The following is a 71,096-nucleotide window of genomic DNA, read 5'->3' on the forward strand; positions in this document are numbered from 1 at the left end:
ATCCATGCAGATGGGTTTTCTTGGAAGTTTGCAAGTTTAGAAACCATTTAAAATCTAGTTCAGCTTTATTTTGGTTCAGCTATGGATTGAGCCATAGACCAGATTTCAGTGCTGGGCTGTTCTAATGTTTATTTTTGTTATTTAAGCGTGTTCTTAAGTAGCTCCTAGAGTCAGCATCCTGCAGTATCAGCATAGCCTGACTCATGATCCTTAAGTTATCTTTTAGCTGTGACAGTGCAAAATGACATCTTTGTTATGTCGTGATGGAGCTATCCTGTGGGTTTACCTAACATAAGCAGAGGAACAAGCATAAGAAGTGTATAGGTGTTCTTGCTTGCACAAAACTACTGATAAAGAAAGTTGTTCAGCTTAGGGCAATGCTTCTTGACCAAGCACTACTTCTTCCATGATCTCCCGTGAGAATTTGTCACCTCATAATGCTTTTAGTAGCACTTTGGTTTGGTAGGACTCCTTTACCTCAGTTTTGCTTGGTGGGTGTACCAGATAGTAGGTTCTCCTTCTGCACAGATCGTAGCACAGCTGATAGTTTGTCCCTCTTTCCTAACTATAATCTTGATGTTCTCAACTCTGAGTTCAAGTAAAAGTAGAATCTGTTAAAGAAAGTAAGTATTCTGCCTCCAGTTATGCTGGGGAGCCAAGTCAGGGCCAGCACAGTGCTCTCTTGTGTGACAAAAAGGCAATGGGCTCGTTTCTTCTGCATGCCTGAATTGTCCTTCATGAAGACCTGCCCTGCCAGCCTGAGCATGCAGCTCTAGGTGTACTTTTCACCGTGCTGGTTTCTGCTCTGCAGTCACCTTTATTTTCCTATAATAGTCTCCTTGTATTTCATGTACTCGGCTTTTCCTCCAATTCTGAACTTGTATCAAGGCACCTCACCACTTGTCAAATGTCCTGGCCCATGGATATATTTGTGGTGGGTACCTTTTGTTTGTTCGTTCTTCAATAGCTGCAGTCATGTGTGCACTTACCCAGGCCTTGTTCTGTTTGTGTCAAATACTCTTTCTGGTCTACCTGGTATTCACTTTGAAATGTTTGATAAATAGCTTTTTAAAGGAAGTGGAGAAAAACACTCAGAACTTTCTGCAAGTCCTGCCAGCACGCATTACCAGTGTGGTGAATAGAACAGAGCTTTCGAGCACTGCAGCTGAAATACCAGCTTTGGGTAAGTCGGTTTTCTGACCAAATTTGCTGCTTTCTTCAACTCTCTGACCCCAGTCCCATCTAAAATTTGAGCTAATGTACTTATCCTGGAACATAAAATCGTTTGAGTTGAAAGGGACCTTTAATGGTCACCTCATCCAATTTTACTGTAATGAACAGGGACATCTACAACTAGGCCAGGTTGCTATAGAGCTCCATTTAGCCCAATGTCTGTAACCATGGGGCATTCACCACCTCTCTGGGCAACCTATTCTAGTGCTTTACTACTGTTATTGTAAAACACTTCTTCCAGTCTAAATCTCATCTGTTGAAAGCATTTCCCCTTGTTCTATCATCAAAGAGCCTGCTAAAGACTCCATCCTCTTCTTTCTTATAGCCTCCTTTAGGTACTGAAAGGCTGCTCTCAGGTTTCCCTAGAGCCTTCTCTTCTCCAGGCTGAACAGACCCAGCTCTCTCAGCTTGTCCTCATAGGAGTGGTGTCCCATCCCTTGAATCATTTTTGTGACCTTCCTCTGGGCATACTCCAACAGGTCTGTGTCTCTCTTGTACTGAGGACTCCACATCTGGATGCAATACTGCAGGTGCAAGACCTTGCACTTGGATTTGTTGAACCTCTTGGGGTTCAGCTGGGCCCACTGATTGAGCCTGTGTAGGTCTCTCTGGATGGACCATGGCTTATGTTCAATCAGTATTTACTAATGATCCCTAATCAGGAGGGATTTTGGGCATCCCTACTGAAATTGGCATAAGGATGTTACAGAGGAATTGAGAATTCCTAGGACTTGAAATTTGAATGCTCTAATCCTTGTGTGACATATAGAAGGGTAAACCATTGGGATAATGTGGCTTTTAGAAAAAATATGCACAAGAGTAGGATCAAGTGTTTGCACTGTGGCCTTTTCTGAGGGTTGAACTGAGGGGCTCTTACATCCTTAAACTTTGGATTACAGCTGATGGCATTTGGTGTTGTTTGATAGAGTGGTGAAAGCAGTAGGCGTTCTCTGAACCTTTTAGAATGAGATCTCTCTTGTCCAGTTCCTGCTATCAGAGATGGAATGGCTCTGTGCTTCCATAAACGCTTCTCTGCTTCCTCTTCCCTTCCGACCCAAACTCAGCATGGTGAAGAAGCAGCCTTTCCCTGTCTTCCCAGACAACTGATAGTTTTATTTATCTTGTTTTCCTTCCTAAACTTCACCTTCCCACACACACGTGTGTGTAATACCTTCTCTTCCCTCCAGGAAAAGCCCGAGGAGCAGAGATACACTTGCTCCTGGGTCTAACTAGTCAAGCAGCTTCCTCTGCACATTCCCAGTGCTTTTATTCCAGCATAGTTTCTCCTCCCCTAGTCCTGCTTTCCACGCTCTGAATTTGCATTTAACTAGTTCCAGCCCTAAATATCTACCCTGCGCCATGCCACAGCCTGGAACAGATGCAGCCCAAATGATTGACCCCTTTCCCTTGGGCGGTTTGGCTTTGACTGCACAAAGCAGCCAATAAAGTGGAAAGGGCTGGGCAGCTGACAGGAGGGATTCGCTTAAGGCTGTATAGCTTTATGGTCTCAGGTAGAGGAGGAAGTTTGCTTAGAAAATGCAATCGCATTCCTCCTTTTGCTGCCAGCTCCTGATGACACATTTTTAGAAGTTGCCAACTGCAAGAATAATGTCTATTCGCCAGACACAGCTTAGGCTGGAGGCTGTTAGCTGTAACTCCAGTAACTGGAGCTGGAGCGTGTAGCAATGCAGGTCATGATCTCCCTTGTCTAGAAGTTCTCTGAGCAGACCCAACTGAAACCTCTGCTGAGATACTCTTTCAGACAAGGGTGAGTTCTCACTGCAGCTTGTCTGCTGAATCTCTTGACCTGCTTTGTGGTACATGTAGTATCCTTCTAATAAAGTGGATTTCTTTTTGCCCTTCTGATGGTGCTCTCTTGTCTGTTTTATTGTTTTCTCTGCAGCTGTTTTCTTCAAGGACCTCACACTACAGAGTCTCTTACTGATCCTCCCCTTCTCTCCCTTCATCCCATCCAAAACATGCAAGTTGTCTGTGCTTGTTTCTGGTCATTCCTAAAGGTATACTGACAAAATCTCCCTCAGAATGCAGCACAGCAGTCAAGTTAACATATCTTGGGGGACGCTTGTTGGTTTTATGTTTGGTATTTATTAGCTGTACATGGTGTGACACAAGCTGAGAAGTGTGATCAAACAGCTTCTTTTACTGTAGATTACACTGCCAACAAAGACTGCATAAAACCACAGATGATTTGATGTCCTTCAGTTTAACGGTGAGTGTTGAAGTCCAGCCCCCTTTACTCTTGTTTTGTTTTCCATGTGAGTTTCTCCCTCCCATACAATTACATCTCCTAGCTCCCAGAAATATCCAAAAGAAGGGCAACAAAGCTGTGAACGGTCTGGAGTGTCAGTGTTACAGGGAGCACCTGAGGGAACTGAGATTGTTCAGTCTGGAGAAGAGGAGGCTCAGGGGAGACCTGATCACTCTCTATAACTCCCTTAAAAGAGGTTGTAGTGAGGTGGAGTTCAGCCTCTTCTCCCAGGTAACAGCAACAGGACAAGAGGGAATGGCCTCAAGCTGCGCCAGGGGAGGTTTAGGTTGGATGGTAGAAAAAATGTCTTCTCAGACAGAGTGGTGAGGCGGTGGCACAGCTGCCCAGGGAGGTGATGTAGTCACTGTCCCTGGGGGTGCTCAAGAAACATGAAGATGCGGCACTCGGGGATGCAGCTAAATTGACATGGTAAGGATGGGTTGATGGTTGGACTGATGATCTTAGAGGTGTTTCCAACCTTAATGATTCTATAATTCTATTCTAAGTAGCTCCCAAGGATCCGGCTCTCAGACTGGGACCCTTCTCACCCACTTCCTTCTTTGTTCTAAAATGATTACATTTTCACCTACAGAAAGCAATAGACCTACTGGCCACGGAGCTGTCACTTCCTGTGAGATATGAAGCCTAGTTTCTAGTACTGGCTCCAGCGAGCACGTTTTTTGAACAGTCAGTTTCTGGATGAAGCACATAAGCAGGAATGCCAGCTCGACTCCCTCATTTCCAAGTGAGTTTGCATTGCAGTGACTACTCTTACTTAGCACTAGTGATTTATTCAATTTGCTTCAAACTACCATAGACTCGAGCAATAAGTTAGGAATCAGGTCAATTTGGACACAACAGCAAAGTGTAAAAAATAATAAAAGTGGACGTTATTTGTGCTCTGGAAGGCAGCCACAGAAATTTATCAACTCCTAGAAGTGCTGTGGCACAATCTGATTCTGCCCCACATAGACCAGCCATTGCAGTAAGCATGCTTCTTCTCCTGGCTCTTTTGAAGGTTGGCTGTGGTCTTAGTCCTGGAGTTACTGTGCCTCTATATTTAAAGTATTTTTCCTGACAGTTGAAAGTAATCAGTCTACCAGGAGCTGAGCAAACCCATGCTGAGCCCAAATGTGCAGCAGCTTTTTCTCACCTGCCGTGACTTCTAGTGCTAAATGCTTTTCCAGTCACACTGTGCTCTGCCAAACATCGCGTTTCCTCCAGATGCAGCTCTTCCAACCATGTGAAATCAGTGAGAGTTCCTCAGTGTTTTATATTTTCTTCCTGGCATTCAGGCCATTCACCAAGGCATATAAATAAAAGTGCTGGAAGGCCCCTGTCTGTATGAATGTTCGCTGCAAGTAGCTTCTCAGGATGGTGGGACCTGCCGATTGAAATGAGATCAGTCCCTGTAGTTTAGTGGTGGATAAAACAGTCATGGAGGAAAAATATCCTTTATAGACACTTGGAAATGGTCTGCTGACATATTTTGTTTAAATCTCAGTGCACCAAATTTGACTACTTCAATGAATTTCCAGAGGGCAATGCATGGACTAAGAAGTCAAACGGTGCCTTTTCTTGCCTGTGTCTCAGTCAGAACTGTCCTGGGAACCTCAGAGCTGGTGCAACCTGTCTCCCACGCTGCCCCTTCAGCTGACCATTACGAACTTGGAGATTTCCAGGCTCTCTACACAACTCACCGCACCAGATGCTGGTAATCTTAGCAACACTAGAAATCAAGCTGTACGTTCTGTGTTCGTTACCCTGTGACTTGCTGCTTAACAGCTGCAAAACAGAATGCATTTGCATGAATTTGCTGGTTGGGGATGGTCAGTGGAGGGCAACTGCTTCACAATCTCAGTAATTTTCAGCATTTTCTGCATCCTCAACTGGTTCTCCTGGGATGATCACTTTCTTTAGAAATACTACTCCGAAGCCTGAAAAGATTCAGGTTGCAAATTGGTGAGGGAACTATTTTCTGGCGAAGTCTAGTTGCCTTTTTCTGACATGTCCAGTCTGGTCACAAGTGGAGAAAAGACATCAAGCTACACCCGATCCAGTGCTGTGCTTAGAGTAGAAAGGATATAGCCTTTAGCTTGCTTCATGTGCATGTAGTACAGGTCCAGGGCTGATGTAAGAATGCACGGCAGTGAGACCAAGCAATAGAAGCATTTGGAGCTTGCCAAGTATTGATCAGTGAGGGGTGGGAATGAGCAGAGAAGCATTTCAATTTGGCATCCATACATGATTCTCATGCTGTCAGAGTGAATTAGCAACACTTTCTTTTCCCTGTAACCCATCCCAGGCTTTTGTCATTGAAGCCTCCCTTTTGTTCATATCTCTCTGTTGAAAGACAAAGTGGGAAAAAAAAAAAAAAACCAACAAAGAAAACCAAACAAATCAACACACAGATCTTGTGCCCCTAAAAAGTCTGGTTATGTTATGCTAGTATCCTCTGAATGGAGACTGAGTAATACTGAGCCATTGCTGCTAAAGACTGTTACAGCATAAATATAGGGGATTCAAGCTACAGTTATCATTTTGTACAGTCACTTAGTCCACTAATGGGGAGAAACAGGGCAACAGTTTAAGAAGGCAAGAGGACTGTCAGAGATTATTAAATCTACAGGGATGATTTGTTTTGGTAGCCTCTCCTGACCCAAGTACACACTTTGGCAGCAGACTTAATGCCTCTGGTAATTAGAGCAAGAAGTGATGGGTCATCATTAGCAACTGCAAATTAAGTGGCGTATTTCATCTGAAAGGCAGCATCATCTTCAATGGGGCTTATTTGTTACCACTGCAGATCATCTGTGAGTCACAAGCAGTACACTGGGCTAACTCATTTGTGTGATTTAGTAGAGGCTTTCTAATGCGTGCCTACTGTTCCATATGAGTAGCTGTTCCAGATAGCTTCAAAACAGAAAATACCACAATATTGGACTTTCTTGTACAGCTAATACTACTGTTCTTATTTACACGATGCTCGTGATTTTTTTGTTGTTGTGCACTTCATGGTTCAAATGCTTTTTGACTGCATGCTTGAAATATATTTGTCATCTTCATAGAACTAAAGAGTGAAGGAAGGAAAGCCAGACAAGCATAGAAATTATCCGTAATTGTCAGCTTCAGAAGATACAAGAACCAATCCAATACAACTCAAGGTATATATTCACCAAATACTATTGTGTGGGCTTCCCAGAACCACAATCATATCCAGTTCTGAATGTTGCTAAAGGCCCAAACAGAGATGACCTATCACAGGATCAATAAAGTTGGAGATCTTAGGAAATCCTTAAATACTCTTAGAAGCATATCAATAAGCAACTGAGGTTACAGGTACAAAACAAAAGAGGTACGGAGGAAACTGGCCACAGCGAATGCTGTTAGAAGGTGCTACGTGGGCACTGAAATAAAACAAAGGGGGAGTGTGTAATACAGCTGAATAAATTCAAAATAATTTACATAGATCAGCAGGGAACTATGACTGAAGATATTGAAGCCTGGATCGGAAATGCAGGTGAACAGCTGGATAAACCAATGGATGCTCATCAAGCAGAAACTGGGGGACTGTCAGTGGTCAGCTAGCTATGTATAAGTGAAGACCTCCTGAGGGACATCCTCATGCCATATTCTTCTCTATAGGGAGAGGGAGCTGGGGATGTCTAGACCCTCTTGGAGAAGTGCTTACAATGGAAAGTGATGATAAACTTGAAGTGTTTTATTGTATACAAGAAAAATGACCAAACCCATGCTTTTTGTGTATCTGCCAGCACCTGTGACTCCAGACAGCTGTCACAAGGAGAGACCTAATAGGTACAAGGAAGTGAGACTGGCTCCTTGCTTCCTAATACATACCTGATGTTCTGGATATTGAAGTAATGTATGGTACTGCTATGGAAGTTATCTTTGTGCATACAGCACCTGAGGGGGCACGAGGGAGTTAATGTATTACTGACATATTTTTAGATAAATCTGACCATTTGTAAAGCTCATTTTCCTCCTTTGCACACTGTTTGAACTAATTCCATCTAACACAGCCTACTTGTTTTGGATCCTGTCTTTTCTCTGATCTTCCTAGCAGGGCTCTCACACCAATGGCCCCTCAGGTGGAAGACATCCAGTAAGTCTTGAAGCTAGAAATGATGAGGTAGGATTCCTGAAAATAGAGGGCTCCATCTCCCAAGGAGACAGGTTTGGGAGCCCTGGGCAACCTGGCCTAGTACCAGATCTGGAGGCTGGTGCTCTAGCCCTGTGACAAGGGGGTTGGAACTTGTTAATTTTTGGGGTCCTTTCCAACCCAAGCCATCCTGTGATTCTATATGTCTTTTTGAATATTCCCCAAGTCTCTTGGCAAAAAGAGAAAGGCAGCTTTGGTGCCGGGGAGGCGCGGAGGGAAATTTGATTTGTAAATTCTGGGAGATTGGATGTCCTCAGGTATTGGTTCTCCATTAATGTACTTAGCATTCAGCTCTTAATAAGAAATGATGATCACAAAAGATACACAGCAACGAAAGAGCCTGCTCTGGGATTCTGAGATAGCACCCAGTGCCTATGGATGTGCTGCTATTTGCTAGCTGCTGTGATGATAATGTCAGCCAAGGGATGTCAAAGTTCAATTTGCGAGGGAAATAAAGTAAAGCGTGCCTTCCCTGGTAAGGAAGCAGCATTGGATCTCATCCATATACTCCATCATTCCTTTCCATGTGCTGATGTAACCCTTTTTTTTAAAAGCCAGCAACCCTCACTGGATCAATAAATCCTGATCAATTGTTTTTCTCACTGATTTATCCATGCAGGGTTGTTAGCTGAGCTGCTGTCAGAAAGTGGGAGAGAGTGTTCTGCCTGTTTACTGTAAAGAAAGCAAAGCAAGCAACCAGGAGGGGACGGGCAGCAGGATATTTACTGTCAATACAGCTGGAGAGAGGCAGGAGATATAAGGAGAGAGGAACCGAGACTGAAGCCTGCAACCCAAATGAATGATCAGAGTGTAAAAACACCCACACCGTTTCCAATGGAAAATGTGTGGATTGAAGTCAACAAAGGATAACTGGCAGTGTTTGACAAATGGTTTAATGAAGGGCTAGAGAGGCAGGGAAGTACTTGTGGTGCACAGAATGATAATGCTGTGCATGAACCTACTCGGTCTGCAGTGCAACCTGAAAGGATCTGCCGAGACAAAGCAGTAACTGGGACATTTGTGGGTGTGCCTGCATGCAAGACGTACCATTTAAGAGTAATCATAGCAAAAATAATAATGGTCAAGTTTAGAAAATAATAACTGGAGCTAATTTTCCTAAGAAGTTGGGCTATTCAGGCCAGAGGGGGGGGAAAAAAAAGGCATATTTTCTTGCTTCTCTCTCCATTTCTTCATGCACAGAGGAATTAGGTGGCTCTGAGCAGCTCTCTCTGAGTGTCCCTCCTGTTTCCAGATGCAGGCGAACAAAAGTGAAGAGTGAATTCACACTTTAGAGAACAGTGACGACCATCTTGCCATGAAACCATTCACAGATGAAGAAGTAGAAATCTACATCCAGAGCAAGGTAAGGCTTTATCTGTCCAGATTTTCTGTCTCCCACACTAGGTGTTGATTCAGAAGGGTGCCAAACTTGACAGTTAGTTGCTTGCCTTCTGTCTTCGTTTTTTGAGACATGACTGGGTGAAGTTTTATGAGAACTGTATTTCTAATGAGATTTCTAGGTTTCTGTTGCAGAATGTTATCAGGGATCTTGGCCGGTAGCCTTGTTTTCTGAGTTGCATGTTCTCTTCTATATCTTCATATTTCCTGAGTTTTTGTTCCCACTCTCACAATTCCAGATGTGAGATGAGCTCTGATCACTAGCACTTAATCTAGCGAGAAGCCCTCACCTCTTTCCTTGTCCAGTGGTCTTGGATTGACAGATACAAGACCAAAGCCACAACAGCAGGGGCTGATTCTTAAAATGATGCATGCAGGAATTGGGGGGAGGTGAAAACAGCTTGAATTCTCCCATTTTCTGTCACCTCAGCTGAGGATACTTCACACAACTGAATAGCATGTCTCAGTACAGGCAGGTTGGAGATACATTTTCTATTTCGTAGAGTTATTCCTGCACTGTGATATTTTTCTCCAGTATGAAATGAAGTAAAACAATAAAAATAATCAATAAAACTGTACATTCTATGAAAAGGGATTCTAAATGAGCTGTAATATATTGTTTTTTTAAAGCTTGTGCTTCATCATGATGCTTAGCTAACTTCTATCTGATTGTCTGTTTTCCATTACAAAATGCAAGACACTGAAATGAAAAATGATTTCCAAGTGGAAAGCTGTAAGTCCTACTTTCAGAAAAGGATGAAATATTCTAATACCATCAAAGGGCTGGTAACAAATGTTCGTTTTTTTTCTATGGAAATATTTTGGTGACAAGTAATCAAATGCCTTTGAGAGCTTCCATTTTCACCTATTCAGTGTTTTGCATTGGAAGAGCATTCCATCAGAATCTATTCAGTGAGCTATAACAGTGAACCATTCTCTAAGGACTTGTAGAGCTATAAAAGAAGGAACGGAGGGAAGCCGTGCACAAGGGAGATGCTCGTACAGCTGCCATGTGTACAGAACAGAAGTAGAGCCTTGTTCTGAGGCTCATAGAAGCAAATGTTTTCCTTTTTAACTGAAAATTTGTTTTCTAGCAGCCTTCCAGCTCTGATGGCTTACTGTTACTAGTTTCTTCCTGTAGCAATGAATCTCTGATACCAATGACTTCTTCCTTAACCCACTCATCCAGTAAAGGAAATATGCGAGTGCATACTTAGTGCAGGTGATTGGGAAATTGAAAGCAAACTAAAACATTCTTCACAACTTCCAGTCAATCCTAGTCCTTTTTCTTTCCTCCATAATGAAGCCTTAATCAACCTTGTTGTTCTGGCAAACTTCTGAAGTCAACACTTGGTAATGGAAACACCAATAGGTGGTAGAAATGGCTGTCTGATGAAGAACTGTTTCTGACTTCTTTCCCGATGTGTTCATGCTGGTGCTAAACACATTAGATAAATGCCTTGGCCCTTCAGGAATTGGTTTCACTTGCTTATATTCTGTCTTCTGATGTTTATGGCTTCCCTTCTGTAGGAAGGTTCTACTTTGCAGTAGCAGACTGGGTAGGTATTTGGAATTAGCTGTGGGTAACACATGTCTCATGTCATTTGTTCTTCCATCCTTGCCTCAGTGATGAGGACCTACATGCAGACAGAGTTGTTTAGTGGTACCTCCCTGAAGTTTTTAGAGTCTGTACTGTCCTAAGACTTTGTGGCAACAGTTGAAGTTCAGCAAGTAGGCAATGAAGGTGCAATTAAATAAGGCCATGCTAGGTTGGATGGATTCTTCCAGGATGCCAGAAAGAGAAGGAGGTGTTTCTGACAGGTAGCACTCAAAGAGAACACAGCATGAGGAAGGAGTACAAGGGGCAGTCCTGGAGCTCAGCTTGAGCCAACCAACGGTGATGATACACTTTAAACAGTTTATTTGTAGACTCTGAAAGCTCTTAGGGGAGGATAACTCACTGTCACTCATAACATTTACTTGTTGAAGGAGCCTTTATGTGTCTTGTTGAGCAAGTCAAGTTCATTGGACTGCTCTAAGAACTAAGGCATTCATCTGGACTAGTGAAAGAAAGTAGCTATAGCTACAGGTGGATACGTGTATTACGTCTGTATTAGATACACACGTAAGGGACTATGTGTTGTTACCATAGCAAAAAATCAGGATGCCAAAGGTAGATGAGAGTCTGGCCAAGGGAATATAATACCACTCTCTCGACGTGTTTGCCCCTTGTAAATACTGTAAAGGCTTAGTAAAAATACTGTTACCTATCATAGAATCACCAAAATTGGAGAAGACCACCAAGATCATCTTATCCAACCATCCTCCTACCACCAATATTTCCCTACTAAACCATGTTCCTTAGTACAACATCTAAGTGCTTCTTGAACATCTCCAGGGTAGGTGACTCCACCACATCCCTGGGCAGTCCATTCCAGCACCTGATCAACCTTTCAGAGAAGAAACTGCTCCTAACCTGCAACCTGAACCTCCCCTGTCACAACTTGAGGCCATTCCCTCTATTGCTAGTTACGTGGGGATATGGGGCTGACCCCACCTCTTCACAACCTTCTTTCAGTCAGTTGTAGAGAGCAATAAGGTCTTCACTGAGCCTCCTCCAGACTGAACAATCCCAACAACCGTTTTTGTTGGCTGAGAAAGGAGAGGAGTTTATTCCAACTTTCCAATTGCTCTTCCTTGGATAACTGATCCTAGGCAAGCAGTTATCCATTCTTCGCTTCAGACCTTCCACTGAAATATTTTTTTTTTTATAAATAATTGCACTAATGCTGCTTGAATTGAAGGACCATCTACCAGGTCACACACACTCCCAGCCCTCAACGGGAACATCTTTGGCAAGATACCTTGTCACCGTCTAAGCAGGGACCCTGTATTAAGATATGAAGATAGTATGGATATTTTCACTGTACTACACTGTTGCCACATATAGTTGCAGTCTGATTAATGCATGAGTTATCTGTTATTCTTGTAGTCTTGCCAGCTCTTGGAGCAAAAAGTAATCCGACTCAGAGTGGCTCTGCAAGGGGAATAACTGGCTGTCCTGGATCAAAATGGGTGAAAAACAAGGCTGCAGTTAATTGTTAGCAAATTCATCCATGTAATTAAATCCTTCTCTTCCATTCACTGCTATGGCGTAAAAATATCAAATAATCCTTTATAGTCTTGAATTTTGCCTTTCAGTGTTCATCAGAAAGAGCTCTGTCTCATGGTAAGTTGACTGTAATCTAAAAGGAACAAGATTTATTCCCATTGCAGCATAGGCACATATGTTTCAGGGTTCACCAAACTGATTGTTCTTACCACTGGAGACAAAGACTGCAGTTATCTCTAATATGAAGTGTCTTTCTTGGAACTGACAGGTGGAGCCACGCCATTATCTGGTCTCCAAAACGGTGGAGGAGGTGCAGAAAATCATCCAGCAACTGACCACAGAAATCAGCTATAAGGCCACACGATTCCAGGCTATCTCCAACTCTGGCATTCACAATGAGAATATTAAGGTATGGACAAGAGATCTAGTGTAGTGTCTGTAGTTTGTATGGCAATCAGTCAGTGATTTTCCATTCTGCAAGTGTATGGACAGGTACCTCCAAGTAAAACACCACGGAAGATATGCTGACATTTCAGTGTGGGGACTGGCTGAGTCATAAGAACGTACTTGTGGGCATCTTAACACTGGAGGTGTATCAGAGAGGGATGGGTAAATGAGGCAGAGTCTCTTTTTACAGCTGCTGCTTTTACAAAGAGACGCTGTTGCCAGAGCTGTCAATCTGCACACAGAAGCCAAAAGACAGGAGAAAAAAAAAGTACTGCAGTAACATTAAAAGGAAAAAATGCCCATGCCTCTATGAGCTATGACTCGTATTTTTCACAGGTGAAAAACCTGTCAACTCACTAAAAAAAACTTCAGAATGCTTTCTTCTGCTGTGAACATAAAACGCTTCTTCAGAAAAATATATTGTTTTTTTCTTGGTCATGAATTAGAACTTCTTTTTCCTGGAAAGAAACATGCTTATTAGTGGGAGAAGTCATTTTAGACCATCAGATACCAAAACAACAGTGTCCTGTCCCAGACGTGACAGGAGACTGATTGTTTTCTTTGACTGTTTAACACAGCAATAATGACTATAAGGGTATAAGTAATAACTGATAGCAATGGCAACTTCAGATGAAAATGATCCTTCTCATCTGAAGTAGATTGCATACTCTAGTTATGTCAACCCATACACTAAAATGCAGCCTCTTATGGATAAATGCACATTGTGTGAAAGCATAAGGCAACTTTTGTAGCTGTCTACGATTGAGAGGGAAGAATTCTGGGTATGAAGCTGCTTGACGGGCATGGGGGTGGAGGCAGCATAGGGTCATCCAGGCTGAAAATTGGCTGTTGCTCTGCGGATAAACACATTCAGATTTACATTGGCAGATGTGGCTTACGAGGACTGACAAAACCAGGGCCAAGGTAAAATGGCTGTTCTGGAAAACAAAACAGAACAAAAACAAGGCAACCTATTCTGATCGGTAGAATCAGAATGGCATACTGTAGCCTGGTCTGAACACCCTCAGCTTAAAAGAAATTCCTGAAACATATTTTCTTAAAAAATGGCAGATTTGTTACTTAACCCAGTGCTATAAGTCAATGGCAATCACACTTGGAGGGCTGGCTGACTTTGTGCTGTAGGCATGGGGCAGCAAAGAATGGGTTAATAAGAAAATGTTTTTGACTTGGTCTGTTCTGCTTACAAAAAATAGAATCTTTAATATCGTTGTTGAGATAACTCACCCTAGAGGAGATTTGTCTCAAGGGAAAGTCAGTATATTAACAATTCTGTGTTTAATTTTGCAGCATCTTTTTTTTTTTTTTTTTTCTGTAAATTAAATTTATGGTGACTTTTCAGAACTTCCAGTTTCTGGTTAAAAGGATTTAATTTAACTTGATGCAGAGTGTAGATTTGTTGAGAAACTATACAAGCCTCCTTTTAGATACACAGGGCTATGTGGGGAATTTAACAAAGTTTTTAATACTCAGTGTTGTTTTATTTCTGCAACTCAGGGGCAGAAGGCCAAAATCTTTAAGAGAACTTGAAATAAAACTCAGAGAGACCAAATTAAATAGCTCACTTTTTTTACAGCTTCCAAGTTGTGGTCCATTGGTTTTTTTGTAGCTGCCATCTGTGCAGTTCTGGTGCAAAGGCTGCGGAGGCTTCGATAAAGATGTAAGGAGCAGGTTAACATCCAGAGTAATTCCTAGTACAGCACTGGCCAACCACATTGCCAAGCAGTCAGCTCTGTAATGCTGGCAGGGGAGATTTCTTTCCTTTAGCAAAGAGGCTTGTAGTACACTTGCAGCTTTTCTTGGTGAATGAATGACCTGCCACATGCTTTCTCTCTGATCTGTGTGATTCTCGTTTTCCTCTCTGCTGCTCTCAGGATCAGCCAGGCTTACTGGCCAAGTGGTCAGCTCTGCTGCGGGGAAAGCGCCCGTTCCACCCATCCATCCAGGTACAACACCCTCCTGGTGCCTGCTTCCTCCTCACCCATCCTCTTCTCCAGACGATTCATCCTCCTAACTTGTCCTCCCATAGCTATCTTAGTCTTTCTGCAAGAAACTTTATTTATTGCTTGTATTTCTAACCTAATGCTTCCACTTGCCTGAGATATCCTGGCTGCACTTAAATTAATCAACATGCTGCAGGCAGGTTTTTAATGCAACAGGATTGGCTACAGGTTATATGCTGCAGAACCGAACGCTCCTGGATCACGGCCTGTGACTTGTTTGGGTCCTGAAGTCTGGCTCTGGCATGCAAGCCTGGTGTGACAGAGCATGGGTAGAGACCTGGGGTTTGTTTAGGCCTTGAGGACGCTAGCTGCACAGCTGAATTTGGTATGAGTATAACCTCTCAAAGTGGTGTTGGAGCCTTGTCAAACAGCATACACTTGCATAGGGTCCAGATCTGCATTATACCCCAACACCTTTCTCCTTTTGCCTATATCTGGACTGTTGTTTCCCAGCCCTTCTGGCATGTCCTTTTGATTTTGAGGGGGATGGCAGCCACCCTCTTACAAGCTGGTTTTGTTATGGGAAGGAGCACGTCTGGGGCTGAGCTGAAATGGAGGTCCATGGGTGTGGGTAGGAGCCCCAGAAAGCCTGCTTGGAGCCATTAAGGTCTTGTCAGTGCCCTCCGGGCCTCGGCACCTCTGCAGTAACATTTTAAATCCTAAGTTACACTGAAGACTATCTATATGCTTGGGATTGTTTCTGGAGAATGATAAGGGTGCTTAATTGACCTTGAGGTAACCACCTTCCAGCCTTTCAGCAACTGCTGTCACCACATCTTGCTCACACAGCTCTTTTACCTGCTTAATGTCAGTGTAAGTAAGGCTTGGACTCGACAGAAGTTGAAAAGCTTCAGAGTCAACATAGGAAAAGTCTGAATGGATTTGGAAACCAACACCTGCAGCCAAGATTGCCAAATACTTCCAAACCTGCCAATTCTGGCTGTGTCCTGAACCTGTATGAGGTTTTCTGAAATTCTGTGTCACCTTACTCACTCTGCAAATGCCAGTTGAGCACTGGTTTGGTTGGAGAATGGTTATCCTCAAAGCGAAGCTGATTAATTGTTTTGCAAACAAGCTTGCTTCTGGGTGTTATCCACTGATCATTTTTCCATCCTTACTCTGCTTCTTGCTTCTGCTCAGTGAGAGATGCAGCCTCATACAGCACTTTCCAAAACCTATTTTTGACAATGCCACTGCCTGTGTAGGCTCAGGCATGTCACTTGCCTTGATGTCTATGTCTCCTTAATGGAGGATAGATGTTCTAGTCAGGCAGAGTGAAATGCCTGTAAAATGAATGGGCTGTGGACTTATTCTACTAATGTCATTAGTGGGTTTTGGAAAAGATCCAGAAAGTGTACTTTTGACGTAGCTGTGGAACTGTGGAACTCCAGGCTTATCTCTAGTAATGGCTCTGAGTTAAGAACTTGAACTATTTTGTTTCCCATTGCTGAATCTCAGAACAAGCTCTCTGATGCTCTGCTGCACCTTGGAAGCTCTTAGTTATTACATTTCGTACAATTGCAGACTAGAAATAACAAGGAGTGGGGAAAACTATGGCAGATGTGGTGGCAAACCAGCCAGAGTGTGCTCTTGTCTTCTATGGGCCACGTCTGTCACATCAGACTCCTAAAGGACAATTTCCTCTTACTCCGTGTACCTCCAAGGTAAATCTCAGACAGGTATGGAACAGGTCCTGGATGTGTTCAATCATTCCCATTTTACCATATTTTTTCTTTCCCTTCAAAGCCTCCGTTTGCACGTGTTACTTCCTTAACCCTCATGATCACTTGATCTGCCCTTGCCTGTATTCCTAATCTCTCTAAACTCTCCTAGGTCTTAGCACCGAGCCAATTCCTCATCACTGTCCCTCTACGTGGCCTAACTGGGTACAGGGAAAAACAGGTCCGACACTGGCGTTATTACACTGTGCACGGAGCCAAGCTACTCTCCTCTGTGCGGGACCCTGAGGAGCTGCATCAATGGCTCGAGGTGGAACAGTTCTCAAAAAGCCTTCAGCAGTGGCATGAAACAGATGTGAACATTGAAGGTGACCTGGTTCCAGCCAAAGTTCTTATCGTCTTCCGAGAGCTGGTGGAAAAGTCAATTGTTTCCTGTAACCTCTCCAGTGAGTTTAGTGGGGATGGGTATAAGGGGAACTGGCTGTCTTCTGCAGCTAGCAGAGGGGGAACTACTATGTACACAAAGTGTTTGTGTCATTCACATAATTAGAAGTTAAAAAACAACAAACCCTCCCAACGTCAGGGAGCTTCTAACCCATTGCAGTGGTGCAAATTTAGACCTGCACTGAAGACAGAATTAAGTAGACCTTGAGTTCTTCAAAATGGTGCTCTTCTTTTGGGAACTTGGGTAAGTTCTCCACCAACATCACCCTCAACCAAGATGCAACCCAGATTTTCAAAGCAGTTTGGGATTTGGGGGAAAAAAAATCTTTTTTCTGCTACAGCAGCTGCAGTATAACTTGACTAGTCAGAAAGATGCTGCAGGAAAAATTGCATACAGAGTAAAGTGTGTAAGCTGGAGAAGTGTTTGAAAATATGAATAGGGCAGGTAATATTCTAGGGAAGACTTAGGTGCCCATATCTTTCCAGTATGTAGAAGGTCTTGAAAAAAAGTCTGTTGAACAAGTGTTCCATGTTCCCCAGTGCCCAGACTATTCAGTAGGTATCATGGAAACTTGTATCATGGAAACTTGCTTTCAGTAGTGATGCTGATTCCTCTGTAAGCAATTCCAAAGTGCCTGTGTATATCCTGTGGCAATTTGTACTGGAAGTGCTGACATAATGCAATCAGTGGTGCATGCAACATGCCTTCATAGCTGCGACATCTGCAGCAAAATGCTGCCTAAACAGTGATCCTCATATTTAATTCTTAGCATCCTAAAGGCATGTTATAGACTGCAGCTAATGAACACATGGCTTCATCCAAGCTGAACGGTTTATGTTCATCTTTTCACATTAAGATACTGTGACATGGTCAAGTTCAGACTACGGTGCTTTTTCTCACATCATATTTGCAGAACGTCTTTACCCATCAGCAGCCTGAAATGGGTCTTCCATATTCTAGAAATATAGACGTATTTCACCTCCTCTGATGGCACTTCAAATTTTACTCACAGGAGGAAAGATGTTAAAGTCAGGTTCAGCTAGATGATTGCATTCTTCCAGCAACTGTTTGTTATTACTGAAAGGAAAAGAAGGATAAAATGTCACCATTAAGGCTCATAGAGAAGAACATATGGAAAGGGCTTTCATCTGAAGCTTTACTTATGTGGAAGTCATCGTGCTGAGGTGAAAATCTGCCACTGTGTCTAGCTGCAGCTCATCAAGGTGTTGAGCCAGAATAGGTGCTTCCAAGGGGTGGCTGATGTCTGGGCTGATGATTGTCTTTCCATTTTTGTTAAGGTCAGCTAGAAGGGAATGGAGACAGAGGACATGATCTGACTTAGGATGCTTTCTTTTCTCTTTTTTTTTTTTTTAAATGCATGTGTGAAGAATGAACTTAATCCCATGGAACATCTAAAGTTACATAAAAACGTCTCCAGTGTCATTGCTTCTCTGTTTTTTTTAATTCTTTGAGAACCAGCAAAAACAGAGTTCTTGCGTTGCCTCACTTGCCGTTGGTGGAAAGATAGGCAGCACGGTTGTGATACTTATGGAAATGCTGTGAATTTATTTAAGTGCTGACAAAGCTATGGCTTTAATGCTTTTCAGCTGCTTGGTCTCTCTGCTGAGATCTTGGGAGAAGTATAGCTCCTGTTTTGATGCCAGGCTTGGCTCAGTGGGGAAATAACACCCAGATTTACTGATGTTTATAAAGTTATACTGGAGATGGACTCCACTGTGCTTTCTGGAGGAGATGCTAAATTGCCATTAGGACTAGGTGGATATTTCTTTGGTGAAAATAGAAGTTACCATCCTAAACATTCATCACTGTCCCTTCAAGTCTGCTGCATGAACTCCTTTTGGAATTGGAATCCCTAAGCCAGCATCAGTCGAACTGAGGTGGATTAACACACAATTACTTAAACTGCTTATGGTAATCTGCTCTGTATTTATTTCAATGGGTTAGAGGATGATCACATCATTGGCTTGAACAGCAAAACTGAAGGAACAGTGATCCATCCAGAATGACAGGGAAAAATGGGGACAGAAACTTCCTTCATGAACACAGTTGGACCAACATTGACCATGTTTAGTTTTTCCTCTGCTCTCATTCCTTTGGGCAGATTGAAATAAGCTTTCTCTTGCATTCCACTTATGTCATTGAAGAGAGTGCTAAGACAGCAGTGGAACTGCAAGTCTCAATTTGGACACGGGCACAACACAGCCCCTTGCTTGGCTTGAGGAGAGGATCTTTTCACCTTTATCACCTCTCACATTGTTCCTTCACAGGTAAAGTGACAATGTTGGAGAGCTTCAGCTCAGTGGTTCGAGTGGCTGTGGAAACATCAGAATTCCAGGTTGAGGTGGAGCTGGCTCCTACAGTGGAGATTCCAACTTGCTGGCCTGAGAAAGCCCGGTGGCCTCGTTGCCTCAAGCGTTGGCCATCTCAGGAAAAAGTGCAGTGCATCAAGGTGAGCAGTGCAAAAACAACTGTAAAGTCTGTGCAGAACTTTACTTTGCAGGTATGTGATAGTGGTTTGGAAGGCTGCAGAGAATATTTCAAATTATTTGGATTTTATTGAGAATTTCTTTCCTTAATGATGGTGAATTCTGTGGAGGGAAAACTGATTTAACATCTGTTGCATGAGTTTCTTGCAAATAGCTTTGGCTATTTAGCTGAGTGCATTTTTTCTTGCTGTTTTGCTTTGTCTCATGTAACGTTTCTGCAAGTGGGGCACTACCTCAACATTTTCCTTTGGCAACAGACCAGTCCTAGTTGCCATTATCCCACACATCGAGTTCTGCCTTCCAGTCTTGCTTGCTCCCCACTTGCTCAGGACCTGCTGCTCTATGGCAAAGTGCCTGTAGAGTTGTGCCTCAGCTTTAGTAGCACTGTTTGTACCTGGCATCTCTAGAGCTGAATCTCCCAGGAGTAACCGATGTCACCACATGAGGAAAGAAAACAAATTGCTTGTTCCATCAAGGAGTTACAATGGGAAAATTAACCATGTTTGCTGCCTCTGCTAACATACAGCCTCTCTGTAACATCCCTCTGCATTGCTCAGAGAAGTCTGCCTCTGATCTGGTGACACACTTTCCCTTTTGCCCATAGTCGCTTGGTTTTGACCTTTTGGCCCGCTCCAATTATCACTGGCAGCTGTGCTTCTCCCGTGCTGAGCATATACTCATGGAAGGCCTCGACGAAGATGGTGGTTGTCGCATGAAATGCTTCAGAGTCATGAGGCAGATGAAGGAGGACGTCTGGTGTGCTGGAAATAAGCCCGTCATCACAGCTTATCATCTTCAGGTAGGCATCACCATGATATCGAGATACGGTCTCAGTATCTGTTACAGGGGAATGACGTTCATAATCAGGAAATCTGAAAGACCTGACTGGAAAAACAGCACTATTTTTCTTGCTTCTGGAAACTCCACTCTAACAACTGCCTGTAGATCTTGCAGAAGCGGCGGTGGTGCTGATGGGAGATAACTGCTCTGCAAACCTCCAAGGAGTAGCTCTTAGTAAGCTCCAGCTTGAATTCCTCGCCATGTCTTTTGTTCCCTGGCAACATCAAAAAGATTTTGTGGTTATTGCAGCTATGAATAAAATTTGCTCACAATTGAAAAGCTATCTGAGAAGAAATTCCCCAACACTACAACTATTGCAAGGCCAAGTGGAGGGGGAAAACAGGCAATCTAGAAAATAATGCCTTATTTTGATGAAATTCTTCACTTTGAGGAAGCAGAGGAATTGAAGGCTGTAGTTCAGCCATGTCTCACAGCATCTCTTGGAGGTCTCTTTGGGGCACTGAATTTGAAAAAGAAAATTTGAGTTAAGAGAACACTAAGAAACAGAGTGGAATTCTTGCACCCAAGATCAGTGACTTTTTTGTTTTAGAAATGATTTTCAGGTTGATGAAGATGGTCAATATTGCTTTTTTTGGTACAATAACTGTAAGTACATTCAAAAAATTCTTCACAAACAGAAAAGCCTGTAAAAATGCAATATGGGCAACATGAAAATAATGTTATGAGAGCAATAATCATATGGAATTCATTTTTTAATCTATTGATTTCTCTTTTTATGCAGATAGATAGTGATAGGACAAGGGGGATGGATTTAAACTAAAAGAGAGGAGGTTTAGGTTGGATGTTAGAAAGAAGTTCCTCACTCAGAGGGTGGTGAGGCGCAGGAACAGGCTACCCAGAGAACCTGTGGATGCTGCACCCCAGAGACATTAAAGGCTAGGCTTCATGGGTTCCTGGTCAGTCTTGATTAAGCAGCTGGCAACGATGGCTACAGCAGGGGGCTGGAACTAGTTGGTCTTTGAAGTCTGTTACATCCCAAGCCATTCTATGATTTCACATGAAATAAACTTGGAGGAAGAGGTCGTAACACATGCTGTATTTTGTGTCAGAAGAAGACAGGCAAGAGTTGCTTGGAATCCCAGTGTATCCAGAAAGAAAATGTGTGTGCATCTTCAGCACAAGTATGGCTGAAGCTAACAGCTATGCTCATAAGATTATTATTCTCTCCCTCCTTGCACTTCTACACTTCTACACTTATATAATAGGCCACTTTCTACAGCTTAAAACACCTGGCATATCTGCAGAGGTCCCTGGCCTTTGCAAATCCTCCTTCCCTGCCTGTTCTGGCCATCTGTGCAGGATCCTTGGTAAGTCCAATGAGGTTTGCAAGGCAAAGGAAAAGGGACAGCCAAGGGAAGGTGAAAGGGCTCTCCCTTAGGCTGCTGGTTGTGATCCCTCTGTTACAGAATCATTAATGCAGGAAGACTGCAGTGCGAGGCTCTCCAATTTCCAAGGCTGTCAGCCACTTACCAGCACTCTAAGTGCCTTAGCAAGCTGTGTGAGCCCTTAGCAGAACCTTTAACACCTCTTCTTTCCCATCTGCTTCTTGCAGACAGTGCTATTCTGGACGTGCGAAAAATACCCACGCACCAAGGATTGGCGCTGCTTTCATGAAGCCTTCCTGAGGCTGGTGCAGAAACTGCACAAGTGTGTGAGCCAGCACTTCCTCAAGCATTACTTTGTCAAGAACACCAATCTGCTCAAATATGCCAACACCAGTGACCTGGATGTGGTGGCCACCAAGCTCGCTGTCTTCCTAGAGAACCCCGTCTTCTGCTTGGACTAAGGCTGAAGAAAGCTTCCTCACCTCAACTTTGAGCAGTTTCCCACTTGTTCTCATTGGTGGTGTTCTTGTCCTTCCAGTAGGTGTTGCAGCTGGCTTTCTGAAGCAGTTGGCACTGATGGCATGAACAAAATGTCAAGATTGCGGTGGTGGGTGGAGAAAACTGATGGAAGGCATTGCTTGATGCCCAGCCGATCTAATTTGCTTTCAACAGCAACAGCTTGCCTAGAAGCTACAGCCCATGAAACTCAACCCTGTGTCTGTCAGAGCAGCAACTGCCTTATTCTCTGCCTCCAGTCTTGTGCATAAGCAGAAAAATGGTGCAAAGGAGTCTCACTCTGCTGCCTACCTGCTGTGCAACCTAGCACATGGGTGGTGGCTGCCTCCTCCTTCCTCCTCAGAGACAGTGAGTTTAATTTCTAGGATCATAGAATGGCTTGGGTTGGAAGGGAAACTAAAGATCATTCCCTGCCAACCTTGTAGGCCAACTCTGCAGAAGAGCAGAGGAACATTGTTTTGGAGGTATGACAAAGGTGGAAGTCTTCTCTGAGATAGTTTGTGATGCTTCCTCCTACAATCAAATGGGGTCCTGCTCCTGTACAAAGATAACCCTGCCAGTAGTACTGAATAGCTCAAGGGAAGCAGGAGGAAGAATGTTTTTTTTTCTTGACTTCTCAGTTTTTTTTCCTCTTCCACCTTCATTTTTCTTCCTGTTACTTCAAATATATTTTTCTTCGTGTTTGCCAGTTCTGTTAGTGCCAAACTAACAGGGGGGCTTGGCCAGAAGAGATTTCATTTGCACTCCTGGCTCCACCCAGCAGGCTGGAGGAGGAGTGGATCTTTCCCTAGTTTTAAGCATCCATGTCTTTTGGGGTGTTGCATAGGAGGAGAATATTTTTTCAAGGGCTTGTAGCTTCAACATTCCCAGCACTTTTAATATTAAGAAAAGAAAATAAGTTTTAGGGTTTCAAAAGAAACAAGTCCATCAGACGAGAGGTGGCCAGCAGGGACAGGGATGTGATTGTCCCCATCTCCTCTGCTCTTGTGAGGCCCCATCTGGAGTACTGCATCCAGGCCAGGAGCCCCCAGTACAAGAAAGACAGAGAGCTGTTGGAGAGGTCCAGAGGAGAGCCACAAAGATGATCAGGGGACTGGAGCATGTCCCCTGCGAAGATAGGCTGAGGGAGCTGGGCTTGTTCAGCCTGGAGAAAAGAAGGCTGCAGGGTGACCTCATTGCAGCCTTTCAGTACCTAAAGGGAGCCTACAAACAGGAGGGGAATCAACTCTTTGAAAGGGTAGATAACAGCAGGACAAGGGGAAAGGGTTTTCAGTTGAGGGAGGGGAGATTTAGGTTGGATGTCAGGGGGAAGTTCTTTACAGAGAGAGTGGTGAGGTACTGGAACAGGCTGCCCAGAGAGGCTGTGGATGCCCCATCCCTGGAGGTTTTCAAGGCCAGGTTGGATGGGGCCCTGGGCAGCCTGGTCTGGTATTAAATGGGGAGGTTGGTGGCCCTGCATGTGGCAGGGCAATTGGAGATTCGTGATCCTTGAGATCCCTTCCAACCCTGTGATTCTGTGAAGTGCTACAATGAGCATAAAGAATGTTGGTTTTAATGTTATTAAATCATCACTGAAACTACACCAAAGTGCACTTTTTTCTTATACCTGTGAAAGAAAGTAAATAAGTATGTTCTTTGCTCAGGAAGATGAGGTAGTAGGGATGAGATTTACAGCCCAACCCCAGGGAGCTGTTGCAGTGAGTGGCCTGCAAGATGGCCATCTGTGGCAGAGCATCTCCCCCGTGTGTCAAACTGTGGTCTTACCATTCACCTTCAGCACAGTCTCTGCTTTCTGGCTTGGTTTTGTATGCAGGAGTTAACTCTTGCAGGAGTTACCTTGCATTTGGGAGCTGTGCTATATGGAAGTGTTGATCCCAGGCTCATGACTTGTTTGTTATAGGTTCAGGAAGGATTCAGGAGAGGATGAAGATGTCCTCACCCATCCAACTTCTAGGATACAACCTAGAAGACAGGAGAAGCAGACTGATGGAGAAGAAAGAGGATGAATAATATCTTCTTTCTTGGCTACTCACAGCTTTGTCTGGTTTTCCCACTTGTCTGGTTTTCCCACTTGTCTGGTTTTCCCAAGTGAGCTTTTCATTTCTTGCAAAGGAATAGTAAAGATATTTTGCAAAGGAAAAGTAGACAGACACAATGCATCCTGAGATCTTAGACAATATTCCTTAGGCTCCTGAACAAGTATGTGTGTTGGTATTAAGTATATTTTTAGAAAATTTGATAACCTGCAGGTGATCAAGTGTTGACCTCCTACAGAAATCAGTGTCTGGCAGAAGGATTGTTTTAGGATAAGTCCAGTGAATGCAGCCATGTCCAGCATCAGCATCTTTCCCTCTTATTTCAGCCTGGTTACCAGGACTTAGAAATCACTGAGGATCAAAATGAAGAGCTCAATGCTGCTAATGTCAGTGGCCATATTCAAAGAAGATGATCTGGATATTGTTCACATCTCTGATTCCTCAGTGGTCATTGCCTTAAAGAGCTTTTGCTTCCTCATCCCTCACCCAGTAAAGGATGTCTTCTTCCAGAATTAATGCTTCAGCCTGGGGGAGAAGGACAAGGCGGGATCTCAGTTGTGTGGTCCTTTTTGTGCTGTTCTCCTGCATCAGATCCCACCCCTGGGAATGCCCTCCAAGTTGCTTTTCCACTAGTAAACGTGTTGCATGGAACTGTTTTGAACAGGTAACTCCTCTTGTTAAACCTCTGTGCTTCAGGCTTACTTATAAAAGGAGCCTGAGTGGCAATGTCTCGATGGCACAGCTTAAAGCATAGCTTCCCTGTTTCTGGTGAGCAGAACTGTTCCTGTACTTCCATCTTAGGAGCACAGAGATGTCAGTCTACCAAGCACAGTCAGAGGGCTGTGACTAGAAAGTAACATCTCCCAGTGTATCTTGATTTGTGTTGTGGTTGTGGTGTGTAGATTCTGAAGCTGGAAGAGGGCAAAAGCAGTTTGGAAGGACAGTGAAAAACCATCCAGAACTCTTTATCTCAAATTTGATATTTTAGAGCACTGATGCATGTCTCCATTTGGGTTTAGTGGAAGATACAACCTCCCTCTGTAGCCGGGGGCAGAAGGTGTTTCAGTGGTGGTACCCTACCCTGGCTGCAGCTGTGTATCAGTGCCCTCACCTGCTGCAGCTCACAGCCAGATAAGAAATGGCATCATTTGCAGAGCTACAGGATGGCAGCACTGTTGCTCTGCCCCAGCCCCTTTAGCTGCCAGGAATGAATCAGCAAAGCCAGCAAGTGAGCCCAGAGAGATGGAGCCCTGCTTGGAGCCAAGTCTGACAACTTTTTTCTTTTTTCTTGCTGCAGGAAATTCCGTTGTGACTATTTAAAACAGTAGCTGCAGTGCTACTGACTACAAAGCACAGAACCATCCCTAGCTTCTTCTCCAGAACAGCAAGTCACAGCCACTAATTAAGGGTGAGGAAAAAGGCTTTCAAGGAAGAATTAGTATAAGAATTAGGGGCTGGATACAAGGAATAATTTAATCTGAGGGATGGATGGGAAGTATGATATATACTATCACCTAGTATAGGTCAGGTTGTGGGAATGTTTTTGTGTGGTGGTGATGATGGAAGAGGTCTCTATTTCAAATGCCTTTTGCAAATGTAGCTGTTGCATCTTTTTATCACAGTTAGCTTTCTGCAAGCAGTTTTTAATTTATGCTGATTATAAACTCACGGCCTTACTCTACAATCCTCCTCTCAAGAAGGATACAGCAATGTGGCTTGGCTACAGAATGCAGAGACCATTCCCTTTCTCCCTTCTTAAAATTAGTTTCTTGAGCACTTGCTGGCTCCCACAGGCACTATCGGGGAAAGAAAACTCTTGACAGGACGAGGGATTCTTTCTTCACCGGTGGGTGCTGGGAGCCTCCTACAGACCCAGGGCACTCTCAGCACTCGCCACGGGAACTCTGCTCCCTCCAGCGGAAACCTCGATAGGAAATCTGTTGCTCTGTTATGAAGGAAAACCGTGCGAAACTACAACTTTTACACTGCGGTTATGTCACTAGAGGGCAATCTCGCTCTCAAAAACGCGCACCTCACATTCAGGATCTTACTCTCAGAATCGGGATCCTATTCGTTTTCATCGGACTGAAAAGCAGATGATCCCAATAAATCCACCTCTAAATCCCGTTGCCAAAAAGGAGGGAAGGCAAGGGACTAAGGGAGGGCCTTCTAATAAGTAGCAAGGCTCAGTTAGAAACAAGTAAGTCCGTAAATTCTGGGAACCACTCCAAGGGAGAGAATATGGATTTACTGCTTTCTGCAGCAGGAGATGGGCCGGCAGCAATTCCCAGCAGCCTTGTTTCAGGGGCAGCACCAAGAGGCAGAGAGCAGGAGGGTGCTGGGCAGGAGACAGCTACCACCCCACCTCTCTGTCCATGGGGCTGGGCTATGCACCTGCTGATGAGCCAACAACCGTGGAATCAGCTCCCTGGCAACTCTCTTTCTCTCCTTTTTCTGCCCCAAGAAATATGTTCTCCAAGCACAGCTTTCTGATGTCATTCCGTCAGTTTGGGTGGTCAGTTCTGACTTTGCATCACCTCTCCTTGACGTCATAGGCACCACGTGTGCACAGTGCCCAGTACAGACCCTGTCCTCATGCTCCTCTTTGAGTTGAGTGACACTGAAATCAGACTACCTTGCAAACCGTGTTCCTGGTGGAGCAGCCCTGCCCCTCTAGGGCATGGAGAGTTATAGATGAGACAACAAGCTAATTCTGCCCGCTTAGTAGATGTTTCCTTCTCCACGAATGTTAGGGTTGCTGTTTTTAAGGATAAACATTGCTTTTTATAGAGTCATAGATTGGCTTGGGTTGGAAGGGGTCTCAAAGGTTATCTAGTTCCAATGCCCTGCCATGGGCAGGGCTATCACTTACCAGATCAGGCTGCCCAGGACACCATCCAGCCTGGCCTTGAACACTTCCAGGAATAGGGCACCCAAAGCTTCTCTAGGCAGCCTGTGCCAGTGCTTTTCTCACGATGCAGGTGATAGTTCCGTTGTGCTCCAGGAAACACCTTTTGGTCAGAGCTTGGCTTTGAAGGCAACTCCTGGGTAGGTGATGAGGAACGCACAGATCCTACTGGCACCAAGACTGTTGAGAGAGTGCAGGATATGTTTTCCACGGAAAAGATCCTCTAGCATCCCCTAGCAACCTCACAAATAAAAATTACAAGGAAACATACCAAGGAAAGAATTAATCAGACTGAGAGGCTTTATAGCAATTAGAAGAAAGAATGGCATCTTCTCATCATCCAGCTCTCCTGAATGGTGATAATTACCATTTGCACAATTCTGGTGTGTGCCAGTTAGAGTTTTCTGGATTAAAATGCTAAATGTATTCTTGTTTCTTTCCTTAGAGAAGCTACTCTTGGACTTGGGCACCTGCACAGGTCAACAGCTCAAAGAAATGTACTTCTTCCTGTCAGCAGGGCAGTGCTTTGCATTGCAGGGTCATCTGATTCCAAGCTAGGAACCAGTTGCCTCTGGCTCATCACTTATTTGCTCTTGCCTTGGAGGAGATCAGGCATTGGAGTCTTCTGATCTGCCCTGCATTTGTACTGCAGCAAACCAGGCAGCCAAATTTCTTCTGCTGCAGCTTCAGCAGCCAATACAGCACCAGCATGGCTGGTAATGATATGAAAAGACAACACCAATCAGAAGACTATTTTTAAAAATACTTCTAGCAAAAAGAATTTTTAAGGAAATGAATATGGATTCCTGTTGATCCCCTTTTAAGCGGGTGAGAAAACCGGATTGAGTGATCTCATCGGTCACTGAATCCCATCATCTGCTCTTTCTGATCCTTATCTGCAAATGAACCAAGAGCTGTTTCAAAGGCCTCCAGATACTCAGCCCCTGCTTCTTCAGCAGACAGTTTCAGGTCTGCACAGATCATCGGAAGCTTTCTTTGAACTTTCAGCCCGAATTCATTCAACAGCCAGCACTGTGGTTTTGCACCAGTACAGACTCAAGATGCCACTCTTCCTCCATAGGGTTTGCTGTCTGTACAACCATCAGAGGAATAATCATAATCTCCCTTGTTTTAGCAGAGCATGACCAGATATGCCAATTCCTGAGGTCCCTTTTTCTCTGCTAAAATCTGTGTTCCAGCCTTGCTGTGCTCCTTTTTCAAGTGTAATTCACCTGAGTGGGAATGACTGGGGTGCTCTGCAGAGTTCTAGATGAGGTGTCTTCAGCACCTCCTGTAGTGGCTCGCCACTTAAACATGGGATGTGCTACCTCGGTTAGTACTGTGCTGAAAAGAACACCAAAGGGTCAAGTTCCCTTAAAGCATAACTGCAGCTTCAAAGGAGGAGCAGCTATCATCAATGATTTCCTTATTAAACCAGGTTAGGCTAGTTGAAAGGCAGGCCATGGTCCAGTTGTCTTTGAAGTGAACCAAATTTCCAAGGCTGTGAGCCAGCAGCTTCATCATCTCTGTGAGCCCTGAGCTCTGGCCAGAATTGATCTGTCTGTCCCAGCCTGTTCCTCTGTGTCCTCCCCAGCCCGCAGCAGTCTCAGGTCTATGCTTCTTCCCCACTTCTTCTCAACCCATTCGTGGGCACCATCCCTCCTTGCAACACCCGTCTGGCTTGCTACGCCCAGGCTGAGGAGTTTGGCTGTTTTCTAGCTGTGTCATTAAAATATTGCAAGCTGGAGAGGCAAGAGATCAGTGACCAGAGCTAATGGCAGCAAAAAGGATTAAATGAACAATAGGTCTTGAGCATAATTTATGAATGCCATTAACTGCTGAGAGAGAATTACATTATGACTGCAGTTCTGAGGGGGAAGGGTGGTTCTTATCTGGCAGGAAGAAAAAAAAAATGTATGATTGATTGCATTTGGATTAACAAACAATGGTAATATTAATCTATCTTGGGCTGCTACGTTTAGATTAGGTCTAATAACAGCCGAACAAACAGACTGCATTTCCTGCATCTTGCCTTGGACGCCCATGGCCAGCGAGTGTTGTGTTGGTACGTGGAGCTGCGGCCATGCAGCATGCACTGCCCTGCCTAGCAGAGCATGGTTCTCTATCAAAACTCATGCAGAATGCAAACTGTCCAATGCAGTGGTCTGCACTGATCAGGAGGACATCAGTTAGAGGAGTGTTTGGCTGGAGCCCCACAACCCAAGGATGGCAAGGAGCTAACTGCACCCTGGTCTGAAGTAGCATCTCCCTGCTTTGTTTCATAATCAATACAGCATCTCGTTAAATTGCTTAGCTTGGCATCTGGGACCATTTGTCATCACGTGATGCGAGGGATCCTAATCAGATTAAACCTCAGGATCATATTGTGGAGAGAGGGATTAGGCTGGAGAATAAAGCAAAAGCAATTTTGTCTGACAGTGCAGTGGCCTCTCCTTAGGGTGGAGGGGGCGTAGGAAGCCCCTGCGGGAGGGTTGATGTACTGGGGATTTATTTCACCAGCCCCCAGCTCAGTTCTGAGCGGAAGAGGTTCAGTACTGTTGAAGGAAATACAGCCCTGCATGGGGTTGGCTCACTCTGCTTTTCTTCCCAAATGGGACTAGGAGTGAGGGTTTGCCTGGGGAAGGAAAACCCAGGGGATGTAGGGGCTGCCAGGAGCCAAACCCATGCGTGCAGTGAAGCAGTACTTCTGGGTGGGGGATGCCCTGGGCACTGGCTGCTTAGTGCTGGAGCTAAAGCCAATTAGGGGGGTAAAATCTGTACAGAGCACGGCTTTTTCTCAGGGAAACTCCGGGTTCAGAGGAAGTGCAAGCATTCTCCTAGTCACATGCATGCCCCATCACCATCAGTGAAATCAGTGGGAATCTATAAATACACTCACTTGCAAAATGGGGCTAGGCTGACTCCTATCCCGAAAGAAGTAAACAGCTGTCAAAAAAGCAGAGATAATGTGTACATAAATTTTTTACAACTGTACCTAAGACAATTGTAAGCTCTGTTCTCTCACTCCCTGTTACTTGTCCTGGAGATACACTTAATGAATAATATATCCTTTCATCAGCTTGATCCTCTGTTGAGATATGGTGCCGTATTCCTTCCCCTTTGTCTGCTCTCCGTTCCCGGGAGACTAGGCAGTCTAGGGCAGGAGCCTGGCATAGGAAGGATCTTCATTTTCATTGTGCTTCCTGAAGCTTAACAGAATACAAACCCGTAGAAAAACCTCAGAGTGAGGGCAGGAGAGGGGCAGGGCAGCAACCTTGCTCCTGCTGGCTGGGCCTGCGTGGGTACAGCAATGTTCTGAACGGGGGGGAACGCAGCTCTGAGACCTCAGAAGCCCCATGACAGCACATGCTCCCGGCAGCATTCCTGCTGACAAGGGATCAAAGGCATTCCAGGCCTTGCCACAGGTTTTAATGAGATCATATGCAATATGGATACGATAGATAATGAACATAGGGATGTGAAACATAGGCTATATTTCCCTCCCTCGCTCTCTATGCGCACACAGGCACCATGTACTAGGAGCAGAGCCCATGCTCTCTTTCCCCGTGCCCCATGCTGTCAGTGAGACTGCAGACCCTATGAGCAGGGCAGGGCATGAGGTGGAGGAGGCCAACCCAATGGAAGGCCTCTGATCGCCTGCTGACTTTCTCAGACAAAATAGCCTGCCCCCGGGCACTCTCTGTTCCTGCATTAAAGGCTCTTAAGGCATTGATCCTGCAATAGCCCCCAGCACCAAGAGGCCCTGGTCTTTGTCACGTTCATGGGATCGCAGCATGGTTGCTTTTGTTTGCTAGGATTTAATGAGAGCAGAGATTTTCCAGGCAAAAGGAAGGACCACATCTCTGTTTAGATTATTTGATTTCTGTCTTTTACTGAGGAAACCACAGCAAAGGCTGCTCTTGGTGCTCTCAGACTGGATCTCTTTGAAACCTCACCTCACAATCAAAATAAGAAAACAGAAAGCAATGCTTCAATAAATAGTCACTGTTTACATCCCAAACCCATGTAGTTTATGAAAAACATGCTAGCATCCAAAACTGGTGTCTGCTTAGTGAGCTCTGCTTAACACGTGGTTAGTAAACAGGAGGGCACCAGGGTCTGTGTTTTTCAGAACAGGAAATGTCTCAAAATCAAGAAATTTTGGCAAAACTCCATAGTTCTCATACAACATAAAGCAGCACAGGCAGAGCCCTGGCACGCAATTCCCCTTTAGTCTGTGCCCCAAAAGCTGCAGGCATGCCTTTTGGAGGGGCTGATCTGGTATCACAGAATCACAGAATCACAGGGTTGGAAGGGACCTCAAGGATCATGAACCTCCAATCCCCTGCCACATGCAGGGCCATCAACCTCCCCATTTAATACCAGACCAGGCTGCCCAAGGCCCCATCCAACCTGGCCTTGAACACCTCCAGTGACGGGGCATCCACAACCTCTCTCGGCAGCCTGTTCCAGCACCTCACCACTCTCACAGCAAAGAACTTCTGCCTAAATCTTCCCTCCTTCAACTTAAAACCATTTCCCCTTGTCCTGCTGTTATCTACCTTTTCAAACAATTGACTCCCCTCCTGTTTATAGGTAATAGTATCCGCAAACTGCCTGTGTTGAGCCTAGGGGGAAATTTTGCACAGAACTCCTTTCCTTTCTCTTTTCACAGAGAGACAAATCTGTAAGGAAAACTGATATGTCCCAAATTCTGGGGCTTAGCAGACAGAAACCTAATGTTAGCTCAGCAACTTTTAATACTAACATGGCTGTGTGGGAACTGTAGACTGGTTCTTACCTGTGTACATTGGACACAAATCGACTTAAAATCACTCTGTAAGAGGCTGTAGCTATTGATTTTTTCTTTTTTCAGCAGTCTGCTTTTACAAGCTGGAAAAGCCCTGTAACAAAATCCTGGTCAAATGGAATGTGAGTGCCAGAAACATACTTGAAATGTTTGGGATATAAGGTACAAGCTAGTACACTGGGAGAAGATAACCATTAAAATCACCTCTTTTTCTTCCTTCCATTTCAAAGATTTACAGAATCAGGAACGTTGGAAAAGACTGCTAAGATAATCTAGTCCAACCATCAAATCATCCCTACCTTGCCCACTAAACACATCCCTCAGTGCCACATCTACATGTTTCCTGAACACCTCCATGAACAGTGACTTCACCACCCCCCTGGGCAGCTGTGTCACTGCCTCACCACTTTTTTCTGAGAAGAATTTTTTCCTAATATCCAGTATAATCATTGAAAAAGACCAGTAACATCATCTAGTCCAACCACCATCCCCAAAAGCATTCCCAGACCCTCTACTCCCTGGCTATACTCAGTCAGGCTGATTGTGTGTGGCTGCATGTGGGATTGCTTGTCCAAGGGGCAGAGGATGGGAGAGGCTGCCCTTGCTGCCTGCTGGGCTTTGCTGACCTAAGAAACTCATCTCTGAGCCTGCGGCTGCTCCTGACTGCAGAGAAGCTGCTGCTGCTGATCGTGACAATGTGCTGCTCCCTCTGCTGTTATTCGATAATCTTAATGGATATGGGTTTCTATATTTGTCTGTTTGTTTGTTTATATTCTCCCTGGTGATTATGGATGCATCTCTTGTCAATTTGCAGGGCCCTGCCTGCGCAACAGATAGCATTTCTTATGCTTTGGATGTATGTAGACTGCTCCAAAAGTAATGCCTCCTATTTATTTCTATGGAAACTAGCTACGACAGATACAAAAAGCACAATAACAGTATTTGATAGAGCAAATTCTCAGCTAAAAACAGAACAAAACAAAACAAAACACTATTTTTCAGCACTGTCACCACCATTAGCTGTGCACTTTCACCCATGATAAAAAGCAGAGGTGCCCCACTGCTGCTGTTGCCACTGGTGCTGAAATGCACCACCCACCACCTCACTGTGCTGACATCCACTGTTTGGTCTCCATAAACATTCAGCAAGTGTCAATGACTGTCAGTGGAGGCATAGAGTAATCCAGTGATAGCCCTTTGCTTCATCTGCACTTCCATACCAGACATCATTTTGTCAGAATGCCCCTCTGCTGCCATCTGTCACGTGGTAACCACACGTAATGGAATATTGGCAAGAAGGTTCAACCTCTACTGCCATACTAAAAACATCCACTTCTGATGTCATGGGCCAAAATAATAAATTAGGAAGCATTACTTTTGGAGACGCCTCCGTTATTACATTTCATTGCTTTCTGGCTGTAAACGCAAGATCAACATGAGGGGAGCATCATCTCTGCTGCTGCCCTGACCTCAGCTGTCCAGGGCAGGAGTGACTGACTGAAGTGATGACGTATCTCAGACGGAACTGTGAACTGTGCCACATTTACAAGTTTTTCTTCTCTAACCCAGACAGACAGCTGTAGCATTGGGCCTGCCATCGGCTGTCTGCCCAGAGACACAGCAGCAGTGTCTGCTGCATTTGGGCACCCTGCTGTCCCTCATAGTGATGGCTCCAGCAGCTCCAGCTCTGCCCAAGCCTTCCAGGAAAGGCCCTCACTCCTTCCTTCTCCTTCCTTCTCCTCCTGCGCTCCCTGACTTGGAAGGGTATGTTGTCTGTATGTTGTCTACCAGCTGCTCCTCCCTGTCACTGCAGGCTGGTGCCTCACAGCCATGGATTTTAATGTAATACAAAGCTGCATGGTTGTTGCCGTTGTTTTTTCTTTTTGCCACCTGCTTTGATCCAAGCCTAATTTTTCCTCTGTGCTAGCTGTGCCAAGGTGAACAGGCAGGCTTCCCTTTGCAACAAGCACACCGGGTGCCCCCTATCCCTCTGCTGCCTGTGCCCCTCCTTGGCCAAGAACACAGTGTACCTGCTGGGTGCTGCACCCCTGCACTGCCTGCACTGTTCTCTTCCTCAATACAGCACTGAAACTCCGCTCCCTCCCCCTTCATTTAAATGAGTATGTTAGATTTATTGGGCAATGGAAAGTTTCCATTGCAAATGACTCAAATTACGTTGGAAACTGGAATATTTCTCAGCAGCCTTTCACGCTGCTCTCTCTTCTCTCCAGAACAGCTTCCAAACCCACTGAGAAGGGGGGGAAGGGAGGGGGCACAAATTTTGCTGCCCTTTCCCAAGACCCCAGCACAGCCCCCAGCTTGCAGCCTCCATCTGCCAGTATGGGGTCTGGATGCAGCCAGGCACATGGGCCTCCATCGCTCCTCCTCATGCCAGGTTTTCGTCTGGCCGATGAGGTGAACTGGCTCTGTCTTGTCACTGAGTGCCTCCTTAATGCTGTAATCAGATCTGCCAAGTCCAAGTTCCATCCTGTGCCCAGAGAGCAGTGCAGGAGGAACAGGGGTGCCCCAGCCCAGAGCAGTTGGGGGTGATGCTGTCTGAGACCTCATCTGTCTCAAAGAGTGTGCCTATAAATGGAATTATTTCAGAGCAGGGGAAAAGCATTCACCCTTCTTCCACACATGGTGTTACTTAGGGCAGAGCAGCGATTAACATTCAAACACCATTTGCATCCCAATTAATCGCTGGGCGAGGGCAGGCCCCGTGGCAGCAGGTCAGCCCGGCTCTGCCTCAGGGACCTGTGAGACCTACGTGCCTGCAGTGCAGCCAGGCACACTGCTCCCAGTGTGACTCCTTGGTGGCCTTGGGGACATCGCCAAGCCTGGGATGGCAGCCAGGTGCCCATAGGAACCCTCCTGTACTCCACAGCATGGCCCCACAGCATGTTGCTTCCAGACGCAGGCTGCTGCAGAAGATGCTCATGGCTGGCGGCCGAGCCAGCCCCAGGGAGCCCAGAGCACTTGGCCTCTGGCTGATTGACACAATGACTCACATCACCCCATTTTTTCCCAAGAACAAGAGGCGTCACCGAGGCTGAGTCACTTGGGCCCCAGCGGTTTTATGCAAAGTGTGAGGAGCCATCTTGGCTCAGTCCCCAGTGGGAGCACAGCCGGCAGCCAAGGCTGGAGGGGTGGGACCAGCAGCAGTTCTATGCAGCATCACTGCTGGCACACCGCCTGCTGCAGCACGGCTGGAGGCTCGGTGCTGAAGGAGAGATGGACATGGCCCTTCCATGCCCTCTGGGGGCTGGATTTCCACCATGATGAATCCGCATTCATCATGGTGGAAGCGAGAGGCTTCTGGATGAAGTTCTGCAGGGAGATAGAGAGCAAGCTGCACCTTTTGATTTTCTCTCTCCCATCCCCAGTATGTTTGCTGTGCTCCCCTCAGTCTGCATCCCTATCTTTTTCTGCTTCCCACCAGGGTTTTGTTTGTGTTACCTACAGGGAAACTCATAAATCCAGGTTATACCCCTCTGTTCTCGCTTGATAGCGATAATTTCTCCAAACAAATTCTTTGATTTATACTCTTTTGTACATCAAACCTCTGTCAACAATCGTAATTTCATGTAAATCGCTTCCGTGGTTTTCATATCAAATATTACTTCTCCAAACCATAAACAGAAGGGAGAGACTTTGCTCTTTGCTTTCAGCAGGACTGAAACCTGAAGGTGCAGGTGGCTGCTGACGGGCAGCATTACTCCAGCAAAGCCCCAGATCTTGCAGCCATGCAATTATGAAAAACACCCTGTTTTCATTTAAAAATAATAAAATACTTTTCCAGCCCTGGGCTGTGTGGGGGTGAAATGTCAAAAGAAAAAAAACAAGCCTACAACCTCAAATTTCTCAAACTAAGCAGCAAATAAAAACCCCTACAGTTTCCTTTCTAAAAGCCATGATTTTTTTTTAGCCATCTTCATGACACTTTGGAATCTCGCATAGATTTTTTTCTTCCCCAAAAGCTGAAGAGTTGGCAATAAAAAGGAAGCTATTAATCCACCCATCAAGCAGTTCTGAAAATACAACCTGTGGCAAAGTAGCCGACATGGCTGGCGGTGCCAGGATGGCTGCATATACAGTGAGGGAGGAGCCTTCTATATTTAAAAGGCTAACATGGTGGTTTGAGCAGAAAATGAGACAAGTGAGATTGTTAATTAGGAATATAAGCTTCATTTCCTGCAGCTCTGGTACACATCATGTTTTTCTCCAGCCCTTGGCTTCCTCTCCACCTTGATTATTTCATCTTTTTTGTTCATCTTATATTAAATTACAAAGTCTTTGAACAAAGGCTTCATTGACGCCACAGAGCAGCATGGCCAGCTGCAATGCGCTTCTCTGCTCTCCAGATCCCTAAAAGTGCTCTTCAGTGATTGCCAGGACAGACTACAATGGCTTGCACAACTGCCTGATGGTACAATTCAATCTCAGGACACCATTTAATAGCAAAAGATCACCTGGCACCCATGTCCTCAACCAGAAGCTGACATTTCTTTGAGGTACCTTCCAAAATTTTCCCATTCCCAGTGACACTGTGATGTTCTGCCTGTAAGAAGCCAAAATAGTTGACGCTGAAGATTTTAAAATCAAAGAGTTTTGTAACTTGTAGGACTAAAAGAGCCGTATCAAAATTTGGAAGAACAAGAGCTGCTGTGTTGGTCTTGGCTTGCTGTTTGAAGCAGGAATTGCCTGAGGTCTCATCGGGAAGCCAGTCTCCATAAATCCAGACCAATTTTGGCAAATCTGGGAGGCTTGGAAACTACAGATTATTTTTATATGGTCTTAATCATGCGGAAGTAGGAGGGTGGGAAGATGTTAGCTTCCAAGGCATTTGAGGGTTTCCTCATTGCTTACCAAGAGCCCAAGTTTCTCAGAACAGATGTTGCACCCTCTGCTGCATGTGAGCCCCTTAAGGGCAGTGCAGGGGTAGGCATGTGTCCATGCTTTGCGTCACTCACTGCTGACGGCTTACAAGGCTGTGGGGAAGCAGGCAGTACTGGGACAGCCTGTTCTAGACAGAGATTGTCCTGTTCTTTACTTCTGGAGTGAATCTGGATTTCTTTCCTGAAGTTCCAAGGAACACAGTCACCCTTCCTCATGGGAGAACCATGCCTATCTTGTTGGTTGCAAAGTTGGGTGTGATGGATTTGGCAGCTAACACTGCAGAGGTGACCGTGTGCTTGGAACACAATGCCCACGTTTCCAGTGTGGTCTATCCAGTATGTAGCCTAGTTGAGGCAAAACTGGGATCCTGCTGCACAGTCTGTGCAAGAGAAAAGCATGTGGGGTAGCAAGGGAGAGGAAAACATTCACCTCCCCTCTGTAGTGAGGCGGTGAAAGGGTGTTTGGGGCTCAGCGAGCAAGGGCAAAGACTGGATGTGGATAGTGCTGGAGAACTGAATGTTTGAGGGGGATCTGCTCATCTCAGGCTCCCTGTAGTGCTTCCAAATACTATGCTGCACTATCAAGAATAGTAATTCCCTGGTGCAATGATGTTCTTTACCACGTTTTCTCTGGCTTCTTATGTTGCTCCACAGCTGAAAAATCATCCTGCAGTAGCCAGACAGGTAGTTCTCCATCAGAGGCCCTTTACCCTGAACGCCAACCACTTGTAATGCTTTGCACTCCACCTGCAGCCTTACGATTCCTCCCTTCAATAATTCAGCATGTGCTCAGCAGAGACTTGGCTGCCATCCCTGGGGACTTTGCCTCCTGGCATCAGGCAGAGTGGGTGCCACCCCTTCTTTTCCTTGGGAGCGGGCTCACCCCAGCAACCACCAGCAGTACTGCCAGCCCCATCCAAATCCCACTACCTCCATCTTCCTACAAATGGAGGTGCTGAGCTGATTTGCCTTCTGTTGTCCTCTCTGTCCTCTGACTCCTTTGCAGAGTGAAAGGCTCTGTTGTTCCTGGTGCTGGGCATTGCTTTCCAGGTGTACAAAGCCCGCATTAAGGGAGGGCTGCTTATCTCCTGACCTGTGATGGAGACGGCAGTGTGTCCTTGGTTATGTCTGGGTCTGTGCACCATGCCTGAACATGATTGTCTGAGGGTATGTGATAAGATAGCAAGAAACAAGCAGCAGGTACAGGTAATCACAGGTGAGGGAAGACCAAAAATAGCCTGAAAATCTCATCTACCCCCAGGCTGATGTCTAGCAGCGAGCTGGGCACTGCTGCAGTGTGGAGCTAAATCCTAAATGCGGGTGGTCAGAGGAGGATTTAGCACTAGAGAAAATGGGTGGGCACTAAGGGTTACCCCAGGGAAGAAGCTAGAGAACAAAGGATGCTTGGGAAGGGTGCAGGAAATGGGTGCCTTCCTTAGAGATAGGGCGCCCAGCACAGGGCTTGCTCCAGCGTGGGCATCACCACCAGTCTGGGCTGTGTTCGTGACTCTTTCTGCAGTAGTTTTCCACTGGGGTGCATGTGTAAGGCTGGTTATTTTCCAGAAAGTAAGACAGAAATACTGACATCTTCCAGGACCCCCTGGCCATCAGCTGGTGGAGATGACTCATTTATATCTAGTTTTGGGTGCTGCACCTGCCTTTCCTTTCTCTCTCCACCGGCAGAAGCGCTGCATACACACACACTGCCAGCACTGCCAGCCTTCCTGGCCTTCTCTGTCCCCATGGGTGGCATATGGCCATGCAGGGGGGCAAGAGGTGGCCTTCTCCACCCCAGTAGCATCCCCAGAGCCTCCTCCAGCACCTGGTGACAAGCTCACAGAGAAATGGGTAAAGAGGGATAAGGGCTGGCAGAGCTGCAGGGAAAGTGGGCAGTAAAGCTTACTGGCCCCACAGGACAGGGCTCCCGGCCAGGCAGCCTGCCCTCCTCCTGCCTCCTTGGCCGCATCCAGACTGCAGACAGCCGCTGCTTTCAGCACTGAGACCCACCCAGCACGGCCGCACTCATTTATAGATGGTTGTCTGCCCTTGGCTGTCTTACAACATGTTGTAGGGAAAACTTCCATGAAAGAAGTCTTTTTTTTAAAAAAAGGTGACCTGCACAAGCCCAAAACCAACAGCCTAGAAATGCAGGCTCATTAACCTCTCCTAGCATAATGAGGAGAGAAAGTACGTAGGTTCTCTTTGAAAGTAACACCTCCTATTTATTTTCTTGGAAAATACTACAGATACAAAGAACACAATAACAGTATTTGATAGAGCAAATTCTCAGCTACAAAACACTGTTTTTCAACATTGTCACCATCTTAGCTGAGCGTGTTCACCAGTCATGAACAAGAGCCTGCATGCCATGCTCGTAAAAATCTGCACCCACAGCAGCACCCCATTGCTGCTGTTCCCTCTGCTAGAGCACACTACCCACCACCTCACTCTGCTGACATCCACTGTTTGGTCTCCATAAATGTTTTGAGAGTGTCGATGAATGTCAGTGGGGGCCATTTTTGTGCATGGAGGAACTGAGTGGCACCCCTTTGCTTCATCCACACTTCCATGTCAGACATCATTTTGTCAGACTGCCCTTCTGCTGCCATTTGTTGCACAGCAACAACATGTAATGGAATATTGGTGGGAAGGTTCAGCCTCTGCTGCCGTACCACCAACATCTGCTTCTGACACTGTAGGCCAATTAAGTAGGAGGCAATACATTCAGAGCAGCCCTCATATAGTCCTCCCTCAGTCAGGAAATTTTGAGGGTGTTTCCTGGCTGGAGTGGTCTCTTGGACGTTAGAGTCTCTAGGCTTTTGCTATAGGATAGAGCACATCAACCCTATTCCTCTTGGCCTCTTCTTCCTATTTTTCCTCAAGTCTCAGCCTCCAGTGAGGTTCACAGAGCCAGGTCCAGATAAACTGGCTGCCCAGAGAGGCTGTGGATGCCCCATCCCTGGAGGCATTCAAGGTCAGGTTGGATGGGGCTCCAAGCAGCCTGATCTAGTGGCTGGGAACCCTGCCCATGGCAGGATGTTGGAAAAAGATGATCTTAAAGGTCCTCTCCAACCTAATCCATTCTAAGACTCTATAATTTTAACACAGCCCCAGTCCTAACAAGAGCCGCTCACGGTGGTGCTGCCCACAGCAATCCTGGGCACATTTCCTCTTCCCTTCCTGGCTCTGAGGATGGGAAGCTGAAGCCATGGCGCTTGCAGTGACCCACCAGAGTCTGCTCATGGTTGCTTCCTGGAGATGTTGGCTCTATTCCTTGGGCCAATGGAAGGCTTTTGGCACAGGAGCCAAATCAGCGAATGGGAACATCCTCTTGCAAAGCGCAGTGACATCCTGCTATTGTTGGCACCTCTTGGCAGGTTTGTTCAGCTGCTTTGGGCCTATTGACATCCTTGGGCTTTCATCAGCATGTCGGCATTGCCGTAAGGCACACGAGCTTCCTGACTCAGCACCCAAGGAAAGCCCTTTTCTCCTGTTTATGAGCAGGATGTGAAAGTAAAGGAAGTCAAAATACTACACAGGAATCCACTCCAGGCTTTAATCACTACTGTCACTGCTAGAAGATGTGGGGAATGCTGAAAAATAATTCCCATCCCTGTGTAATAGAATGCAGATGTTCAGGTTGTAATCTATCCAGACACCATGACCTCTTGGCTACTGGAAGACGAGCGCTCATCAAAACTCTAGAGCTAAAAAATACTGCTACCACAAGCCTTCAGTAAACGAGGATTGGCTTTGTGCATGGTTATGGGATGAGCAGCAGCTCCAACCTGGACTTTGGATGGGGCAGCATACTGCTATGTGCAAACAGGCAAGGATGGCTGTGGTGCCATGTCCTTGTGTCCCCACGAGCCCAGGTGTGCCACCCTGCAGGTGTACCACTGGGGAAGAATCAACTGGTGCCATCTCAGGTTTTAAGAAGCACAGGACTGAAGTGAGCCCTCCAGATGAGAATCACAGAATCAAAGGGGTTGGAAGAGACCTCAGGAGATCATCTAGTCCAACCCTTCATTGTCCAGTGTCTGCCCACTGTCTTCCCAGGCTGTATTAGCTGCCAGGTCAGGGCGCTATTCTCAGCTGAGTCCTGTGGGACTCAAATGCTTTTGCAGTGCTTTGCATCTTTCCCTATTCTTCCCTCCACTCTCTTGGAAGCGCATGCTCTGCCAGCACAGACAGCTCTGGCAAATCCCAAAATAGCAGAGTTAGATAAATACAGAGGAAAGAGTTTACAAATTTCCAAGTGGGTGACAAACAGCCCTGCTTGCTGGAGAGAGGAGCTTTTTTTAACCAGGCTTTTTCTTCTGTCTGCAGATCCTTTCCTTGCACAAGACAGAAGACAGCTGATTTTTAAAGCAAAGTGGCCTGAAACTTGAAGATTGTCTGACTGACAGAGAGAGAACAAAAGATTTTCTTTGTGGCAAAGACATTCCTGCAAGAGATTGAATGAGCTTAGCCTCAAGTTTCCTCTTTTGCAGATCCCTGGCTCTCAGCCTGCTGACTTCACATCCAAGCTTCTGGAAACGACATGGGCAGACAGTGCTGGGTGAGGGGTCCTCAGATGGGTGTAGCAGGGACAGACAGCACATGGGACAAGGAGACAAGTGGGGCCCTCTACTTGGGACATGTTCCCCTCTGCCCATGCCCTCAGAAGGGTGCAGCTGAGTTGGGACAGGACAAAAGAGGCTAGAGCCATTCTCGTTTTCCTGACAGATCAGTTCTGCATGCTTGCAAATCCTGCAGCAGATCAGCCAAAAGTCCTTCCCAGGTCCCTGTGCTCTCAGTGGCTGGCACAGGGGATAAGACTGCTGTGCCACATTACAATTGCAGCTCAGCTCTCCATGCCAACCTAGACCACAGAGGGGGTGCATACCGGAGATCATGCTAGTGCCTGTTTCAGATAGGGAATTGTTGTCCTAAGGAAATGACCTCTGGTTTTCCAATATCTTTATTGTCAATGAAACAAAAATAACCCGGCCGCTCTCAAGGCAGAACTAAATTTTGCTGTAATTGCTTCACAGCTCCAAATACGCTGTGGCATCTTCCACATGCCTGCTTGGCATGATGCAGCCTCAGCCTCTGCCACCACTGCTCCCACACAGGTGGGGACGGCAAGGGAAGCAGGGCTCCTCCCTCAGATCACATTTATTTTCTTCCCAGAAGAAAAAATAAAAATAAAAAAGACTTTAAAATGGCCACAAGGGAAGGAAAACAGTTGGGTCGGGTTCAAACTGTTGAACAGTAAACAAAAAAAAAAAAACAAAACAAAACAAAAAAAACCACTGCAAGTCTGAAGTGTATTATTTGATAGTTAAAAAACCACAAACTCTGTTGTCTCAGTCTCCTCCTTCTGCTCTCTCTCCCGTTAGTTTCTGGCTTTTCTCAAGCACCTCCCTTTGCTGTCACCACTCAAGAAGGTCACATGAACTCCATTTCATCTGTGTTTTGGCAGGGTGGTGAGAACAAACAGCAAAAAAAACAAAAAAAACAACTTTGGGAATCAGTTGGTGTGGCCAGCCAGTTGCTGGCTGTCTTTTAGAGCCTCTCACCCTCTGCTCAGACCTTTGTGGCCAGAGGGAGCAAAGCAGTCTTCCAGCTGAGCACTGTGGGAGCAGAATGGTGTGTGCTCCTGTTGCCCCTCCTGTTGTACAGCCCTTCGTGTTAAAATCTGTGACAGCTACAGTATTTTTTGAGCCTCCCCAAGTCAAAGCCATGTACTCTGTTTGAAGCACACTTGATTTTTTTCATTGGGAGCTGGATAATCACAGGGCAGAGGAAGGTGCTAAAAGCAGGGCTGTGCTCAGGAGCATCCCTGCAATAGGATAAACTCTAAATCCTGCTGAAGGACACCAAGTGCCATAGGCCAGTTTGTTCACTCCACCACATGGCAAAGCCTCCAGCAAAGCCTTTGGGGAACCACAAGCAACATAGTGCCTGCTCTCGGCACTTTTGGCATCATCATGAAGTCCCTTTGAGCAGCCCCAACAGGGCTGCAGTTGTGCCAGGCCATTCCCAGAGGAAGGAGGCTTCATGCCGCAGGCAGACACACTGTCTCCCCCAACTAAATTGCAGCCTTGCATGGGGCTGGCACATCCCATGGAGGGAGCTGGCTCTCCCTGCTACATGGGGGCCATCATCCAGGCCTCCCCCAGCTCCTGGCTGCTACTCTGATGACTCCTTTTGGTGTCGAAGAAACAAAGGGCCTGTTAGGGTTTCCTCGTGTGCCCCAACTCCTAAGTACATCTGTGCACACGCACAGGCATCAACCCTATTGAAATCCTCCCATCCCCACCAATTTCCTTTTGGTTCTGCAGTTCAGTCACTTGGTGACGTTTTGGCCAGACATGGCCAGAAAGAAAGGCTCCAGAAAGCTGTGGGTTCTGGGACAAAAGCACTAAAACAATGGACAGGCTTCCCAGCCGCCAGGAACCAAAGGATGCACGTGCAGGAGCCGTCAGGCATCAAGGATTAATGACAGCCAGAGGAAGCCACTCACCAGCTGCACGGTCGTGGGACTCAGAAGTACAATAGCATGCAGCCTCTTCTGCTTTTTCTCAGGGCTAGGTAAATAATCCCCTTCCACGGGAGCAATATGGGTTCCCATAAGGCTGAATAGCAAAAGCCGTTCCCAGGCTTATGGGCAGTAATCATTGTTTCCCAGGCCACATAATTATTATTTTGACTGTTAGAAACCTGGAAGAGAGACTGTGCAGCCACAGTGTTTTCCTGGTCAGCTCATGGGGAGCAATTTCACTCTGCTCAAAGCCAGTTGGCGTGCAGCAACTGGGACAGGACCCATCGCTGCTGGTGGGATGCAGGGCTAACAGCACATGATGAAAACCACATCTCTCAGGGTCTCAGATGCCACAGAAATGCCTTGGGAATTACTTCAGGGCAGAGTGAGTTGGGGAGGAAGGGAGAAAGGAATGCACTCAGCCTGCATCAAGCCTGCTCTACCCTGGGGGAAAGCACAGCCACGTCAAGGAAGATGCGGGGTACATGGGGTTTCCAGATAACTCATGCATGTGAAAACATTGATGGGCATTCATTTGCAGATGAGAAGGCAGCACTACAGCCTAGGTCTCAGCTGCAGGGGTATGAGGGCAGCTGCAGGGAGCTGCCAGCCTTGAGCAGAGAAAGGAAAACCGGAACCCAGTAACTCTGGCATGTGCAGGTGGTGCAGAGAACCAGTTAGGTCACGTTTCTCAGTTACAAGGGAATCAGTTTGCATGGCTGGAGAAAAACCACACTCCGTGCAAAGTCCTGCCCTGACAGGTCAGAGCTCTTCTCCTGACACCACCTGTGGTGCACACACCAGAGAGCCCATGCACAAGAAGATGCAACCACTGCTGCCAGCACGTGCCAACCCTGGGCTGCACAAGCCAGGCCCTGCCCTTGGGAGCAAGCACAGCACGGTGCGGCCAGGAGACATGTCTAGAGTGCTCTTGCCCTGATGCAATTCCAGCGCTTGAGAACAGCCTGGAGGCACACCGTCACCCCTGCAGGCTTGTCCATCCACTCCCTGCTGGGCTTTCAGGATGTGTCATCGTTTTCTCCAGCGCCTGGAGCCTCCCACCTGTGTCTGCTTCCACGTTCCCCTGCCAAAAGGGTTTCGCCTCCTTCAACATTGTGCAACTGCTTCCCGGTGCCAGCACCAGTTCCACCCGCTCCAGTTACACAGGAAGACTCCAAGAACTGGAGCAGCATCCAAAGGGGCACAGCCACTGCCCTAGAGAGTCTGCAGAATCCGCCGGTGAGACGCAAAGGCCAGGCGTGCAGAGGAATGTATGCCCTCGGAGAGGCACAGCCAGATCAGAGATTAGTCAGGGCAGGTTTGAGGTGCAGGCAGCCCAGGCGGAGTGGTTGCCCGAGGCTGCACTCATAGCTGCCTTCAGCAGCCACCTCCCCTCCATTAGGGCTAATGGGCTTTTGGCTGCAGGCCGGATTCAAGGTAGTTCCTGCTGACTGTTGTTTTCAGAGCTGTTCTGTGGAGGGAAGAAGTGTTGGCTTTTAGTGTTTGCCTGCAGCTCTGAGTAAATGCTTGTCTATCTTAACAACTTGTTCTCTTGGGCAAGATGGCTCTGAGGCTTCTGGGAGCTGCAACTCCCCTGGCCCTTGCAGCTCTGTGGGTTTGGGGGGGCAGACTGAGGGGTCCACCTTGTGCCCATTGCCAGGACAGTAACACTTCAAGTCAAACACAGCAAAATGAATCCCTGGATCCAACCCTAGGGCAGTTGAGTTGTCATGGGTGCGAATCTGGCTCAATAGGGAATCCTCTCCAAATAGATATTCTCCAGCACAATAACAATAATGCTGTCATATTCAAGCCATTGTATCTGTTGACAATACACTTCCAAAAATCAGTCCTCAGGGCCAGTGATGTAAGTCTTTGTCTGGTACTCATGTGAGGCAGCAGTGAGGGTCAGTGCCCTGAGTGGCAGCAGCACCAGGATGCTGGAGACCAGGAGGTGGAGGACACAAGGGAGTGAGCAGAAACATGGAGCCTGCAACCCAGACCTTCTTGCTTTCCTCTCTCTGATGGTGCTCCTTTTCTGTAGTATTTATGTTGAGACAACCTGTTTATATTTCATTGCTGTTCTGCTCCTCTCTTTGGGCTTGATAGAAAAAAAAAAAAAAAAAAAAGCAGTGGATGCAATGGAAAAATGAAGTGAGAACAGAAATGTTCCTAGGTCACCCTCTTTTTCCTTTCCACTGCGCTTGCCAAGCACAGCCCATTTGTGTCTCTGCAAACAATGCTCCATGCGGCAGCAGGACGGCATGCTCTAGCCTTCAGGGCAGGAGTTAGAGCAGAAACTCCCAGCAGGCCCCAGGGACAGCAAGCAGGGAGGAAGGAGCTTGTGCAACCACCACTGGGCTCTTACCGGGAAGCCAGAGATGCTTGGTGTCACGGTCGTGAGCTGCGTGCGTCAGGACACTTGCTAGGGTCACAAATGACCAAGGAGGATATCCAGCACCTTGTGCCAGCCACCAGCTCCACCTTCGAGTGAGAAATGCAGTTCTGGTGAGCCCCCCAGAGGTTTACAGACTAGTTCCTTACACTCGGATTTAAAGAGCTTAAACCTGAGCCTTTGTGATTAAGTGAACTTGACCTGTGGTCTACAGACTCCAGCAGCCCTTGGGCTCTTTCCAAAATGCCCATAAGGGGCACTGAAGAAGACAGATTTAAACCATTGAGTATAAATTCATCATATGAGTCTGCATTTTCAAATGGAGAAAATCTTGCAAACAAAATTTAGATGTCACCCACCCAAGAGACTGGAGAGGCTCATGGGAGAGATGGCCATGCTAGCTGTGGTGTCTCCATCTTCCCAAGGGACACTGCAGAACCTGATTCCTTTCACAGCCCTCTCTTTAGCAATGGCTTATGGAGCAAATGGGAGATGTTGTATTACCAGAATATCTGTTTCCTTCTCAAATAAGCCATGTTGTCGTTGTTTATGGAAGAAACACAAATCATGAGGGATCTTACAAAGCTTTTAATAGCTGCCTTCAGTCCCTGGATACTAGAAGGATTGATGAGATCACAGCATACAGAATAGCAGACAGCCCTGGGATCAGCCATCCCATTCTCCTCTCCAGGGAAGGATTAACTCAACCTAGCCCATGCTTGCACATGTTTCTTTTACACGAATTAGCAGCCCTGCAGTCCTCTGGTCTGCTCAGGAAGTGACTGGCCCAACTTAACATTTAAAGGCACCTCATGGCATTGACCTGCTGCTCCCTACTGTGTTTTAAACATGAGTTGGAATGTTCCTAGCGGAAAAGGGAGTGGGTTATTCCCTTTCCTTCTGCAGTGACCTTTCATATGTAGGGAGCCCATTACTGTGGCTCCTCTTTGCCTCCTACAGACTGGACAGAAACACAAGTAGGCTTTTCTAGGCCTCCCATCTCAGTCTTGTGATGATGCTTCTGTATTTGTACTCTATTTGGCCAAAAAAGCAATCCAAGGGATGGAACATCTCCCCCACAAGGACAGGCTGAGGGAGCTGGGGCTGTTCAGTCTGGAAAAGAGATGGCTGTGGGGAGACCTGAGAGCAGCCTTTTGGTACCTAAAGGGGAGCTAATAAGGAAGAAGGGGACAGACTCTTTTAGCAGGGTCTGTTTTGACAGGACATGGGGAAATGGTTTCAAATCAAAAGAGGGGAGATTAACATTGGAGATAAGGAGGAAGTCTTTTATATTAAGGGTAGTGAATGAAGCACAGGAAAAAGTTGCCCAGAATGGTGGTGGATACCCCGCTCCCTGGAGACATTCATGGTTGGGCTGGACAGGGCTCTGAGCAATCTGATCTAGCAGTAGATGTCCCTGTTCATTGCAGGGGAGTTGGACTAGATGACCTTTAATGGTTCCACGCAACTCAAATGATTCTGTGATTCTATTACCTGGTCTGTACCATATACTGATATGAACCCTGTGATATGCTCTGCTCTGACTCTTACCTCCTACACTGCCAGGTTTCCGGAAAGCTTGGACTGATACTCCAACACCCTCACCAGTGGGCAGGCTCAGGCACACACATGTGTTTGCAAGCAGGTCTTTGCTTCACCCATGGATAATTCTCATCTGTATGGTTTGCCTCCAGCCCCAGTGTTGCGGCCACACACATGCAGATCATAGCTTGTTCTTGTCTCTAACTCCTTGGACTGCCAAAGCCCCATCTTTATTGCAAATACCACTGCCCTGAAGGAGCCAGCTACACTGTCTCTTATCACATTACCGGAAAATCAATCTCTTTTGTCCGCAGAGAGCTAAAACTGCATTTAGCTATTTTCCAAATTCAGGGCAGTCTTGAAGTAAGTGGAATGCCAATATTTTGTCCATGGTTTCTGCAAGTCTGTGATACAGCAAACTGAAGTAGGTGAGGCTAAACTTTGTTTACAACATGACATTGCTCCATGTCTCACCTATTGCACTGCTGCACTTTCTATCTCTGGCATTACTGTTTGTCCCTCCCACATGAAAATCCTGCTGTCATCCTGTTAATATTGCAGATCTTTCTTAATGATATAGCAAGACAAAATCATGTCTGCAGATAAGATTTCAACAGCACTCCTTAGCCAGGCTGAAGCCTGGGGCATGTTTAAGGAGTTTGGTTGATGAAGTACAGGCATGCTGACAACGACCTTATACTGTAGCCCCATCTTCTAAAGGTTTTCCCTTACATGCTGTGCAGCATCACAGTATGCTTTCATGCACACACACATATCTAATGGGGCAGGTGTGCAACCAACCAAGGCCTTGTGCTTCTCCAGACCATGACTTGCAACATCTACATGTCCAAGTTGTTCACAGAACCCCTCTCCTTCTCCATGAACCATGTGTTTGGCCTCGTGCTGTACTCTGATGTTCTTGGAGATGCACAAAAGAGCATGAGGTTCTTGGCTATGGTATATAGGAGTTGCATCATCCTCTGTGCACAAAGAGGAGCACTTGATCCCTCAGCAGGGTGGTAGTAGGTTTGGTCGTATTGATAGTCTGGAAAATGCCTAGTTATAGGGTTACCTCTGTCAGGCGTTTCATGCCTCTACCAGACAATCCATGCTGGATTCAAATACTGCTGCTGGATGTTGTACTAGCTCATTGATGGGAATGGTCTTTTGCTTGTGCAAGTTCCTACAAAGACAGTACGAGGCCCCTGTGCTGTTTTTTTTTTGTTTGTTTTTGTTTTTTTTGCTGAGTTGGATGTGTGTCTGTACAATTTCTAACCTTTCCAATTTAGCACTGGGGAAAAAATGTGCAAGACCCATGCTGTCAAAAGCAAAAGCACTTACTTTCATAAGTAGAGTAATTACATGCTAGAAATTGTGTTGGTGGTTGGGTGTTCCATCTCACCTAGAGTGTTTGGTTGGTCACCAGCACAGGAGGGAATTATGACATGTCTGCAGCCACCAACTCAGAAGTAACACTGACACCTCTGACACAGGCCAGAACAACAATTTGGCTTCACCTGTATCCTCAGAGCAGCTGTTTCATTGGCCTTGGAGCTGTGATTGGCCTCATGGGTCCCTGCTAAGGTTGCATGGAAAATTAACATCCTCCAAGCCATCAGTGATCATCTGCTATTTCTAATGAGACTACAACTGGAAGTGCTGCCATGAGATTAGTGTTTGCAGTAGGGATCTGTGCCAGCAGACACACTCTGTGCAAACACCTATACCAGTCCGCTTTGTTCCTGGGGTCTGAATGGAGTCACATCTCTACTGTGGAAATGAAGTTGCAAATATAAACCCTCCTGAAGTGTACAGAAACAGCACTGTCATTTTGGGTTCCCAGAATTACGATTTTGAAGTCAATGGCAAAATTTATTCTGAATAGAAAACATTCCTTATTGCAGAAAAACATGAAAAGCTCTTTGACTGCAGCCTACCCTTTATCGTGCTCCTTTTGTTCAGAGGGTTTCTTACCTTGAAAGTGAGGTCTGATACTTGCCTGGCTGTTCTGAACAGTGTGAAAACTTTGCATTATGTGGTTGTCAGAAAACCATGATGAGGCTTGTCCACTAGGGAAAATTTGCTGGCATAAATTCTTTATGTGAATTATGCTGGCATAGCTAAATAGATGATAGATACGACCACATATTATATGTCATTCCTTAGCTAACAATACTGTGCAAAGAACATGTTGTGGGCAATAGCTTGTTTTGATGTCTCTGGCCTGCATAGACAGTGGCTTCCTGCGACTGTAATCTGTTCTCAGGATTGCACAAGGTTTATGGATTGCCTTCAGGCTTCCACTTGGGGACCACTATTGTGTGCAGAGGTACAGTAATAACTGAACTGCATAATTCCTTTAGATGACATGTACCTCAGGGGCTTTAGGGCCAGGCTTTCTCTACATCTGGTAGCAGTTAAGACTGTGAAGAAGTGTAGGTCTTTTTCTTACTGAGCTGTGTTGGCAAGTCCCTGCTGCACTCAGCTTGGAAGAGTGGGGATAAACGATGCTGGTAGTTAGTGTAAAGCCCCAAGTATTTTGCTGTGCAATTAGCAGGCTACATTGAAAAGGACTGTCTTTGTGCAGACCTTGCAAGAGAAACAGCCTGGCCAGACAAGAGTTTTGGATCTGGCAGCCTGCACACAGCCCTCACCAAGGAACCAGAAGGAGGAAGAGATGAGGGCTTTGGTTCCTGAATGTCAGCAGGGAATAGAAGCAGTTCTCAATGTCATTCTGCAAGCAGGACACTGAACACTGTCATCTCTAGAGTTGGGCAAGATTCACACGCTATTACAGCTGAAATACAAGCCATTTTTTTCCTGCAGGGAAAAAGCAGCATATGCTGTACTGCTGTTGAGCCAAGCTCCTGCTGTTCAGAGGGTCACACAGCAACCTCTCACCCTCATTAATGCCAGGTTGGATTTCCCCTGCTGCTCTCCAGCTGTTTGCAGTCATGTGGCCACTAGCCAAGGCCTGCTGGGGAAAACCCTACCCTGCAGGTGGGGTGTTGGATGACCCTAATTAAACCATAGAGCTCTTGGGTCAGGGGAATGTGAAGGAAAGCAGCAGAATGGGGAAAACTCATCGAAAAAAAAAAAAAAGGGTGAGGATTAAAGGACAGGATTAGGAGTGCAAGATGAGGGAACCAGAGCAGAGCCTTCCTGCTAGAGCTTATGTCTCTTTCCAAGCAACTCAAGTATGGGTAGAGAAATAGTCACCGCAGTCCTTCTTCATCTTTCTCCTCCTGGGGCTGCACTAGGGCATTTCTCATGCTGATGAAAGGATTTGTGCCCAAGGACCTGTAAAGCATTCTGTGACTGTTGGACCATGGAGCTGGTTCATGAAGCAAGCAGTCCTATTGGGCTCCGTCAACATCTCTTGAGGGTAAGGGGTAACTCTATTTAGTGCCGAAGAGGGGCGTGGGGTGGGAAAAGGGAGCAAGCGGGGTCCAACCAGATCTAGTTTGTACAGTCTCTGGCAAAGGTCACCATCTTCTGAAGCACCAGTGGTTCTCTGCTACCTGCACTCAAGAGGTGGAGGGTGCATGGTCAGGACTCACCTAGGAAATCTCCTCTCTGCCTCTTAGTGGTTGTAGGAGACCTGGGTATTCCAGGATGTTCACTCTGGGCTGGAGAAGGGTCAGTGGACCAAATAGGCCTGAGCAGAGCACGGAGATGGTGCAGAGCACAGGTTCAAGGCTCCAGGAATGATGGCCCAGGAATGATGGGCAGAAGAAGTTGCTGTCCATGACCAGACAGACCTCCACATGCATCATGTTAGGAGGGCACGCCAGCAGAATCCCCTACAAGCCTAGGGGCTTGTGCCCACCCTAGCCTTCCTGTTCAGAGAGGAGGGTAACTTAGGAGGGCCTGGAAAGGCTGGCATGGGGGCTGTCCTGTGGTATTGCTGTAGCACTTGTACTGTGATAGTGTTCTGAGGAAAAATAACATTTAATGTTTCTGGTCAGACTGCCCCTGGTGCTGCTTCCTATTCCCTAGCCCTATGCTGTTGCTCATGCAGGCAGTCTGGATTGCTCACTAGCCTTCTTGGTTGCCCAACAGCCTCCCTGCCTCCCTGCAGGGACATGGGAAGACACAGGCCTCCCCCACAAAATGGCAGGGTGCTGGGTTGACATTGTCCAGCTGTGTGACACCAACCCCAATACTCATAGCAGGACAGGAGAGGAAATTAGATGAACTTCCCCTTTCCTTCTTCTCCTGAGCTTTTATTGCTGAGCATGATACATGGTGTGGTCATACGGTATGCAATATCCCTTTGGCCTGTTGGGGTCAGCTGTCCCAACTGTCTCCCCTCCCTCTCACCTACTCATCCCCAGCCTACTGGCCATTGTGGAGACAGGAGAAGGAGAGAAAGCCGTCACACAAGGCTGGCTCAGCAGTAGCCAAAATGCTAGTGTTATTGGTGCTGTTTTAGCCACAACTGCAAAGCACAGTGCCATCGAGCTACTATGAAGAATGTTAACTCCGTAACTTTATCACATACAGACTCAGTGTGGACACTGAGCGCATCTGGTCTCTTTTACACGTGTCATAGAATCATCGAATGGCTTAGGTTGGAAGAGACCTTAAAGATCATTGATCTTTAACTCCTTTGCTCTGGGCAGTGTTGCCACCCACCAGATCAGGCTGCCCACTGCCCCATCCAAGCTGGCCTATAACACCTCCATGGAGGTGTACTTGTATTTGCAATTGCTTACTCTTCTGGGTTTTTTTTGCTTATTTTTCCCATCAGATTTGCACCTCCATCTGCCCCTCAATTGCATCCATTTCTCAAATGATGTCATTTCAGCTCAGTCATAAGTATAATGAACGATTCTGTGATGTCTGCAACACCTTCAAGAGAGCATCCACCCAGAGATGTATGTTTCCCTTATGCATCATATATAATGGCCCATTTACAGATTTACAGATATTCCTGTAAATGGGCCATTACATATATTTGTGCACATACACACCCATTTGTTCCTACCACAAAGACAGCACAAACATGAATCTGAACTTCCGTACTAGCAAGATACTTAGCAACCTGGAATCTTAACACTAATCAGCCTGACTGCATGAGTGAACAGCACTTGCCATGAAAAGCACGTTAACTTCCTTCTTGCTTCCCATTCAGACACTGCGGCAGCCTGAGAGTCACATCAGGTCAAGAAACGTAGAAGTCAGAACTAGCTGCAGCTGCCTTGAGCAGCTCTGCAAGAGTCTTTGTTCTGCAGTAATGCTGCTTTAGCAGGCGATCACAACTGGCTTATGGCAGCATGCAGTCTCTGGGAAATGCACTGTTAGAGCAGACACTGGGCTTTATCTGGCTCCTGGGCACCTCAGGCAGAATGGGGACTTTGTGTTGGCATGTAGAAGATAACCAATTCCCATAGGAGGTTCATGAATATTCAGCTCGTGCTTAGAGCTGGGGAAAACAATCCGTAAAACAAAGAGGCAAATTCTTTTACCATTCACATGAGGAAAGGCATGTGAAGCCTATAGGTTTCCAGTAGCCTGTGATCCTTGACTGTCCTGGCGGGACCAATTAATGACCAAGACTGAGCATGCATCACTTGTGAAAAATGCAGTCAGTGAGGGCCTGGAGTTAATGTTTCTGAATGAAGGAGAGTTAGAAGGTGAGTCCAAGAGCCCAAGGACCCATCCAGTCTGTTGGGCTTTTGTCCCTTTTCTGCAGCTGTGCGCATCCTGGGAAGCCGTGTCAGAGAAATCTGTCAGCAATGTGGATGTGGCTTTTACTGCAGAGCTGCTGTAGCTCCTCTGTGCCATGAAAAAAGCAGGTGAAGATGAAGATGTTTGCCATGGGCACGCTGTTACTAACGCTGGACATGGCCTCTTCCCCCACTTTCCTTGCACAGCACAAATTTTAGGGCTGAGACACACTGTTGAGGTGCCGGTGCTAATAATCTACTGAAAAATAACCACTTTATCTTGTCTCTCTGTGTTGAATGATGCTGCAAATGCTACAACACCAGATTTCTTCACCGTGACCAGGTGATGTGCAGGACTTTGCTATGCCACAGTACCTTGGATGCATACATACAGTCTTGTATACATACTTCTCCATACAAAGCCTTTCCTGATTTTTTTTTTTGTTGTTGTTAAGTTTTTTGGTTTTGGGGTTTTTTTTTTTGGCAACAATTTCCCAAATGAAGCAAGCTATCTTGCTGAAAGTGCTCTTTTGCAGCATAACTGTGTGTACCTATGCATGGGTTGTTCTTACTGCTCTTACAAAGTGCTGTCTTCCCAGCTCCCTTAAGAAATTATTACAGAGGAAACACTTAATCCCAGTCTTGTTTTCCTCATCTTTGCCCTTCTGGAAAGCCTTTAGGCTCCTGTAGCATTGCTTTTCCGTATTGTTGAACCTAAGCAACAGAACAAGTTGGGTGACAAAGGGGGGTGATGGCTGTGTGACTGATGCCACCCCACTGCAGAAGATGAATAGCCTGGGCTGCAGCTGGGTGAAGCAAGACTGCTTGCACCAAGCAATGGCAGCATTGCTTCTGCGGGTCTCTGGTCTGATCCCAAGACTCTGCAACTCTCCATTCCCTCCTTACTCTGTACTATCCCTTCATTACCACTCGTCTTCATTTTCCAGGATGGTCATTCAGACTGTCCATTTGCTGCGGAAGAACAGATGTGGTCCATGGGCAGCAGAACCTGGCACACATGACCTCAGACTGGTTTTGCCCAGAGTGTTGACGGAGAGGGATGTCACGGTTATTGTGTTGGTATGGCAAAGGTAGGTGGGAGGAGGCAGAGGACATGGAAAAGGCACTTGAAGTGGCTGCTCCCCTTTGACTTTCCCCCCTCCACTCATTTTTCTGGTGCCTGTGGAGTTTTTGTCTCCTCCTGTAAGGCGCTGGAAGTACTGGAAGTTGGAGTGCCTGCCAGCTGAATGCTGGACCTTGCCTCCTTTAACCAGCTAGCCTGACCTTCAGCAACCTCACAGGGCTTAATAAGCAACAAGCTTTGTCCCAGCAACACATTTGGGCACACCAATTATCAGTTTTACAACCAGGGAAGCAACATCGATTGAATCCAAGTCTCTGTGGTGGAGCTGAGTGATGAATACAGCTTGAGATTTCTCATACATTACTGTGAGGTTGCTAATGAACCCTTTTTCTTTCTCTTTATTCTTAGCTGGATATTTGCCCAACTTGAGGAGAATAAAAGCATTAACTCTTCCTGTTTGAAAAGGCAGACAATAGGTTAAGCTGAAGAGAGTGGGAGTAAGTCCAGACAGGAAAAAATCCTGCCTCAGCAGCTATCATCTGGGTTGGCTTTTCAGGTAACACATGCAAAGAACCTCATGAGCATCAACCTTATCTACCTCTCACCTCAGTGTCATAATGTGTGGTGAAGGGGGACAGGAGCCATGATTTGAGAGGATGAAGCCCTTACATCCTACAACTGGAATTCCTGTTTCCAAAGCAGCTCTGCTGATGCTGGTTTTATAATGAAGCAAGCACAAGGGGCAGGCTCATTCCTCATGTCCCCTTGTCAGATCATCTTGTTCCCCCCTTGAGGCAAGGTCATGCATGGGATAGGACCAAGCAGCACAGGGGAAACCCCAGCAGCAAACTCTCCCCAAGCACTGGACCTTTTTCTTGTTAACTGTTCACAGTTAGAATAGGTTGGAAATCAAAGACAAAGGCAGCACCAGGAGTCTGTCTCCTCCTAGCCCTACAGCATGGTCAGAGAAGCAGATGGCAGGAAGGAGAGCAACTTTTTACACCATTTAGTAATGACAGGACAAGGGGGAATGGCTTCAAACTAAAAGAAGGAAAAATTAGGTTAGATGTTAAGAATATATTCTTTTACTCAGAGGGTGGTGAGGCACTGGTACAGCTGCCAGCTGTAAAAGCTGTGGATGCCTCATCCCTGGAGGTATTCAAGACCAGGTTTAATGGGCCCTGGGCAGCTTGAGCTGGTGAGAGGCAAACCTGCCCATCGGTGGGCTTGAAGGTCCCTTCCAACCCAAGCCATCCTATGATTCTATATAGATATATGAATTTCATCCCTGCTGGCTCCAAAGGAGAGAGGTGCATGCCTGGGGGCCATGTCATGCGGAACAGGAGTCCTCCAAGGCCATGTTAGGTGCCAGCACAGCTTTCTGAAGCAGGGTGCAGCTATCCCTTTCCCCATGCATGCAGCACACTGGGAGCTCATGTCACTCCCTGGCTCTAGACATGCACAGTGCCCCTGTGCTGTAGCACATAGTTATAGGGCTGTTAACTCCTTTCTCTCACTCCTGAGAGAGGCGGGAATTAAAATGCACAGCAGCAGCCACACTCCTGTGCAGCTGGGACCCAGGAATGGCCACCTCACTGTGTCTCTTGGCATGTGGTATGGGTCTGCCCTCTTCCTGGGTACAGAGTGTCAGAGGCCAAGTTGATACCCGTGAGATAAAGTTTTCTTAAAGCTGCTTCCATGCATGTGGTTTCTGAGGCTTGGTGCCTAAAACAGGGATATACAAGCTGTAAACTTGTTGAATTTGCTTTTTTTATTCTCTAGAATTCATAAAACATGAGAGACCTGCTCTTTAGTAATCTCCATTACTGCTGTTCTGATGTTCTCTGAGTAGGATTTGCAACAGGATAGCCCATGGGCTAAGTGTTTCTTGGATCTATTTCAGCTTGCTTTCCCTGTAGCTCAGCCATGGCTTCTCTGGTTACCACCTGTACATGTACTGAAACCCAAATCAGTAACAAACACCATGCCTTCTGCTGCTGTGTGGGAGGATGCTTGCTGCCTGCAAAGGCACCTCTGCCTCAACAGGAGCCCTGTAGACTTGGTCCTAGGGCATGCAACTCAATACGTTAGGTGCAAGCTCTTTGGTAAATCAAGCCGAACATCCCAAGTTTCTAATTCCCCTGCATTATTAAAGTCTGGCTCAGGAATTAATGTGGGTCAGGTACTGCTTATGGACTGTGCATTAATTTCAAATGTAAGTTTATCCAAAATTTGGATGTGGCTAAAAACAGGATTTGACTTAGGAAAAAAAAAAAAAAACAAACTATCTGTAAAGTTATGACCTGGGGACAAGCACCCCCATAGGCAGGAGGGTCCCACGTTGTGGTCTTGTTTCTGCTCCCTCAGCACAGAAATTGTTCACTTAGGGCCAAGGAGAATTTTATGTTGGTGTCAGGATTCAGACTATTTGCTTTATTCCAGATTAAAGACTCAGAGAAGGGAGAAAAATTCTGCAGGAAAGAAGCAAGCTAGGCAGTGGGCTCCGAAAGCATGCCTTCTGAGAAGCGTGTTAGCTAGTGTGAGCTAACTCATGGGTGTCCAACCTTTTGGCTTGCCTGGGCCACACTGAGTGCAGAGGAATTGTCTTGGGCTGCACATAAAATATATTATATAGTTAATATATAAGTGACAAAGCTTATTTCATTTTTAAACTTTTTTTTTTTTTTTTTTTTTTTTAATTAAAAGAAAGAGAGAATAAAAACCATAAAACAAGTGGGATATTTGGCCTTGTTTTGTGAAACTAATACAGTCTGGTTCGATGGCAGCAGTTGCCAATTCTTAATGAGCTCTCAAGGTGCTCATCAGAGATTTTTGATGAAATTTCACTCTTTATTTCATCCTTGAAAACACTTGTTCACAAATGTACACACCACCAAAATGCAACGATGTTGTGGAACACTGATTCTAAACAAATGGAGCTATCTCTCTATTAGGCATCAGAAGTATAAATATTTCATAACCTGCTGCACTGATCCAGAACAGAGGAGATGAAGTTCCAAGGAGCACACGAGGGGAGCAGAAATTTGGAAAGTTAACCATGAGAGGTGGACCACCCATTATCTCCACATCCCTCTGAAGTCCTGAAAGTACTGAGGTGCATATGAGCTTCCAGCTTGCTACAAAGACTTCATGTCACCCTGCCTTGCCAAGCCAGCTTGTGCTGCTGTGATATATATATATATATATATATATATACATATATACATATGTTTCTTTTTTCCTTGTCACCTTAGAAGCTGATTTTAGGATTGCTGGATGGTCACAGACCATAAAGGCATCTGTGTTTTCTTACAGGGGACTCCAGGAGAGGTGCTAGGATCTAACAGGCTCGTGATATGCTGCTGCCTGTGTTGGCAACACGGACAAATGTACTGCCAAAACTCAGATGCAGAGCATTCTCCTCCTTTGAAAGAGCAGTAAACAGATCTCCATTCCTCCTTCACTCAAATAATTCCATTTTTCTCACTCTTCTCAAAGCGGGTTGTGCCCTTTTATCAGCTTGTATGTTCTCTGTTGCCTGGGAGAGGCAAAATGACAGATCCATCCTTCTTAGGGTGGATGCTCTCCCCAAAGAGAGCATGAAATCCAATACCTCAGAGAACCACCTACCTAGCTCATGCAAAAAAACATCTCTTGACAGACCATATAAAACAGTCTCTTGTGCAACATTCAGAACATCAAATAACCCCTTATTTATAGTATACACACTCACAACAATAAACCTCCCTTTTGAACTTGCTTGGCCAATATAGATTAAAAGGTGTGTTCCCATTAATCAACACCTGAATTTGTTGTTTAAGCATTCAGTGCTTTGGTTTGACGTGCGCTGCTCTTGTGACTTCCAACAGGAATAGCTGATGAGGTTTGCAAAACCTTCTGTTTCCTCTGCTATGGCTCTCTGGAAGGAGAGGTACCGCTCCAATTTAGTAATGCTGGTGTCTTGCTCAATACACTCAGCTTGCATCAGGAAGCTTATGAGACAGCTGTGTTTTCAGCTTGCAAATATAACTAGGAAATGTTGCCCCAAAAATGAAGAAAGAGGAAAAGGATATTTCCTTGAGCTGTGAAGCAAGATTTAAAAATATCTGTAAAATTCAAGAGGGATGGAAGGGATGTTTCTCCAATAAGTTTAGCTGTGAAGGTCAGCAGTAGAACGTCAGCTTGCAGGCAGTTCCTCCATGCAGCTCCTTTTGTCAGCAGCAGAAACACTGTATCAGGCCCTAGAAGACACCCATATCCCTTAGCTCTGAGCTGGAGGCCTTGGCCAAGGGCAGATCCTCATTGCCCACATAAAGTCCACCCACTGGTGTCAGGTCCTGGCTGGGTGCAGCACCTGAGTCACCCTGGGTACGACTGGATCTGGAGTGCCCTGGGACGGGCAACAGCTGATCTGCTCATGTTGTCCCACTCATTATGCCTTCTCCATCACCCCGGAAGTTACCCCAGCCTCCCCTTATTTCAGCTACAGAACAGTAAACTGTCTCCATTTCTTCCTCAGTCTTCTCTGTCTTTGCCAGTGACTTCCTCAGGGCAAGGAAATACTTTCCTTCACGTGTCTGTACAATGCCTAGAGAATTATTTGCATGCTTTTATGGGCAGTCTGTGCCCTTGCCTGGAGATGCATGAAAAGAGCACTGAATGGGCGTGACACGTGTTAGCTCTCCAGAACATACCTTGGGGTGAGCTTGGCAATGCACTTGGAGAAGTTTGTTTGCACACTGTAAGGCTCATAAGCTGAGAAGAATGAAGTCAGGACTGGTGTTGTTTGTTATTCCTGTCTTCCTGCTCACCTGGGTATCAGAAACAGAGGAAGTTCTCATTCTTTGTGTAGGAACTGGAAGCAAGGCAAAGCTTTCTCATCTGCACATTAGGATAGCATGGAGGAGACTTGGTTGTAAGCTGCTTTTATTGCTAGTTCTTCACACAATCTATATAAGTTTTAATTCCAGCAGGATCTCATTGTTAACATTTCCAAATGAAAGTTTTTCAGAAGACCTATCCTAGCAAACCTTCCTTGTGGAATTACTGCTTTTACTGTTACCAGAAGAGTTCTGTTGCATTAGCTGATCTTGATAAATGAAACAAAAATGGCAATAGATTGGCAAAAAGACTTATAAGTGCATTTAACAGCATTTGCACAAACATTTTTGCCATTATGGAAATTTCAACTTATCTGCCAAAATGAACAATTAAAAAAAGCGTTCCTTAACAATATTGCTATGCTGGCACAAGGAAAATGACTTCTACTGACCTGTCTCACAATGAATTTTTTTGCAGGTATTTGCTGAACTCACTAAGTACTTTCATTGCAACTACAGACCAGACTTGGAACATCCAGCCCTCCTCCTGAATACACGAAGTGGGATCTGAACTCTGACACCGAGCCATCAAGCCAAAATAAACTCCTCGGGCTTGTTAAAACTGGGAAAACTGAGCTCTGGAAATGCTGGGTCTGGTGGTTTTTTGCTTTTATCTGCAAGAGAGGAGTCTGCTGGATCTGAGCATTAGAGCAGAACATCTTGAGGCTTAAGGGTAGATCTCAATTAGACAGCTCAGGTCTGTCCCAAACCATAATGGGCTCTTTGTATTGTTTCTTGAGGACATGCCCATGCAGACAATAGCTATGTGCTGGCAAGCTGAGGTCTTAACCTATCTAAATACTATATAATTGAAAAAAATACATAAAACAAAACCACATGGGGGTGGGTATAGGCAGCTGCACTGCTGGTAAGGCATGTACTTGGCAGACACCTGTGTTCAGGGCAGTGTCATTCAAGACACAAAGAACAATTTCTTGGGACTTTCTCCTCAGCGCTGTTCTCCAGTCTGCAGGCTCCCCTGTAATTGCATCTTGGATAGACAGATGTGCACAATACAGTCTCAGGGAATGCCATTTTTTCCAGCAGCCTGTAAGGAAGAACAAAGAAAGCAACAGGATCATGCCCAGAGTAGAGCTTAGCAGTAGACTCCTTGCTCCATTAGGGAAAAATCCCGAAGTACAAGTCAGTGAATTTACCACAATTTCAACTGTTGAGAAACTAATGTGTGTGTCCTAGTAAAAGTGTGTGTTGAACGAATGTAAAGTTGCATTTCCCCAGGGCAGCTGCTCCCAGAAAGACATTAAAAGGTACTATTGGTACCTGGTGAATAGCGGATCTAAGCAGAAGTTGGGCTTTTGGGTTACCTCGGATATGAGAACCAAAGCAGAAATGGGGCAGATCCTAACTCTGCCAAGAGTTTTTCCAAGAAGCTTGGGCAAGACAAGTTGCAATGAAATTCACTGCCCCTAACTTCGTCTCACCCTAAGGTTCAGGTCTTTGAACTGGGTCAAGTTTAGTGAAGAAACCACACAGGGACTTCTGTGTGATCCATCTCACCTTAGGTTCAGGGGCTGGTGCTTGGAAAGGCCTCTTCCTCTGTAGGGAGCATAGAAACAATACAAAAAACTAACTCTTGTTTCTCAGTGGTGTTGTCAGATGCCAGCTTGTGCTTGAAACTTTTGCAAATTTCATTAAACCCAGTGCCAATTTTTCCTAATCTGTCTGGGTGTCATCCCCCAACCTGAGCCTTTGACCAACTCTTATCTCAGGCAGACAGAAGCCCTGAAGCATGACAGCCACATGATAACCTGCCTGGTGCAATAGATCCAGTAAGCAGCCATCCCCAGATTATTTAAAAAATTAAGCAAACCAGTAGATGCATGCATTTGTTGAAAAGGCTGGAAAGTCCCAGGGCTAGTACTTGCCATTGCAGCCACCACAAATCCCATGTAATGCCAGTGATGGAGAAGGGGTTAGGCTGAACTCTCTACAATAAAGAGAACAGATTCCCTTTGCTGCACTTCTCCATCATGCAGAGGATCCATTCTCAAGATCTGGAGTGTGTTTTTTAGGCTTATTTGCTTACATTCTGAACACACACACACATTGTAAAAATGACTTCTCTGTAAAAGACAGCAACCGTGCCAACAATGTCTGTCATCTGAGTTCTCCCTCTCTCACATCAGTTCTCTTCTTGTAATTAATTTCCCGACTTTTTTCTTTTCTTTTCTCTGTTAGGTGAAATTACAGAGTGTTGAAAAGCAGCTGTTTTCTCTTGCTCCAGAACAAGTGAAGTGATTAGTGCAAACAGGTACATTTCAGAATAGTGTACAGATGAAGAGGACTCAAAAGCTTAAAACAGAAGTCTGCAGTTGGTCAGCGATTTGCTTGCTCATGTCTATGTGAGTTGCTCTGGGAACACAAGATATCTCTGGGCTGTAGCCCATTTACATAGAACAATTTTGTTGCTGAGTGTGCTTTTCTTACTAAGGGCAACTGCTCATCTCAGAGCTATAATGATCCCAATGTACTCCTGAGATGAACTGCAACCCACTGTTCTGGCAGGCCACTTGTCTTGTTTCCCTGCCGCAAGAGCTGGAATGATCTGTGTTTGCTGGCAAAGCTTCTTTCTGTTGGCTTTCCACTTTAGGCAGTGGAAGATTTTATGAAGCTATCTTGATTGTTTCAGAAACATTTATAAAATCCTCTTTTTTTACCCCAGTAGTTACCTTGTACTGAAACAGCCTCGTATATAAACACTGACTGTATGTGCTTCATGTTCCTCAGGGCACCAAACTCACAATACAAAGCCAGTTTAGGGGAATTACTGTGGGACTGCACATCCTGGCCACCAGCTCATTTGGGACCTGTATAGGATATCTACTTGATTCGCAGAAAATCTGGGAGTTCTTGGTTCCCAGGCTGTGTAGCTTTATGTCAAAACCTTCATAGGGAGTGATTATCTCAAAGGTGAGCCAGCTCCATGTCTAAGTCCATTTCAGAGCACAACACTTCCAAACTTTTCCCTATATGCTTGAGGCTATGTAGAAGAATTCAGGGGAAAAAAATAAAAAAAGCCATTTCTAAACAACTAGCTCATTCCCAACCAATGACTAGCCTATTCCCAAAGCTCAAGCAGTTCCATGCTAGTTCAATAAATAACCAACTGGAAATGCAACTGGTGGAAGACATGGAGTGGACCTGGGCCTTAAGAAGATGGTCCTAATCCATAACCTATTACTGTGCACACCAGCATCCAAGAGAGCCCACGCAGTGAGGTAAGGCTGCAGTATGCTCCCTGCCTCCTTGTATAAAGTGCCTGATTTAATGAGAATCAAGTCTCTGATTCAGCAAAGCACTTAAGTGATTTGATGAACCAGGGCCAGACTGAACATCTTGTGCAGAACTCAGTTGTCTAGTGAAAAATATCAAATATTTTATTGATGGATGCAGACTTAAATGAAATTTAAAGACGTCGCTATTTAGGGCTATAGGTGCCCAAACTCATATTGTTCATTTTTTATTGTATTAAAGTAATCATCTCTACGGGAACAGAACCAGCCCCTCCAGAAAATCCATCCTTGTCATGCTCGGAAGAAGATTCTCAGTCCTCCCCAAGTGCCCTGGCAATTAGATGGTTTATGTAGCAAGCCTAAAAACTTAGCACATTCAGACTATTTTGTATCAACAAGATGCAGACACATCCTCTCTTTCACTACTGAGAACACTCAGCTTTATTAGCCTTATTGGCTGCATAAGGTGCGGTGGAGTGGGGCATGGCCTTGTATAGGTGAGATCAGACACCACAGGGTCACCATCAGGACAGTGAACTCCATCAGAGTACTGCCAGACAGATCTTGGGATCCTGATGTCATCTTTTCTTGGCACTCATTAAACAGACTAGGCACTGAACTCTCTATAGACCCTGATCTCCAGGGGTATCTCTCCCTTTTTATATGACCCCATCCGCTCATTCTCGCAATCTCTGGGATCACACCACCTATGTTATGTCTGGGATTTCACAGAACTCAAAGTCAAACATTTTATTCTTGGTCAGATTGGACTTAAGGCTCATAAACAGGGAACACAAAATACAGGGTAGGAATTAATGGCAAAAACCTTTCTGCTCTCGGTGGACAAAATAGACTGGGTAATATGACTGACTGGCTGCAGAACGATGAAGTTGAAACTTGGTCTGCTAAAGCTTGCTCCTTCTTACTGACCAGGCAGCATTTCACCTGAAATGGTGAATACAGTAGAATGCTGTAACTTGAAGACTGCAGCACCACGCATTCAGACGGGTGGAATGGGCAGAGACAGGGTTTCTGCAAATTCTGACATCATAGTGTTCCCCTTTGAAAACACCCTGCTTTTCTAATGCAAATATTCCCATATAGCCACTAGTGCTCAAAAGAAGCAGTTACGTGGTACTAGATTTATCTGCTTTGGAATGGTCAAGTGTGCACACAACTGTGCACACGTCAGTGTGGTTCCAGGGAGTCCGGGAATTTCAAAGGTGCTTTATCTCCCTGATAATTAACTGGCAAAGGAGGGCAAATTAAAAACAGTGTCTGTAACTAAAAATGGAATGATAGATTATGGGCTTAGGAAAAAAAGTATCACAAGACATCACAGCTTTAAACAACTCCAGAACTCATAGAGCAGGAGTTTAAAACCTTCACTGTGTTTTTCATCTGTGGATTCCTAAACATTTGCTTTTCTGAAGAACTGCAAAAACTTTAATGGTGTATTTGAATCCACTGGCAATAACTTTGCTGTTCTTGCTCTCACAGAATGCCTCCACAAGTGGTCTTCTGGGCTTTTTGAACTAGCACTAAAAGTCCTTCATCAAGCAGCGAGAGAGGAACCCAGCTCTCCTAAATTTCACATTGCCTCTACCTCCTCTTCAGTAAAGCAGAAAGCAAAACAAAAACGTGAAAACACAACATTTTCAACTTACTATTGAAAAAAGCTGAGCAGCTGAATTTCCCACCTACGACAGGACCCAAGTGCCTAGGAATTTTTTAGGAGTTTTGTGCGAGCATAACACTGAGGCACTCAAAATGAGTGGAATGCTTGATATTTCTGCCCTTCGCCTCTGCAACCCACACAGCCATGGCTCTGAATGAAGGTAGGACCATTCATGTGCAACAGCAAAGGATGGAGACCTCATGTTCAAAGGGCCTTTAAGGACACGTTCTCTTGTTTTTGCAAACAGCATTTGAATGACCTAGTTGAAAGGCTTCTGAAAAATGCAAAACACTGTCAGAAATGCAAAATGTTGTATCCATCATCAGAGGGAGGAGAAAAAGCACACAGAGAACCTTAGCCAAGCCTGACTGGCTTTAGTGGATCACTATCTTTGCTCACGCCACAGTCAGATTTAATGGAGTCACAGTGTTATCTCTCAAAGTGATCTCATTAAAGGCAGGGGACAAGCCAGCAGGGGTGAGACCTGTAATTACAGCCAGGAGGTTGACAGAAATAGTTACATACAGTCACCTGGGGTACTCTGTGTCCCCTGTTAAGTGAACCACCCTTCAGAAGGCATGAATCCCATTTTGACTGCCTTTCTGAATGGCATTTATATAGAGACTTCATGGAGGAACACAGCTTGCTCTACCTGAACCGCTGCTGGTTTTATTGCCTGCTTTAGTGTGCTGTGAGTAACTCCATCCTCTGGTGACTGCAGCAATAAGGCATCCATGGACGAGGAAAAATAGCTTGTTTGGATACATTTCTTTTCCTTTTTCTTTAATTCTGAGTAAGGATGGGAGGGAGCTTTGGCAGTTGGCATTGGTGACCCTGAAGGTTCGTCTTCCAATCTAGATAATTCTATGATCCTTCTCTGACACAAAGGACATTGCACTGTCCACAAGCAAACTGTTCCAGTGTGTGTGTTTTAATTGCTGCTGAAGCAGCACCTGTGTTTTTCAAAGGGAAGGGCATGGCTCTTGTTGCAACTCCTCAAAAATGGTGGTGGGCACAGAAGATCTCACAGAAATAACAAAATAAGAGGGAGGTGATATTCTTTCCTGTTCTAGGTGGTATCTATTACAGGATCTAACATCCCAGCTTTCCCAACAAATGCAGTCCTAAGCTGTAGCAATTGAAAAGGGATAAAGATTTGCTTTTCCATGTCAAACTATACGCAGACTGCAAACATAAACAGAAGCTGTTGTCTCTAACACCAAGAGCGGAGGGCTGTCAAAGCATTGAATAGGTGAAATATTAGGAAACATTTCTTCTCAGAAGGAGTGCTAATGCATTGGCACAGGCTGCCCAGGGAGATGGTGGAGTTACTGCCTCTGGAGGTGTTCAAGAAACGCGTGGACTTGGCACTGACATCCACAGCTTAGTGGGTGTGGTGGGGATGGGTTGATGGTTGGAGTAGACGATCTTAAAGGTCTTTTCCAACCTTAATGATTCTATGATTCTACGAACGCTCACCTGGCATTTGTTCAAGATTTTCTACCTGCCTGTCTTTTGTCTTGGTGACATTCTCTTCTCAACCCTATTATCACCATAATAAAACTCCCTGCTGTAGAACATCCTCAGGTTCCAAACTGAAAAATGCTACAGAAGGACTGTGTGAGGTGCATGTTACAAAAATAGCAGTTGGCACCCATGTAATGCCTTACACAAGGGCACTACAAGGCCCGCTCTTTTTACTGCACCCAGTGCTCCATACCAGCACTCCCTACCCCTGGAATTCAGCAGCTTTGCAGCAGCCCACGACTGACTTCACAAAGAGTCAGGAGGGAAAAACATTCTTTTGCTTCACATCTTCGAAAAGGATTCGTGATTTTTCCTGGGGTGAGCTGAGAGGGACATACAAGCCAAAGAGCAGGAATTTTCAGGCATTAAAAACCGACTTGGACCTGATCCACTGGCAGGAGTGAAGTGCCCTGTATGTTATCTCTGCTTCTCCCAGTCACCATGCCAAGGTATCAGAAAGAGTTTGTAATTGCTGTAGATACTGAAAACAGAGCTCTCTTGGTTTTTCGTAAGCTAATCTCTCTGATACCTATTAAGGGAGGAGAACACACGTACTCTACCCTCTGTTTGTGGTTTTACGTAATACTATTTCCCTTGATCCATATGGATTTGCCCTCTTTTTATGTCACTGCCAAAAAAGGGAACTCAGCCTCATTTTTCTCCTGGAAGAGACTTTATAGCATCATTTGATCGCTCTGGTTTTACATCAGGAAGAGACTGCAACTCATCAACTATCCCAAAGCAGAAGATGAAACACATTCATAGTATTCCAGCTCAGCTGTACTGCACAGATCACAGCTGTTACACATGGAAGATGTCTGGAGGTCTTCTTTCAGTGTTCTACTGATGATGCTTCACAGCCACACTGAAAGAAACTGGTTTGACATGGTGAATTGTTGTTAAGGAGTGAAAATGAAACAAATAAGTGATTTCAGCTTCTGAGATTTCTACCCAGTTCCTAGTGCTTACAAAGTTCCCTTCTCTTCAACTTCTACCATGAGGTAACACTTTCAAGGGAATGAAAACTTCAGAGATGAGTAACAGGAGCAAAATAACAGCTCTGTCTTGGGGACAGGATGGTGCAGCTTGACAGGGAGACAACTGCCCAGATACCTGGGGTTTTTTTAGGTGAACTGAAAGCTTCAGTCTCTGCAGCTGTCGAACCAGTGCCAGATCCAGTGAAGATCATTAGCAGGAGCTTAACATGAAGCTTCTGCAGATGACCAAAAACATGTCTCTGAAATGCTTCCCTGCCATCTGAAATCACATCTGAACTCACTGCAGGTTTTTACTGTAAAGTTCACTATGTCCTGTACCAGGAATGCCTCAGCAGGACCTGGGGACAACGACCAGACTGAGCTCCATCAGTGGTATGACGCTCCCCAAAAGCCCTTAAAACTGTAATTTGTAGCAGCATCCCTTCCCATCACACAGGTCTATGGACAAACAGTTGGATGACAAAGCTCCTGTCCAAGATGTGTACAGCTGAGTTCAGTCTTATTCTCCTGCCACGGGGAGTTTCAGCTCTTGCCTACCCAGAAAGCACCTATCCAAATGAAAGCTCTTCCCTCTGCAAGAGCATTCCTGCTGCCCCCAGCTAGCTCCGTGTGCCCAGGGCCCTCCTCAGTCCTGCAGCTTCCTGCAGGGAACAGGCCACCCAAACACTTCCTCATTGGGTTTTACCAGGCACCACAGGGTCTTTTGCGAGTTCTTGAGCTGACAAGAACGAGGGCAGGAGCTAACTGTTTTTGTCAGGGCATGAAGATAGAAGAGCAAACGGCACCACAGCTTCAGGGAGGGGTCAGGTTGGGGATTAGGATAAGGTTCCTCACCATAGGGCAGTAGGCATGGCCCCAAGCTGCTGAAGTTCAAGGAGTGTTTGGTCAGTACTGTCAGAGATAGCATTTGGATTTTGGGTAGTGCTGTGTGGAGCAGGGGGTTGCACTTGATGATCCTTATGTGTCCGACTTGGGATATTCTGTGGTTCTGTGATTCTATGATTCTCCATCTGCCCATGTCTCCCATGTGCTCAAGTGGAAAGGGTGCTATGAGACCATTGCCCAGCCAGGCACTGAGCAGCGGAGAGCAGAAATACACTGTGCATCTCATCACTGGCTCCTGGCCACAACCTGCAGCAATCACAACGCTTTAAACCCGTTTTGACGAGTGCACACACATCTTCTTACACTCAGAAGAAACTCATAACCCCGGAAGGTGCGGGACACCGTGTCACCCCAGCAGGCTATTATATGGCACATGTAAGTAGTAAGGGAACCGTGGTGATGCACTCAGAGCAGGATCCTGTGGCCGTACCTGGCTTCACCGCGTTGTCTCTCAGCGCACGCAGTGCCACAAACCGGAGCGCGGCACAGCGCCGCGCCCACCGCCCCCCTCACCGCCTCGACATGGCGGCGGCGGCAGCGCCAACACGGCGGGAGCGGGGCAGCGCAGCGCCCTCAGGCGGCTTCACCCCGAGCCCGGAAGGAGCCCGCGGCGGCGCGCCGAGCCCTCCTCGGTGGGGCGCGGTTGGGGAGGCCGAGGTGAGCCCTGCTTTACACGTGGGCAAGCCGGCACCACCCCCCGCCCCAACGGTCCGCTTGGAGGGGCGGGCTACGGGCGGGACGGGGCGGGGCGGCCGGGACTTTATCCGGCGGGAAGCCGGTGCTGTATCGGAGCTGCGGCGGCGAGGAGCCGGCGGGAGAGGCGAGGAGGAGGAAAGCGGAGCGGCGGGCTCTGCTATTGTTCGGCACCTGCTGAGCCACGTGGCGTCGTTGAGCGCCGCTCCTCGCTGCCAGTCGCGTGTCCCGCACGCCCGGCGCCATGGGCAAGGGGGTGAGCGGCCGGGCGGGGTGCCTGGGCGGGAAACTCAGGGGCCGCCGTCGGGATGACTGGCGGGGAGGCTCCCGTCGGCTCGCGTTGTCTGTGCCGGCTCCGCTTTGTCTTGAGAAGCGCGGCGAGGGAGGTGGCCATGTCGGGCGCGAGGCGGAGTGCCGGGCGCTGGGGTGGCTCCGGCCGGCTCAGCCCCGGGTTTGGGGGAGGAAGCGGCGGCGGCCCCGGGGGGCGCCGAGGGGGCGGCGCGGGCTTGAGGCCAGCGCCGGGAGGCGGCTTCCCGCGGGCGTTGCCCGAGGGCGGAGGAGCCCGAGCGGCGCTGGAAATGGCCGCGAGGCGGGGGGGGGGGACCCTCACCGCGCAGTGAGGCGTGAAGCCGGCCGGCACCGCGGGGCTGCAGGTGAGGGCGGTGTGGGAACGGGCGTGTTCCCCGCAGGCGGTGTTATCTGATGCCCCTTTGGAGCCGCGCTGAGAAGTGCGGCTGCCCCGACGTCTCCTGGCCCTGATGGAAGTACTGTAGACTCCTTACGGCCGCAGGGCCCCGGAGGGAGGGAGTTGGCAGCGTTAGCGGTGTTGAGGGCAGACAGGAGCTGATGGCATAAGGAAGGCGATCAGGCATGAACTTACCGTGCGTGCCCCGTTAATTGAGATGATGGCCTCCCGGCATGCTGTGCAGCAGTGGTGTGTGTGCAAGGACTGTGTCAGCCTGCCTGCCCTCCGTTCTCCATGTTATGGCCCGGAATAAAGAGAAGCCCTCCGTCCAGATTCTGTCTTGCTTAAATGTTTGGAGCTCTCGAGCAGGAGCTCGAGGTTGGACGTAATCACAGAGCACCATAAGGATCACTGGTTCCAGCTGTTGGAGTGGAAAGAGAATAGCCCACACGGGACTCAAGCGTGTGACCTGGTGTTATCAGCCCTGCACGCTAACCAGCTGAGCTATCAGGCCTGCCAGGGGAATGGCTGGACCAGCTGCTTAGAAACAGAGCTGTCCCAGCCTTCTCCGCTCCTGTGTGGAGAGTTGTGGCTGTGGGGTGCTTTGGGGCAGCAGCCCTGTGTCCTTCCATCATTGGTGGTGGAAAATAGAGGTGCTGTGTGCTTCCAGAGTGCTTCTCAAACACCTCTACTGTCCTCATCGGCATGGAGTAATGGCAGTACCTGCATAAATAGGAGAAGGGCAAGGATGGCCATTTGGAAGAAGGGGCTGTGTGTGGAGGGGGTTTGGGACTGCTTTCTTGCAGTTTGGTTGCCCCAGCATAATGTGTTTCAGTCTAGTGAGCAACAGGCAACATGCGTGGTGATCTCATCTGAGGAATGAAACACGGGGGGTGGGGTTGATGCTGTCTTATGGGTGCTTTAAATCATCTTTATAACTTAGCAGTGCAACAGGTCTTGGCATTTAGGCTTTACTGAGGGGGTTACAATTGCTTTCTAATACAGAAGGCGTATTTTTCACTTCGCATTACGTGAGTTCCGTGCATAGTAAACAATTGGCTTAAGGCTGAAGTGTACTGCCGGGAAGTCTGAGGCAGCCACACACTGCTTCATTATTCCATAAGTCACAAGGTTTCTCTCATCTAGTGGTGAGTGTGCAGCAATGGGGACCCTCTGAAAAACAGGGATGTGAAAGAGACAGGCTGTGGGGAACAGTAGGGTGTGACTGCTGGGCTGAACAGTGTGCTTGTCCTGCCTTGGGGTGCCCAAAAAGGAACCTCCTTCCCATGAGAGTGTAGTGTTGGGGGTGGGGGGGGGGAGTTGAGTGTGTGTATGTGTGTGTGAGCTGCTGTGCTGATGCTGTGTCACTTCAGATGTTAGTGGGAGGGCCCTGGGCTGCCTGGAAGTGTGTGTGTGTGTAAGGGAGGAGAGCTGGCTAGATGTTATTGCTGTCTGCAGGCAGAAGTGCTTCTCTCCATCCTTGTCACACATTACTGCCTGCTGTAGGTTGCTTCTGGGGATTGGCACTAGTGCCTGAATCCTGCTTAGGTGTAATGCACCAGTTGAAAGGAAACCATGCCAATCAAAGCAATCCTTATGTGGAATAATTTAGGCATCAATATTACTCTTCCTCCAGCTCTGGCAGGCAGGCAGACCTTTGGTGAAGAATCAGAGGTGAAAGCAGGAGGAATGATTCCAAGAGAGCATTCATGTCCTCTGCTTAATGTTATGTGGGGTCACGAAGCAGCGTTTGTGGTGTGGTAGGAATGGTCACTGCTATGGCTCATCTGGTTGGTGTGTTTAATGAAGGTTGTCTCATGAGACAGCAAGACAGTAACTTCACTGTTTGCTCTGCACAGTTGATTGTAATGACATAAATACTGGAACAATCCAGGCCTCCAGAGACTGCTTAATTTATTTTGGCATTTACATTGGTGGTTGGATTAGGCGATGTTAGAATAGGGTACTTATGAACTCATCTGCTGATTTGCACCCCTCCCGTTTCCTGGTCCCGTTCCTGTTTAGAACACAAGCCATGAATGGCTCCGTTAGTCCAGGTGGAAACATAGAAGTTGCCTTTGGAAGACAATAGGGTTGCTGGGGGCTGCGTAGGACTCGTTACCCTGGTACTTACAAACGTTCCTTCTGAGCCAATGGAAAAAGTCATACATGAGAAGAAAAAAAGTTTTTCTTCTATGTGGCAATTTTGATGAGTCAGAATTCCTCTAAGTGAACTAACAGAGGTGACATTTCTGATGAGACAGACCTTCCTTTGTGTCCAAGCCGTGTGCTTGCATCTTGATAAGTCGGGAGCACCATATGCTTTCCTCATTGTCTGGCAGGAAAAGGAGGGGAGAGCAGGGACACCTTCTGACTAAAGGAGGTGGGGGGAAATGGATGGGCCCCTTGCTGGCCAGCACTGTTCAGTCTTTGTTGAACTGATGAGCTTCCTCTTGCCAGCACGGTGCAGTGACCCCGACCATAAGGAACAGAATGGGCAGCACTGTGATTGTTCTTCAAGGTCACATGTGAGTGACAGAGCAGGAAGTTCAGATTCAGAATGATAAAACCCTAAAGTGAGAGCTGAGGCCAACGTTACTAGGTTGGCTTCTGTCTAAGGATGGGATGC

The 71,096-nt window shown here is 46.3% G+C and overlaps 2 protein-coding genes across 6 annotated transcripts in view; both read left to right on the plus strand.

Moving 5' to 3' along the window:
• Positions 1–836: 836 nt before the first annotated feature.
• Positions 837–41,791, plus strand: MAB21L3 (mab-21 like 3). Of its 5 annotated transcripts, none has more exons than XM_042867805.1 (12): positions 837–1,183; positions 4,095–4,247; positions 5,096–5,216; positions 6,571–6,666; positions 7,276–7,652; positions 8,935–9,045; positions 12,461–12,601; positions 14,532–14,603; positions 16,494–16,785; positions 19,073–19,254; positions 19,896–20,090; positions 40,975–41,791. In XM_042867805.1, the coding sequence occupies exons 6-12, from the start codon at positions 8,998–9,000 to the stop codon at positions 41,005–41,007; spliced, it is 963 nt and encodes a 320-aa protein (XP_042723739.1). In that variant the 5' UTR covers positions 837–1,183; positions 4,095–4,247; positions 5,096–5,216; positions 6,571–6,666; positions 7,276–7,652; positions 8,935–8,997; the 3' UTR covers positions 41,008–41,791. The 5 variants fall into 5 exon arrangements, with proteins under 5 accessions (XP_042723739.1, XP_042723735.1, XP_042723736.1 ...); XM_042867801.1 differs by lacking the exon at positions 40,975–41,791 and adding an exon at positions 21,705–21,938; XM_042867802.1 differs by lacking the exons at positions 6,571–6,666; positions 7,276–7,652; positions 40,975–41,791 and adding an exon at positions 21,705–21,938.
• Positions 41,792–67,863: 26,072 nt separating this feature from the next.
• ATP1A1 (ATPase Na+/K+ transporting subunit alpha 1) overlaps positions 67,864–71,096 on the plus strand; it is a 24,830-nt gene continuing 21,597 nt past the window's right edge. The window contains exon 1 of the mRNA XM_042868590.1: positions 67,864–68,038. Coding sequence (XP_042724524.1) covers positions 68,027–68,038 — 12 coding nt within the window. The 5' untranslated portion in view covers positions 67,864–68,026. The remainder of the gene's footprint in view (positions 68,039–71,096) is intronic.

This window comes from Lagopus leucura, unplaced genomic scaffold, assembly GCF_019238085.1.
Source record: "Lagopus leucura isolate 7727_CA_CO unplaced genomic scaffold, USGS_WTPT01 Super-Scaffold_100001, whole genome shotgun sequence".
Taxonomy (NCBI): Eukaryota; Metazoa; Chordata; class Aves; order Galliformes; family Phasianidae; genus Lagopus; species Lagopus leucura.

What these genes read in the sequence shown, in the direction of transcription:
- MAB21L3 (XM_042867801.1), top strand. Translation starts at nt 8,998, where the DNA reads ATGAAACCATTCACAGATGAAGAAGTAGAAATCTACATCCAGAGCAAG. An exon ending in AAATCTACATCCAGAGCAAG is followed by an intron (nt 9,046 to 12,460) that starts GTAAGGCTTTAT and finishes TGGAACTGACAG; the next exon opens with GTGGAGCCACGCCATTATCT. An exon ending in TGTTTCCTGTAACCTCTCCA is followed by an intron (nt 16,786 to 19,072) that starts GTGAGTTTAGTG and finishes GTTCCTTCACAG; the next exon opens with GTAAAGTGACAATGTTGGAG.